Here is a 72,089-nt window from a genome sequence, read left to right as displayed (position 1 = left end):
CCGAGGCAGTGTTTGTCAGTTTTCTCCTCTGCAGAGTTACTCTTCTTCCCCCGTTTCCGTACTGTCCTCTTTGGAAGCACAATCCACACTTAAGAAGTGGACAGTGACGCTCCACCCCCTGGAGGGCGGAGTACAGAAATTATTGGGGATTTGTCTGCACAGGAGATTTGTCTCTTCCTCCCCATTCATTTGTTCATTCAATCATTTATTTCTGTAGGCATAGACTTATGGATATTTGTTTCCACTTTAGGTTATAATCCAATTCTACTTCATTTACTTTCTTGCTCAAATTCTTCCAATTTTGGCCATCAAGAGCCGTTTCACTTGGCTCCTCTGCCCCTTTGACATACCTCTATTATTGTGGAATTTTGCGTGTTTTTTTTTTTTTTTTTTTTTTGGTACTTTTTAACTTTCTGGCACCATAAGATACTGCAGGCTCATCTTCTCTGTTTCCTGCTCTGGTCCTAGAATAGGCCGTTTCTCTAAGGAGTCCTGGTCCCTTTTGTTGTACGCCGCTATAAAAAACCAGGGTTTGAGTTCTAGGTGTGCTTGGTATCCTTGTTTCTGGGTCCTCTTAGCTGACAGAGCAAGGAATATATGTGTGTGCACTAACCTGTATATATACATGTCTATAAATATTTGTGTATGTAACCAAATTACATACAGATACATCTATACCTATGTTCAGGTAAACGTAAGTTCATACAATGTTTCCAGTGTGAATCCTTTAACACTGGGATCATTTTAGCCTTCTCCCTTTGCTTAGCTATAAACTCTCTTTCTAACAGTGAGAATGCTGACTCCCACCATTAGTCGTCTGTTTGTTCATTTCCAGGATACATATGTAGCAGTATCTGAATTGTTAAGCGGTATGCCTGTGGGAAACGACTTTATCAATTAGAGCACAAGCTTATGTACAGTTCCCTTTGCCTCTGGTCTTATAGACTCCACTCATTTCCAAAGTTACTAAGGTCAGCACCGTTTCCCCCAGCCCCTCGGGGAGGCTGTCTCACACATTTACAATACAGCCAGATTGTTTCATCATATCCTGCATTCCATCCTGGGATCTCCAGCCTTCTAGATGATTTCTTAAAATTTGCATACACTAAGGTTCACGCTTAGTGCAGGTTTGCTTTAATATTAAAATAATGTTGTAAATTACTTAACATCCAGCAAAACTGATAAACCATGGAGATTCATTAATTCAGCAAATATTTCCTGAGTGCCTCCCTTGTGTCAGGCCCCATAACAAGGCCACTCTGTGGGGCTTTATCTTGTAGTCTCCTTGGAACATCCCTGGCACATCCCTGCCTAGTAAGGGCATAGGCATCCCAGTTTAGGAAGCACTGACTAAGGAAACTGGATGGTGATATTTATGGCCGCACCTCTAAAATTCTAGGATTCCTTAGATTTGTGTAACCACATCTCCCTCAGTGGTTCCAGAATCTGCAAAAATAATCTGTTTGGAGAACTGCATTTACATAAGGTTAGAATTGTTTTTTTCTTGCTGCTCTTTTGCTCTTAGTGAAAAAGCAATTTAAACTGCAGAGGAGACTAATAACTACTAAACTCAATGCTAGCTTTTGTCTAAAACAAATGCCATCAGCACAGTTTAAATTATAATCCCCTTTGTCAATCTGGGTTTCTTGAAAACAACAATTAAGAAGCTCTACACTTGCCAGTGATCTACTATGTTGTTTTTTTTATGGGCTTTATTTGTTGCACCAACCACATTCGCTAAACAGCTAATGAAACTGCATGTATAAAATTATGCCAGTAAAGGAAGGGAAGGCAATCTTTTGTTGCTCTTACTGGTGGGGGTGGGGGTGGGGATAGAGGGGATGGACTTGCCAGCTTTAGCAAATTAGTGAATGGATTATCTTTCTTAAGGACATCAATGCTTTGTACATCTTTCCGTCTTCATCTTGCCTAACTCCCAGGATGACCATCTGCCCCATGGTGGTATAAGGTTGTCCCCAGTGCGGAATATGTATTTCTACTGCTGCCATAACAGGTTGAGGACTTGGTGGGAGCAAAGCTGTGGAGCTGTATGATTGAGTTGAAAAGTTTAAGAAAAACGTACTCAAAATCTTAACATTTATGTAATAAGACCCTGGACTGCATCTTTTGGTGTACAAAACACTGCCACACTGGGGCTGGCCTGGCGGTGCAGTGGTTAAGTTTGAACACTCCACTTTGGTGGCCTGTGGTTCATCAGTTTGGATCCCGGGTGCGGACCTACGCACCACTTGGCAAGCCATGCTGTGGCAGGCATCCCACACATAAAGTAGAGGAAGATGGGCACAGATGTTAGCTCAGGGCCAGTCTTCCTCAGCGAAAAAAAGAAGAGGATTGGCGGCAGATGTTAGCTAAGGGCTAATCTTCCTCAAAAAAAGCCTAAAAAAAACACTGCCACACTGGGGGATGGGAGCACTCTTTCGGGCTGGTGCCTCCCCTGGGGTAGAAGGGGCTGTTTGGTATGAACTTTCAGTGTGTTAGTTATAAAGCAAACAATTGCCCCCGGTGCAGAGGGAAACTTAGAACCCAGAGAAGGAATCCTGGTGCAGATGCTTCAGGCTGAGATGCTATTAGGAGCTTACAACATTGATTAGATATAATAACAGAACCCCATGTCTGAAGAGATAGAAAATGGTTTTCTCCCAAACTTTCTAGAATATTATTTTTGTTCATGGGAGGTATGTGTGTTTTGTTGTCCAAACATTTGCTTTTGAATAGTTGGGAGCAAGAACCAGCTTAGCCAGGAAGGACAAGCTTACCTGAAGTCTGCTCACGTCAGGCTGGAGGAAGGAACGAGAAAAGGAATGGCTGGGCTGGGATCGTGCAGCCTGGACTGCTGTCAGTACCCATAGGAGCCATTATTTAAGACGAAACGTGCCAGACAGTGGGAGAGTTCTGGTGACTCCTGCGATTGCCACGCCCAAGTCCCGAGGGTCTGACTATACCTGGCGGGGAGAAGGGTGGGATTTCACCCAAATGGAAGGAGCAATGGTCACTTATCTCAGAAGAGGGGAGCGGTTGGGTTTTGGACCGAGCTGGGAAGATTGTTCTCTTTTTTCTAGGAACTAAGTTGGGCTTGGACTGTGAGGTGTGGGGAGGCCTCAGGAACCCAGACCAGGGTATAGATGTGGGGTCTGACTCGTGAATTCTAAGAGTGAACAATTCTTGAAGCAGTTGTGAATTTCACTTAGTTATGGCCACGTCTTCTGTACGGTCTTACTAAAAGCCTGATCTCAGATGTACTGTGCACTATGTAGAAATGTACTATGGGAGGTTAGGGAGACCCATGTCCCTCCTGGAGGCTGCAGAAAGGGATGCTTATGATGACAGAGATGCCCGGCCTGGGAAAGCTACACTCTTATAAGGGACAGCAGCAGCAAAGCCTGCAGACCAAGAAGCAGGAAATAAGCAAACCCCAAAACTTGCCCCTGAGAACATGTAACACGGCGCCTTGAGAAACCTCAGATTAGCTGGGAGGCATGGGATAGGGTGTACGTGAGTTCTGGGGTGTGGCGCCCACATTTGAGTAAGTAAACCAGAGGGGCTCAGGCACTAACATCCGGGGAGTGCAAAGACAGTAACTTAATTTCAGTTCAATGTCACAGTTTGGGAATGCCAGGGACACAGAATTTACACTTGTTTTCTCCAGTTCCTTAACTCTTTTCTACAAATTTTCCACCATGAAAGGTATGCTATTGCTTGTCAGAAACAACTTCAGTACGTAATTTGAAAAAACGAGCATTTAAACATAGAACACTATTTCAAACATTTTAACCCTATCGGAGTCACACCGCCCCTTTCTCTTCTTCATGTTGCTCCTAACGTGTGTGCGTTTGCGTGCTCACACATTCACTGTCTCTCTCCAATACCCTCAGTGCAGGTGGAGGACTTATGTTCTTACAATGCTAAAACCTTCGATTATAACCCAGGCTAAAATAACAAAGGTAATAAGATGTGTAGGTGGAAGCTTGCCAAACATTTGTAAAGTACCTTACTGTTCATAAAGCACTTTAAAAATGTTTGATCTCATTGGAATAACGCTTTCCTGCCATTGTAACTATATAAGTTTGTTTCTTTTTTATTTTATTTTTAAACAAAGGTATATACAACAGTTCATTTGAAAAGCCTAGCAGACATCAGCTCTGACTGGCTTTCTAGATTTAGCACACGGGAAAACTACGTTCAATTTCCTTTTTTGGTATCATGGACCTTGATCTCTGAACAAATGCTTGAAGTGGGTCTCTAAACTCTGAGTGGAAGTAAGCAATCATTGACATTCAAGACACTCTGCTACTTGACACACACAGACAATAAATGCTCAGCCGCTCGGCAGACTAAGTTTCTACAGTGCCGAAGAATGTTCCCCTTAAGGGGCCCACAGCTTTGCTGAGGTGTTTGGCACACTGTGACCTGTCTGCTCCTCTTTCAGCATCCTTCAGACTGCCCAGCTCAGAGAGTGGCACAAAGGGAGTGGTTACTGTGTACTTGTTGAACAAGGAAAAATAAGGTAATTGTCACCAAAAGAGCGCTCCCTCGGTCCCAGGTGTTTACTATAAGTGAGAAAATGAATCTTCCCAACTACCATGTGATGTATTGATAATAATCCTATTTCACAGGTGGAGAAACTGAGGCTATGATATTGTGATATAATAAGAAATATATATTTGATCTTTGTCCTCGGTTCCTGACACAGGGCTCTTAAAACCCTTGTAATTTCCTGAACGATACGGGTGACAAGAGCATCTTTTGTTCTAATACTTGGTCTTAGTCCCTGGTTTCTGACATAAGAGTTTCTAAGCTCTCGGGATTCTGGAGTGACAAGAATGTCTTTTTGTTTGCTAATGAGATGACTGGTGGCGGAGGTCCCCTGGATAGCTTCAGGATGGGGGCTGGTCACCAGAAAGACCAAGGCGTGATTAGAGGACTGGAACTTTCATCCCTATCACATGACTTCTGGGGAAAGGGAGGAGCTGGAGATTGAGATAATCGCCGATGGCCATGATTTAATTAATCATGCTTATGTAATAAACCTCCATAAAAATCTACTGGGGGGGGCGGGGTTGGGGAGTGGTCAGAGAGCTTCCCAGATGGCGAAGACATGGAGGTGCTGGGAGGGTGGATGCCTGGAGAGGGCCTGGAAGCTCCAGGTCCCTTCCCACACACCTTGCCCTCTGCATCTCTTCCATTTGGCTGTTCCTGAGTTGTGTATTTTGTAAGACGGTAATTGTAAGTAAAGTGTCTTCTTGAGTTTTGTGAGCTGTTGTAGCAAATTACTAAACCCAAGGAGAGGGTTGTGGGAATGCCGAATTCACAGCCAGTTGGTCAGAAGTATGGGAAGCCCAGGACTTGCACTTGGTGTCTGAGGTGGGGGCAGTTTTGTGGGACTGAGCCCTTAACCTCTGGGGTCTGATGCTAGCTCCGTCAGAGTTGAATTGAATTGTAGGGCACTCAGCTGGCATCCAGAGAATGGGAAAGTTGCTTGGTGTGGAAAATCCACATTTAATGTCACAAATGTTATGAGGAAAAACAGTTTCTAGAGGCTCAGAGAGATTGACTTGTCTAAGTTCACACAGCATGAGAGTGGAGGGGAGGGATATGAATCAAATTCCCCAGATTTTAATTCTGTGATAACATATTGTCTACTCTTTTTAACTTCTGGAAGGTTTATATTAATCATGGTGCCGATGAAAAATGTATTTCATGAGAAACCCACAATAGCACTTCAAAATGAACACTTTTGGAAACTTTACCAGAGAAAAACAAAGCATAAATACAACACTGAATGTCCCAGTGAGTTTCTATGGCTGGCAGGCTATGTCTGGAAATTAAAGCTCTGGTCTGACGTTCAGTATGGACTAAAAATATTAATTCTGATAAGATATGTGGTCTCTTCCTTTGGCTCATTTTCCTCTACTCTTTCAAAACATAAGTAACTCATTATCTATGTTTTTGCTTCTGAGATAATGTGAAACCTCAGGAAACCACATTGTCCACTTCAGTGGGACCAACTGGGAGAAAGTGTGATAAAAAGTTGAAAGATCACTCCCTCTAATAAAAATTCCACAACCACCACCAGCGGAAGCAGCAGCGTAACCACCACAACCACCACCGTAATCATTGCCATCATCTTCCTCATCATCGCCATCATTACCACCATCAGGTTTTCTTAGAATAGGACAGATGTGGTGGTTTTCTCTCCCTCATGTGAATATCACATTTATGGTTTTCTTTTTACTAAATAGTTATATCCCATAATTACCCATGCCTGTTCAAACTTCAAATATTTTAAACATGACTTTGACAGGATACAGACTTTTCGTAAGTAAAACAAATACCCAAGTGGCATTAATGGCAGAGGTAGTTTACAAACTTCTCTCTTTGATCAGTCAAATTCTTCTTATTGTTTATTTGGAAGTGGTCAACCTTCAAAAATGTCTTTGAAGTAAGTTTGAATATATGCTTTTCCTGACTCATCCCCCCGACACCTCCCAGAACATAGACACGCACACTTGCTTCTCTAATAACATCGAAGTCTTGCTTGTGGACTTATGTTATATAAATACAAATGCCTTCTCCCATTGCCTGTCTTTCAAGGCCCTGGATTAATACATTGTATGATTAATAAACTAGGATCAGACTTTGCTCTCTACATTGTAGCTTCTAATATATAGCGACTTGCATTATAAGAACAATCCCTATGTTTAAAAACTGTAATTAGTAGATTTGGCTGTGAAGGTTAATTTTCCTAGTCATCCAATTAAATTTTGAGCACAAACAGATATTGTCCTTTTCTGAATATAAATATGAAAAGTCTTTAAGAATCCATCTGAAACTGCCCTCAAAGTCTGTGACATCTCTTATTTAATGGTGGCAAACTCTCCCTATTCAAAATGGATTCAATTTTTGAAAAAGGCCTCATTCAGAGGCAGGCTGCGGAATAAAGGGAATAATCAAGCTGAATATTAAACTGTTTTTTGTTTTTGTGGTTAAAAACAAGCTTTTACTAAAATGTGATGCAGCAATTCTCCATGGATAAGTAAAAATGCTGGGGATGGTGGGTTGGTGGTGTATTTTGCATGAAGTATTTTGAATGAAAATGCATTCATAGATGAAAAATAGAAAAAGAAAGTCTTGATTTCATTAAATAAAATAGCAAAAAAATAAATTTTGACTTTAAATTTAAACTTTCTTGGATGATATGATCAGCGATATGGATTTCAGAGAATTAGCTGACCGTCTTTTAAAAAATTTTTTTCCCATTTCAAAAAGATATATGAGTTTAAAAAGGTTAAAAAATATTGTAATAAGACTGGTTTTCTTGTTGTTGTTCCTAACGTAACCCAACCTGAGTTTCTTGGACACCTCCTGTCTTTAAAAGCAATTCACAAAAGAGAACTCCAGAAATATTTTGAGAAGTGGCTGCTGCATTAAAATACAGGTATGGCCTTCTGGGGTGACTATTTGGAAGGCTAATGATCATTTAATATTAAAGTTCTAGTACTCACTTAAAAATTAGATTAATACTTGATATTCATCTTTCTTTCTTTTCTTTTTTCTTTTTTTTTTGCTGAGGAAGATCCACCCTGAGCTAACACCCACTGCCAATCTTCCTCTTTTTGTATGTGAGCCACCTCCACAGCATGGCCACTGAGATACGCGCAGCATAGGTCCACGCCTGGGAACCAAACCCTGGCCACCGAAGCATAGTGTGCCAATTTTAACCACTAGGTCACTGGTGCTGGCCCATATAATCATCTTTCTTATCCAGCTATTTCCCTCAAGAGCTGAAAGGCTTTGCAGATTTTAGACTACAATTTTCCACAATCCTTATGAAAAAATAGCAAGTTATATAATGTCTCTTTATATGGGTTCTCAGATTTTCTGAAATTTCAGGTCCTATAGAAATACCAAACGTAGTTTAGCACCACTTAGTTATTTATATATATATTTTTTTTTTTTGGTGTTTTTAGCCATAAAAAATGCAGGTTATTGGGTCTAACCCCTAAATTTTGGGTTAGAGTCAATAACATACCTCAGTGTGATCATGATTTCTTCTGAAGGAAAACGGATCTGGGAACCACCTCTCCAGGCTTTTCCTGCCCAGATGGAGTCAGCTGGTATTATCAAGCCCCATAAAGATCGTTGTGATAGGATCTAGATAAAGAAAGACGAGGATGCTGGTTTCTGCCCTGTGGTTTCCCTACTGCCTAATCTGACAGGCAGGGTGGACACACAAGTGTGGTGCATTACTGCACCTGAAACGGAAGCAGAAATGTATTTCCTGCCCTGCGCAGCTCCCCTCCTCTGGACATATAGTTTTCTCCAATGTCCAGTTTCTCACACAAGAAAACAGCCAGTCCAATGCAGGGTCACTAATGACCAGTGTTTCTAAGATCTAAGACCCTTTGTTTCAGCACTGTGTGGCAGTTTTGCATCGCCCAGGCAGCTGTGCATTCATGGCAATCCATTGAAGTCAAATGTCGGGAAGGAATTCTCTGATTGGGCTCAGAACATGATTCAGCTATTTTTAGGGTTTCAGCTGGTGTCCTTCCCAGTTTCACATGATCTAGAAGTTGCTCCACTTCCTTCTATTGAGATAATTTGGGAAATGAGTGTTAGATGGAATTTTAGTCTTTGCGTCCATCACTGTTGCTGCTTTAAACTAAACAAGTTCTGAAATTCTTTCCACCAGCCTGATAAAATCTAACTGCGGTCTCAGGTTTGGGGGCTTGGAAAGTATGGGAAAATCAACTAAAGTGAGTTGAGGATCTTGGGTCTCTGTTGCTTGATGAGTGAGTGGAAGAGTGAGCCTCACCTGGGATCCCCTTGCACTGTAACTTTCCTGCTTGGCTTTGCCGAGCATCACCAAGGATAACAGATTTTGAGATTGTGGGGCAGGCCACAGCTTCTGCATCCCCTGGGGGGCTTGTTAAGATTCAGACTCTCAGACCCCACCCAAATCTTCTGATCAGACTCTCCGGGGTTAGACCCAATACCTTGCATTTTTTGGACTCCAGGTGATTCATACACACTGAAGCTTGAGAACCACTGCTGACTAGGAGTCCACAGAACTAGGAGCTGGAAATTGGAGTTCTGGGCTGCCCCCACCCCCATTCCGCATTCGTCTGTTTTACATGTTGGAATCCCCTCTATGCTTTCATTTGTAGAAACATTTGTGTGTCCAAATAAAAAAAGTTAGAAACAATTGCTCCAGCAGAAGCATCTGAAAGAGACCTTATCATGCTTATCTTCCCTGAGGATTCCTTTTTGGTTAGAACACAAGTGAATGCACAAGAAAGCGAGTCTGTCCAGATAACTTTAGGACACAGAAAGCCACTTGCTTCATCTACTGTGGGGACATAGCTCCCAACCTCCAGCTGCAACTGATTTTTACAACTCAGGAGTCCCTGAAGACCCCCATGAGTGTTGGCCTGGCTATGTGGGATTAATGCTCTACTCCCAGTTGTACAGTGGGACTCTAAACGTCATCCAATACTCACATCCTGCCTTTGGCCCAAGACGAGTTCATTTCAGACCAAGTTTAAGAACGGGGTGTATACAAACATGGTCACAGAATGCATTCCACATGCTGGCTTTCAGGTCATACAGAATGAAGACATTAAGAACATGTTAACACGGTTGCTTGTAAGACAACTTTGTATTGTGGTGTTTTGCTCTCCTAAATGCCTGAAGTAAGTCTTTCCTATTGTGTCAAATTTAGCAAGCAATCTAGAAGATGAAAGAAACTGGTGGACTTTCAAATTTTAAAACCATCCAAAACTCATATAGTGTTCATATATTATAAAAATTCATTAATAAGAGTTGGATGACTTTAAGTTCATAAAATATGGTACACAGTAACTCACATTTGTTCATTTATTTATTAAGCACCCACTATATACAAAACTCCATACTAAGTATTTTGTAAAAACTACAAAGGAAATAATACAAGGAGTCCTTCAGGAAATGTTTAATCAAACAGAGGATAAAGAAAAGAAGGGTAGTACTCATTTTACACTCCATAGGAAATGCAAGAACTGGAGCTCTGTCGCTATATAGGTGAGAGGAAGGAAAGTCAGGAGGTCATTTAGCTGTTTTACTCTCACAAAGGTGAGGTACACTGTTAAAGATGCTCCATTTGCTGTGGGTTCTTCACTGTATTTGCGTATGAGTGTGTGTGTGTCTGCTTTTCTCTGGGTATTTGGTTCTGTGTGTTTTTTCTCCTGCTTTTACTTTGTAAGTTTTTAAAAGAAGTGTTCCTTTTGAATACATATGCACTAGAAAATTCAAAAGTCAATCCAGAGGCAATTACTGTTGTCAGTTTCCTATGTATCTTTCAGAGATACTCTGTGAAAATCCAAGCATACTGTGTGTATATATTCTTTGTTCCCCTCCTTTTTTTTAAACAACAAATAGTAGCACATGATATACACTATCTTTGCTTTTACCTTGGAGATCATTTCAAAGAAATACATATATAGTTACTGCATTTCTAAAATGGCTGCATAGTATTCTATAATGTGAATTCTATTCATAGTGTTCTATTATGCATAATTATTTTAACCAGTTTTCTGCTAATAATCATTTATAATATTTTCAGTTTCTTGCTATTCTTGTAAATTCCCAGAAGTAGAATTGTGGAGTATATGCATTGTATTCCTGTTATGGTTACCTTGGCAATTTTTAATATGAATGTAAACTTAAAGTCTAAAATTAATCAATATCTTTACTATTCACCCAAACAATTCAGTCTAGAAACACATTACCTGTAATTACCTCCTCGTTACCTCTAAACCATTGTTGTATTTTAGTTCTGTCTTTTTTGTTTAACTCTGAAAGAATATATTATTACTACTGTTTCCACATTAAATGTTTGTTTATGTATACCACAGTTTTACTAATTTCTTTACTCACCATTCTTTCTTTCACCTCAGACTTTTTGTCTAGGATTAGTTTCTTTCTATGTGAAATGCTTATCTAGAAGTTTTTGTAGCAAAGTTCTGTTTGTTGGAAACTCCATTAGCTTTTGTTTGTCTTAAAATATCTTTATTTCATTCTTATTTTTGAATGATAAATTTTTGAGTTATCTTTTTGCTCAGCGTATTAAAAATACTGTTCCACTGTCTTCTGACTTGCGTCATTGTTATAAAGAAGTCAGCTACCAGTGTAATTGTTACTCCTTTGTAGATGATATTTCTTTTCTTTCTGTTCTCTTTACAATTGTCTCAGTAATTCCCCTCTGCAATTTGATAATGATGTATATAGTTGTAGGTGTTTAAAAACTTGATCTTCTTTAAATGTGTTCATCTTTCTAATATGAGTATTGGAATTTTTCAACAGTAATAGAAAATTCTTAGCCATTTTCAATTTGAATATTGGCTCTTCTCCATTTTCTTTATTATCTCCTTCTGAAACTCTGTGATTCTGTGACTCTGCAGCTCACTCTATACTACAAAGTTCTTAAAGACTTTTTAATTTTTTCCAACTCATTTTTCTCTGTGCTGCATCCTGGGTAATTTTTGCTGAACTATTTTCCATTTCACTAAATTCCTCTTAAACTGTGTCTGCTGTGTAACCTGAATATTGGGCTTTGACTTTCAATTGTTATATTTTTGTTTTTAGACATTCTTTAGGATTCTTTTTGAATCTTCTTGATTGAATTTATAATCTCTCATCCATGATGCCTTGTGTTTATGTGTTTGTTGTGGTATTGACTCTGCCCTCGTGTTCCTTGGAACTTTCCCTGTAGTAATTTTTGAGGCCTTAGTTGAAGGTAAATTCTTTCAGAGAGAATAATATGTATTTACTTCTACCTGGCACCAAGAGAGCACTCCCCAGTCAGAGGCTACTTTAAAATCAATTCTAGATTTGAAGTAGAGTGAATTTGGGCTAAAAATTCCCATGAAAGCTGGATTACGGTTATGAAGTCTCAGGAGAGACATTTTCTCTTTAACTTAGCTCCAAAGTTGAGAGAAACAAGCACTTTTTAATAGTCCCTTCTGTGTGTTCTTAGTTTTGTCCGATGTGCCTGGATTGCTCATGGGTTTTCCTTTCAGATTCTCCCTTTGGTTGGGCTCAAGGATTTTTCTTGCGTCTCACACTCTGCACAATTGTCAAAAACAGGGTCTCAGAGTAATCAGGGTTTAAAAGATTCCCCCAAAGCAAAAGCCAGATTCAGTGCTTAGTTACCTACGTGTATTTCTCCTTTTAATTAACTTTTACACTCCGCTGATTTTTCTTTTTCTTTCTTGCTCATGCATGCATTTAGAAAGAGATTTATTTAAAAAAAATAAACAAAAACAGCGTCTATCTTTGTTGTTTTCAGTGGAAGAGAAAATTAGGCCATCTCTTCAAAATTATGGAAAGAAACAGCAGCCACAAACTTCTCAAGAGCCGAGCTTCAGTGTCTAATTACTTCCCACAGACACTTCAGTTCTTGCCTCTCTGGGGTACATACTAAAATCATGATAATGGAGCAGTTATAGGACAGTGCAGTGGGGAAGCTGGTGCACTTCTGATGGAGAAGCAGCACAGGGCTGCACGGATCCTGCATCCCTCTGCTTGCCCAAGGCAGAGGGATGTTGTGTGAGCTCCTCATACCTCCCAACATTCCTGACACTATTGATGTTTGTTAGTTGATACTAATTTTACGACAACGTTGAAGAAAGCATTACCTTGAGTTGAATGACCATGTATATCTATGTTTATACCGTTCAGGGTACAGTAATAATGTGGCAAGTTTTCTGAGAGTGCATTTGACAGCTTGGGCTGCCATAACAAAATGCCACAGACTGAATGGCTTGAACAACAGAAATTTGTTTTCTCACCGTTCTAGAGGCTGGAAGCCCCAGATCAAGGTCTGGCAGGCCTGGATCCTGGTAGGAGCTCTCTTCCTGGCTTGCAAATGGCTGCCATCTCTCTGTGTGCTCATACGGTCTTGCTTAGGTGCAAGCATGGAGAGAGAGAGGGAGAGAGAGGAGAGTGAAAGAGAGAGAGATGGAAAGCACAGTCTCTTGTGCCTCTTCTTATAAGGACACTAAACCCACCTAATCCAATCAGATCCGGACCCCACCCTTATGACCTCATTTAACCTTAATTACTTTGTTAGAGGCCCCCATCTCCAAACATAGCCACAGCAGGGTCTATGGCTTTAATATAGGAATTTGAGGGGACACAAGCATTCAGTCCATAACAGAGACTCTTGCAAATTCACTTGCAGGAATAGAGGATGTTAGGGAGACCGTGACAGCCAGTTTAAAGCTTTTGGAGGACTCTGCTCTGATGATTATTTGTTTGATGGTACACTAGGCCCATGTTTCAAACAGGAGGCTTAAATATCCAAGGGGAATGGACAGCCTATTGGGAGAGAGAATAGAATATTAGAGCCCTGTTTACGATCATTCCATCTCATCGTATTATAATTTATTTTGGTGGTATTTTATAATATACAGACTATATTAGTACAGTGTTACATGTATGCAATTTATATAATAAAAAATATACTCATAATGGGGAATATGCCTAGAATAGTTACTGCTGGCTGTGCAGTCACAGAGGCTCAGAGACTGTTTGTGTGAAACAGAGATGGCTTTTCTTTTTTTGGTGAGGAGGATGGGCCCTGAGCAAAGATCTGTGCCAATCTTCTTCTATTTTGTTTGTGGGGTGCCGCTACAGCGTGGCTTGATGAGCCATGTGTAGGTCCACGCCTGGGATCCGAACCCACAACCCTGGGCTGCCAAAGCAGGTGTGTGAACTTAACCGCTACCCTACCAGACAGTCCCGAGGTGGCTTTTTTCATGGTGTAGAAATCCATGAACATGCATAAAATGCTAAAACTTGATAGCAAGAATGGATCACAAGAAAAAATCATCAAAGAAATAGAGACTAATGATAGGAAGGAATGAGAAGGATAAACTGTGCCACCCCAACATGAGAGGAAAAGAAAAGGGAAACGGGAAGGAAGCAAGTATTTTTATGATTTCCCAGTGTCTTTTAACTGTCTGCCTTGTTTGCCCTACTTATTCTTAATAATCATCCTGGTAGCGTGATTCCAACTAACCACAAATGATGATCATGGAAGCGTCTGCGCTGGTAGGGCACGACGATTTCTTGCAGATGCCTCTGAGTTGCTGACAGAGTTTATCCTGAAGCATCTCTGTATTTCCCTCAGTGAAAGAAGAATGATTGGCCTTGACCCACACCTTCTCTCTGCTGCTTGGCTGGAGAATTGAGTGGCTGAGTTAACTGTACTTCCACGATACTCTGGAGGTGCAGAAAAATCCATTTATTGTTTTCTTTGAGAAGGGATTTTAAAACTTGAAGTGTTGAATTTCATTGTGAAAAGAGGAAAAACCAGTCAGGGGATTGGCTGCCGAGCAGTAATGGGTGGAAAGGAGTCCTCTGTGGGCTTATAAAGAAACCAAGAGCCTCAGTCCATTTCCATCTGGCTCCTATTAGGTACGTAGAGTTTTACTCACACCCCTAAATTGTCCAAAAATCAAAGTGGTCCCTTTTAATCGGTTTCTGCAAACAGCCAGTACTTGTCTCTCAGAGGCAAATGCCCAGGCATCCAATTCACCAAGAACAAAGTCCTTCCAGCACCAGGCATTTACAGAGCATCTGGGCTGGATAAAGTGGAGGGGAGCATTTTCTGTATCTTACAGTACCAGAGAGAGACATCACGGATGCTGGCGGTTGGTGTGGAGCATAGAATTAATTTATTCTATGCTTGGTATTGAAGGTACAGAAATGAGTAAAGCCACTTCCCTTCCAGGAAGAATTCACACACAGTACAAAGCTCAGTAATCTGCCTAAAGTTTTATAACGAATTGTATATGCATTTGGATTACGCGCCTGTTTTTCCTAAGGAGGTACTTCATAGATTGCAAAAAGGTCTGCAACCCCCACAAATGTTAAGAATAATTGCTCTAGAGGAAATAGAAGCCCACAGGTGGTTTTTCTTGGGCATTTCATTTAGAAAGGATGTTAGTTCTTAGAATTTGATAGAACCATCGAAGGGATACAGAGTGAAAAGTATGGAATTGGCACACATTTCCAGAGTCAGTCTTCTGACTCTTGTGATAAAATGTTTCCAGGCAGGGGCCGGCCCTGTGGCTGGGTGGTTAAGTTCACGGGTTCTGCTTTGGCGGCCCAGGGTTTCGCTGGTTCAGATCCTGGGCGTAGACATGGCACCGCTCGTCAGGCCATGTTGAGGCGGCATCTCACATGCCACAACTAGAAGGACTCACAACTAAAAGATACAACTATATACTGGGGAATGAGGGAGACAAAGCAGGAACAACAAAAAGGAACCTTTCCAGGCAGATGGAGGCAGTGGCATTGGTGGTGGTGTGAGATTCTATTTTTAAAGACTACTAGGCATCTTTTTTTTTGACATTCACATGGATGACGGATAGAGTTCTCATAAAAATCAAAATTTGATAAATCCCAGCATAAGCACTTTGAATAGAAAGAGAAAGCTCCATCATAATATTTTTAAACTTTTCTTTTCCTACACATCTTCAACGAAGATGAATCTACAATAAAAATAAGATGCAGGGCAGGGTTTTTATTAGTGAGAAGGTATGATTTTAATGGTTAAGAGTGTAGACTCTGGGGCCAGACTGCCTGGGTTCAAGTCCCGGCTCCTCTGTTTGGGCACCACTTAACCCCAGTTTCGTCATCTGTAAAATGGGAATAATAACAGTGTCTGTCTCATTGGGCTGCTGAGAGTTAATGAGCTCATGGACGGAAAGTCCTTAGAACAGCGCCTGATTCACTGTAAATGGTACCTTAGTGTTTGATAACACTCTTAACATACTTGCCCCTCCAATTCCCTCTTATACTTACCCCTTGTCTCCATTCAACAACTAGCCAGTGGTAGGGGATCATTGACAAGGAAGGGATGTGACAGGAAAGATCAGAGGCAAAAACGTCTCTTTGTGGCCTTTGAGTTTCAAAAGAATAGACTCTGAGGAAATGGAAACGAGGGACAGAGTTGATAGATTGGTAGATATCAGATGAGTAGTGGGAGGGTGGCCCTCCCTTCGCCTCCACTTACACACTGGCTAGAAAAGGATGTCACAGACGGGAGGAAAGTGAATTGCACTGGGGAGCTATGAAGTGTGGATGCTAGTAAGTCCCTGAGAAAGGAGGCTATGAGCCCTTTTTCTCATATCAAGTGTTAGGATGCTGGAACCTAAAACCAAACAAACAAAATCAAAACCAACCAACCAACCCAAAAGCCCCCACTTACAAGTTTATAGGATCAGAGAACAGACTGAACCCATGTCCTCTCTCTTTAAGGTTCCCGGAAAGTGGCAATGACATATAGCGTGACATGGCAGATGTGGCCTTAGTCAGCCTACAGAGTTCACTGGATCTATTATGGCCCCAAGATGGTTTCTTGGGCCCTAAGAGTGGCACAGAGGATGGGAATGAGGTCTCAGCAACCCCCTGGGTGGATAGTGATGTTAGATGAGATGGCGCTTCCCTGTGGGAGTGAAGAGATGACACTGAGGATGAAGACAAGGTACGCCCTCACCCAGACACCACCTAAAGCCCCCTGGCCCTCAGATGCCACACTAGGGAGAAGGGAGAGTAGGGAAAACAGACTCTGCCACCCTAGGGAAAAAATGGAACTTGAAATAGAAATTAGGGGCTGACCCAGTGGCGTAGTGGTTACATTCACACATTCCACTTTGGTGGCCCAGGGTTTGCCAGTTCGGATGCCAGGTGCGGACCTACACACTGCTTCTCAAGCCATGCTGTGGCAGGCGTCCCACATATAAAGTAGAGGAAGATGGGCATGGATGGTAGCTTAGGGCCAGTGTTCCTCAGCAAAAAGAGGAGGATTGGCAGCAGATGTTAGCTCAGGGCTAATCTTCCTCAAAAGAAAAAAAAAGAGAGAGAGAGAGAGAAATAGAAATTAAATGATTACAACAAATCCAAGATATGCATTTTCATACATTCAAATTTGCAGACAGAGATTCATACCTGTTCTACCTGTTTCCTACAGGACTCAGACATGGCCTTCCTTTGGGGAACATGAAGTAAGTTTTGGCTTGAAAGATTTCGTTCACCACAGGTAATATACGAGTCACCGGGGTGTGTCTCCACTGCCTGTCAAGGCCCCACAAAGATGAGAAGAGCCTGGGAACCCGAGCAGCTGACATCATGAGCTCATAGTTACAGCACGTCAAGATGAGGCAGGCAGGACTGTGAGCTGGTGCTCGGGTGCTCTCCATTGTGAGGGATCGGGGAGGGGAGCGTTGCTCAGATTGTTGGACCTCTGTTCAAGGCAGGAACTGCGGTAATATCCATCCTGTAAGATTGGAATACTGCAATCTTATATTCCTATTCTGTTCCAGCCAGGATTCTCTAGACAAACGTTAACTGCTGTCTACTGTATTCCTGGCACAGTGTTGGATGGTGGGAACATTTCCGGGTGAACAGGATGTGGTCCTTGCCCCCAGAGTGTCCATTCCAGGCTCACAAAGAGATCCTTAATGTCAAGCGGGCAGCAGGCAGGACGGGAGCACAGGGGAGGAGAGTTCGTCTAGTTTGAGGGCTCTGGAGAAATTCCTAGAAAAGAGGGCTCCAAAGGCTGGGTCTTGGAGGATAATTGAGTGTTTGTACACCAGACAGAGATGGGTGGGAAAGACATCTCTGGCAGAGGACGTACCCCAAGCCAAAGTGTGCAGGTGAGGAGCAGCAGAGACTGCAGAGAGAACAAAGCATTCAGCATCTCTGACAGTCCGGTCAAGTCACCCAGTGGAGAGAGGTGGGATTGGGGATGGAAATTTGGACCAAGTCACAGAGGACCTTGCATGCTGTGATTAGAAATTTAGCCTCTATTCTGTACCTGATGGGTAGCTACTTGCAGGTTTCCTGCAAGAGAGTGGCAGAGCCAGGTGTATATTTTACAAAGATGTGTCTGGCAGCATCTGGGGGTCAAATGGGAGAAGACTTGAAGAGTGACAAGAAGCTAGTTAAGATTGCCCTGACTTCCTTTCACTCCCCACCCGCCTCCAACAAGTCCCCAGACTGGATCACAGGCTTCGCAGACCCATCCACCGCGTCTTGCTTGTCAAAGGAGGTCCAGAGGAAGTTTCTGCCTACAGGGAAACAGTTTAGGATGAGAGGTGTCTGAGCTGAGAGCTGGGACTTAGGCTGGCTTCTAATGACTGAGAAGAGCAACAGACGACTCTCCCTGGCTTCGGGACCTCGGCCAGGCTCCCCTCTGGCAACCTCAAGATCTAGATTTCCCTACTTCCCTGCTTCTATGTGGACCTTCCACCTCCAGCTCCTCTCTCCATCCCTGCCCAGCTGCAGCCCACCCGGTGTAGTGATGATATTCTCGGAATGAGCAAGCCAGCCATCCAGTCAGTCATCGCACTAGCCAGTCAATGCAATGGGGTCAAGAAAGGTCTCTGCACCTTCCAGAGCTCCCAGCTTCAGCCCAAAAGCAGGGTATAAAGCTTCAGCCTGCCTGTGGATGATTGCAGATTCCTCCTTTGTCAGAACTGCGTTTTCATAATTAACAGTGTGTCTGGGGCTTCAGGAGACTACAGAAACTAGATACTGCCTCTCGCTACATCATTTGGCTCCATTTCCAAGATACTGTTCTCAGTTCCGACTGGCTTCAGTCTGGCTCTCCCAATTCATTATTCATGCCTGTGTCTCAGATTTTCACATCCTCACAGCCATCAGTGGCCCAGCAACAGCGGCTGGCAAATAAAGGAGTCCGAAGAAGGGCGAGAGCATAGCAAGTGGGGGAGATGGGAAATTACAGGGGGTGGTGGGGGCACATGGCAGCGGGGCAGATCTGTGGACAACGGGACGTGAGGATGCAAAGGTTAAACAGGAGTAAGAGGCACAAAAGCTCCGCGAGACAAGAGAACAGGGCGGGGAGACGTGTGGCGCTGCCCTGGAAAAGGAAATTATGTGACATGATTGCAAGATCAAAATGCAGTGCTTGCTATTGATTAAATTAGTTTATCTCTGCAGCACAGCGCTGGGCTGCAAAAGAGAAGTCGTTGCTGGACGTGAACAGACAAATGAGCTCGCCGTGCAGAGTTCCGAGAGAAAAAAGAGCAGGCTTTGCTGCTGTCCTGCAGTTGTTTTAGGAACCAGGATGATTCTTTTTTAACAATAGGTCCTTCCCTCCCTCCTTCAAACTCCCCAGTTTTTAGGTTGGGTAGTCCAGTTAATTACATTGATTGTTTCAGCAGATCCTGTTGGAGCTGCAGCCCTAATGACTTGCACACTTGGAACCGAGGGCTGGCAGGGTGGACAGCCAAGGAGATGGAGCTCACCCCGTGGACCCCGGAGCTGACAGAAGCGAGGTCAGCAGCGCTGGCTCTGGAGAGACCTTGGAGACCGCCTAGCCAGCAGTTCTCCACCCTGGCTGCACCTAGACTCACCTGGGAGCTTTAAAAAAGATACCCGTGTCTGATTCCACCCCGGAAGCTTACTTGAACTGTCTCGGTAAGGCCCTTGTATCACTATTAAAAAAAAGGAAAGTCGGGAGAGTCTACTGTGCAGCCAGGTAGCGATCCATGACTTCGTCCAGACTTTTCATTTTACAGGTAAGAGAACTGAGGCCCCCAAAGGTGATGTCACCTGCCCCGATTTTCACAGCTAAGAAAGGCAAGGGTCTTCTGACCCTCCCACCCGACTCCTGGCCGATGCTCGCTCTGCTGAGATAGATGCCTGTCAGCAGGAGTGCCTTCATGGCCCGACTTCTGCCCCTTCCCATGAAGAGGGGACTCAGTGGTTACTCCCTAACATGTCCATTTGGAGCTTAGCACCCTCCAGAGAGGTTCATCCCAGCCTGCAGAATATTTTGTAAAAGCCTGAAGAGAGATTAGACATATAAATAACTCCTCTTCATGGAAACACGCACATTGAGTGTCCCCCAACCCGACACCCACACCCACACGTCCACAAGCACACAAAGACTCAGTGTTCCTTCACTCGTATTTGATAGCAGGTGGCTTTGTTTCTGAAACTTAGTCACTGCTAATAGTAAAAAAATGTGCAGTGGAAAAAGTGAACCAAGTGGGCACCACCGCTGAAATTCCATTCCAGGAGCATCCCCTTGGATCCTGGTGGGGGCAGGCATTTCTTAGGAAGCTTGGACTTCACACACATTTGACTGAACACCACGGGCTGGGGATGGTGAAAGTGAACCCTGATGTGGAGAAAGCAGGCAAAAGGATGTATGTCTCTCTTTACGGGAGAAATCCGGTTTGTGGACAGCTGGTGGAATTTCAAATGTGGAACACACTGATTGCTTTCTCTTTTTAACATCAAACTTCAAATGGCTTTTCCTTTTTCTTTTTTCCTTTTTTTTTTTTTTTAAAAAAAAAAAGGATAGCCAGGGCAGGTCTGGTGGCTCAGCGGTTAAGTGTGCACATTCCACTTCTCAGAGGCCCGGGGTTCACTGGTTCGGATCCTGGGTGCGGACATGGCACCGCTTGGCACACCGTGTTGTGGTAGGCATCCCGCATATAAAGTAGAGGAAGTTAGGCATGGATGTTAGCTCAGGGCCAGGCTTCCTCAGCAAAAAGAGGAGGACTGGCAGTAGTTAGCTCAGGGCTAATCTTCCTCAAAAAAAAAAAAAAAAAAAAAAGAATAGCTTGCAGCCTAATAATACTCAGGACAAATATTCTCTGATAAATTATAAAGGAGACATTAATTTGATTTCATACAAGGCTGCATTCCATTTTGGTCACATTTAAGTGCAAAAGGAAAAGATAACAGATGAAATAGCTTAACATGGAAAAAGAACATTCTTGAACATTTGTTTTAATTCATTCCCAAGTCCAACTGAGCTTGATGGAGAGTAATGGCTTTTACAACAATGACTTGAGGCAACCTCCCCCACAGAATGTTTCCGGTTACCTGCTAAACCTTAGATCGTGGAAGATGAAATAACATCTTGTAACATACCTGGCAGTTGGCAGCCTATGGTCCTGGGAGAAATATCTCCCCCAAATGTTGTAGTGACAGGCTTAATTTATACATACCATGGAATTCATATTCATGTGCCCTCCATTTGGGCTTCATTATGTTTACAAATCTTCTGATGAATAAGAAGTTAATAATCAGAGGAACCATAGATGTAGAAACAGAAGAGAATAGAATAGAGCATCCATGACAATAAATGCCAGCCCAGAGGTGCAGTCTCATGGAGTCTAAGACAATGGCAAGCATCAAGTGAACTTGTGCAGGTACCTAATGGTAAAACTTGCAACTATTTATCTTAGAAAGGGGCGCTGGAAATTTAAATTGTTTAAAAACAGACTTCTCATTGGTGTATTACTGAGATTTTTACATCTTGAGTGGACAATTTCAATACCCTCTCTGAGAGTTTCCAGATAAAAAATCCTTCCAAAGTTCTATGAGAAAGGAGAGCCAAACTTCACCCATGACTACAGACTCCATGCGACCTCAAAGTCAGTGCAAGGGACGATATGTCACCTGCAGGCAGAACAGGTAATGCTATACACAGATGGGCCATCATATCTCATCATCATGCATTTTATCATTCCAATCATTATCATTTAGAAGTTTAAAACCTTTTTTTTTTTTTAAATTTTAAAAAGAGATTCTATATTTGCAGAAGCTAGGAACCATTGGCATAAAATTTTGGCCTCTGATGACCCATTTATTTGTGGTTTAGTGTATTCCCCAAACTGTTGTCTGAAGAAAGCCTTGGTTTCCTACTATCTGGTTGGTTGGTTTGTGGATAGGGCAGCTATTCAAATACAATTCCTTGTTGGGCCCCTTAATTTTCATACGATGATGCGAAGACCTGGGAACCTGAGTCAGCATTGTCGACTTTCCGCATTTCAGTTTCTCACCCCACAGTCTAACGCTGTGCGCTTTCTCACGCTCTGGTTCATTGGACCCCTCCTACTTGAAAGACCCAACCTCAACACTCTCAAATGATGCAAGTACGGCCAGTTACTCTCCTTTGTGATTCTAGATCCAGTGGTTGTTTCTGTAGGTGGGGACATGGCCCATGCTGGCTAAATTTAGACCTCCTCTGCGGATTTTCTAAATTTGAACTGGAGAGTATTTTTTCTCTTTCTTCTTGCCTTGTGGGCTCTGAAGTGCCTAGAATGGTGCCTAGTAAAGACACATTAATTGTCTTTTCTCATTATTGTTGTCAGGGTATGCCTTTGGCCATGGCCTCCTCTACATGAAGGAGCCTGCAAGAATAAAGGGAAACAAAAACAAAAGCCGGATGAGAGGTGAAGAGAGATACGTGGTACCATTCACGCAAAACTATCTTTTCCATGGTCTGGTTCCATACGCATCCCTTTTTCTCGAGCCTGGGAAAATTTAATGAAGAGGAGTGAATGCTAGCTGGAGTTCCATCAAATGATGTTGAACTCAGGAAGGTAGATGACAAAGTCGCATGCTACATGATGGGTGGGTGAAGGAACCTAAGTGTGGAAAGAACTTGGAACTGTTATGAGAAATCAATGAAGTTTATTATAATAATTTTGGAGCAGCACTGAGGTTCGAAAGAACAAATTGGCAGTGGCTTCAGTCGGTTGCTACTAGCAGCCCAAGATCAAAAACCAAAGTTGCATTTGCCCAATCCAATAGAAAGTCGAAGAACCAGGAAATCTAGGATGCTGGTGAGTCTTGCTGAGCAAAGGGAGCACACTTGTCTCATTTATTAGCTTGATATCAGGGACTTGTCTTACTGTGGCTGCAAGGTAGCACAGTATCCGGCACTTAGGGACATGCAATAAAGATTCACTTCTTTAAACAAAAAGGCACTCTAACTTGTATGATGTACTCTTTCATCTAGTTTCAGCTCTGAAACACAGGAACCACTTTCCTTTCTTCTCCACATTTGTTCTGGCAGTTTGATTAAAAAGAACAAGATGTTTTTGGAATCATCCCTGTGGAGAGAGAGGGTGGTGGTGGCAATGGGAAAAATGTGGAGTAGAAATTCAAGAAAAATACATGTATGTATTTGCACTAGCATTGTGAGGAAGGAAGTGGGATGTTCAGAGTGTGTGTGTGTGTGTGTGTGTTCTAGGGGACAAGTGCTGATGGTTTGAGATGAGGCAATGCATGAGTCAGACAGAAGGGGAGCTTTTATAAGGAAATAGATAGCGAACAAAGAGATCTGGGCATACGTAGGGTGACCAACTGTCTCAGTTAGCCTGCAATGGAAGGTGGATGTGGGGCTTCCAGTGCTAAAATGGGAAAGTTCCAGGGAAACCAGGACGATTAGTCATCCTAATATATGCAGAGAAACATGGACAAATATATTCAACATCCATTTCTCCCTACATAGAGTAGTTTCAGAACTCCTAGAGACTTTGTGGAAGATGGCACCCTAGGAAGACCCCTGAGAAGGAACATTTGATTTATGTCCGTAGACTAAAAATTGTTAACTCCACGAACTACAGACATTTCTAAATTGAGCTTCTTGAAAGATTTCTAAAACTTCCAAGTAGTTGATCTGAAGCTAAAAGTGTAAACCCAGCCTTTATGATGACACCTGAGATGTACTATCTTATTGCCTCATTCTTAAACATAGTATTTTTATTAGGACATGGACGTGTCATTTAAGGCCACTTACCAACTTTCTTGCAGTAGTCTATAGACTACTGGGGAATAAAACTAATTCCCTTTGCCCGTCTGCCCTCTCCCAGCTGAGGAAACAGCATGGTGAGGACCATTGATTGTCTCCAATGTTAAGCATCAGATGAGATGTTTGCGTGTTTCAAAGGCCAAACAAAAATTAAACCATATGGGGCCTTATTAGCCTGCTTTGGAGCTGATCTGAACCAACAGCTGAATAAAACGAATAAACGTGAGAAGAACACTGCAGACAAAGTCCACAAGAGAAGAGACATACAGATGACAGAAACATAATGGTCTTTATTTCTTTTTCAATTATTTCATTGAGGTCATAATGTATATAACATCATGCAATTTAGGTCCTAGCTGCATCTTGTCAAATACCATGTCTACTTGGGCAAGGGAAACAAAAGAAAAAATAAACAAATGGGACCACATCAGACTAAAAAGCTTCTGCAAGGCAAAGGAAACAAAACGAAAAGACAACCCACCACCAACTGGGAGAAAGTATTTGCAAATCATATAACCAAAATATATAAAGAACTCATCCAACTCAACAACAAAAAAACAAAAAACCCAATCAAAAAAAGGGTAGAGGATATGAACAGACATTTCTCCAAAGAAGATATACAGATGACCAACAGGCACATGAAAAGATGTTCAGCATCATTAATGATTAGGTAAACAGAATTGTCTTTAATTTTGCAATTTGCATCAGCTCCGAGGGCCTGGAATGAATGGAGCCTCCTCTTGGATCTTCCTTGTCACTAGTCGGTGAGTTGAATAACAATGGTGGTAGTGGTGAGTGAATGGATGGGGGAACGAGTGTATACAGATCTTCTCTTGGGCGTGCAGAACCCGCAGAGGACAGTCAAGGAAGCAGTGGTGGGAAAAACAAACACAAAAGCCCTGAGCAAAGGAAAAGGTGGTAACTCCCAGCATTCCAAGTTGAGCTGATTGTACATTCATACAAACAGTATGAATGACTTACTGATTCACTCAACTTCTTGTTCCAAACCAGTGGGTCTCAAGCTTGGCTGCACATTGAAATGACCTGGGATGCCTTTAAAAAGCTGGGGCTGAGTCCAATCCTGGAGATTCTGACTTAATTGCTCTGAGTTATAGCTTTGGCACTGGGCTACTTGTGTGCAGCCAAGACTGATAGCCACTGTGCTATCTGTCAGAAAATCAGGAGAAACAGCCTAGGTGGGTGGTTCTCAAACTGTATGTGCCTAAGAATAACCTGGAGGGCTGGGTAAACTGTTTCTTGGAGCCCATCCTCAGAAGTTATGGTTCAGTAGGTCAGAGTGGGGCCAAGGATTCTGCATTTCTAACAAGCTCCCAGGAGATGCTGACACTGCTGGTCCTTGGACCACACTTTGAGGACCACTGGCCTGGGTGAATCCTATGTTACTAGGTCCTGAGACAACTAAGCCATTCAGCATTTCTTGTTTACCCCTCAGGGCCAAGAGCTAGAGATCTGTGGACCCTCATTTACATACTCTTGGAGGGCACATCTTGCGTTAATTTGCCCCATTCCCTCAAGACAGCCGATGGGGGTGGCTTTTCTTTTTCCAGCCTGGAAGTGTAAGGGCTTTATTCTTTGCTGCTCTTGTTGATCTTTTGGAAGCCATCTGATTACCATACTGGGTGTCGGGTAATCCCAAGGAACATAATGTCCTGGGCATACGCCAGCCAGCTGCGTGGACTCCCTCAGACCTACTGGCACCCCAGTTAGCTGGGGCAGCCTTCCTTCTATGGACCCCTCCATTGGAGTCCTCCCTCTGTGCTCTGGACCTGCCCTAATCCAACAAGCAGAACCCACATTGCATTTGGAATCCTCCCCTGGATAAAGCCCGTTATGCTCAGAGAACCATATTGGCCCAAGTAATGGTAATAATCATAGCTACCATTTGTGGACACTCACTCTGCCAGAGACTATGCTGGCACTTCACACAGGTTGTGTAACTTAACCCTCATGTCAACCTTGAAAGATGAAAATAATTATGCCCATTTTATAGATAAGGAAATTGAGCCTCCAAAAGGATGACTTACCCCAAGCCTTAGAGCCATTAAGGGAGAGAGATGGGATGTTTGGCCTGGCTTGACTCCGAAGTCCACGCTTTTCCACCCTTTCCTCTGCCTCCCTGGCTACAGGGGGAACAGTGTGGCAGAAAGAACATTAGACTCTTCTGGGAAATGGCCTGGCTTCCCCTCTCAGATGCCTCTGGAAGGCCTTGGACAGGTTGCTGGCCCCAGTGCAGCCCCAGTGCCTCAGGCCTCCGATCCTTGTCTATGAAATGAGGGGGTCTGATCAGATGCCCAAGGTCCCTTCTCCCTCACTTCCTAAAAGTCTTCCTGCGACAAACGCAGACGTGCTCCCTTTCTGGGGAGTCCGCCCTGCCTGGTGATCACATCGTATGTTCAGCAGACCCGTTTCCAGGGAGAGCACTTCCCAAAAGCCCAAGCTGAGTTACCGTGGCGCCACTCAGCCAAGGTAGCTGGAGGTTATGTCAACCTCTCCGAGGGCTCCTTGATGACAGTTTATAGCCCAGTCGTAAAATGTCCATTCTCCGGTGAAACTTGGCATTCAGTTATCTGGGACTGAACTGGATTGAAAGCTGGTCACCTAAAACCTGAGGGAGAGGTGGACGGAACTCAGACACACTCCAGTGCATGCCCCTTGTTGACTGTCACCGTAGAACAGCAGCCTTGGGAGTGTCCTGCCCAGAGGAGGCCAGGGAGACAGCAGTGCCTTCCTGTGGCTCTTCTCCCAGGGCTAGTGGGGTGGGGAGCGGGTGCTAAAGGAGGATGTTCTTACAGATTTTTATTATGATAGTTGCTAATATTGTGCTTATTACTACTAATAATACATACAATGCTGTGTTACTTTCCCCCAAGGAAACCACAGTTGACCCAAAATTAGGAACCTTAAGTTGGAGTTAACACTTTCAATCAAATGGGCCTCTTTCTTCATCTGTAATGCAGGAGGAAGGGGTAGGGTGGGCCACCCATCTGTCTTCAAGGTCCTTCCAGCTCAAGTCCTCTCTCCTTCTCCGTGAGATTTCAGTAACAGATCAGGGGGCAAGCGGTACAAAGAGGCACACACGGGGCCCAGAGGAGATGGATGTTGAGAAACCTGCTTCTAAACAGTCAAATCATATAAAGATTTGTTGTTGTTAACTCTGAATTTACATATTTATCTTTTTAATTTGTGGTGAAATACCCATCACATAAAATGTACCCTCATGACCGCTCATAAGTGTGCAGTTCAGTGGCACTAAGTACGTTCCCATTGTTGTGTTACTATCACCGCCATCTCTCTGCAGACCTCTTCTCATCTAGAAAGATATGTTAACAGTGTTGGCAGAGCACTAAAAATAACATCTCCGAAAGCAATAGTATTTTGAATTTATAAACTTCCTTTGTAGGAATTTAAGGCCTTTTGCAAACATTATCTTGTCTGTCCTCGCAATGACCTTATATAGAAGCAAAGAGAATAGGAGAGTGGACAGATCAGACAGCAAGAAGGAAAAAGGAGGGGATGTGCAATTTTGCTCAGTTTCATAAGGACCCAGAGAGGGTCAGTGAACCACCCGAGGTCTCACAGTTTTCAGGTAGCTGACGATCTTAGAGCTCAGATACACGATGTTCAGTTCAGTTGCCAGTTTTCTAAGACTGTGCTTGTAGCATCAAACAGAGAGGGAAGAATATAGTTGTAATGTTACAGGACAGTGTGGGCTCGCCAGGCCACATGAGAGGATTTTTCTTTGCGGACACATTGTTGGGATGGGCGTGTCAGTCTGGGAGTGGGGACTGGGGAGGGCTGGCATGCTTTGACAGAGGCCCAGTGGGGTGCACTACTCTCTCAAGTTCTGTCCCCTTCTGGGCAGCTGCTAATAGTGAGCTTCGGGTTGAAAGAGCTGATTTGGTTATAAGGCCAAGAGGAGACCTCACAAGTGCTCACAATGCAAAAGATTTCATGGCCTGAGAATTCAAGCTACATGGCTCCAGGCTGTGTGTGCATGCGTGTGTGTGTGTGTGTGTGTGTGTGTGTGTGAGAGACAGAGAGAGAGAGAGAGAGAGAGAGAGAGAGAGAGAGAAAGGGAAGGAGCGGGCAAGCCAGGTGGAATTCAAATATAAAAGTATGTGATGTTTTTCTGGCTGTGAATGAAGAGTCAGATAAAGAAGATAGTGATCAAAGTTAGCAAATTGCATTTTTTTTTTTCAATTTGGTGGGCCTTTAAAAAAAATGATATTCCTTGTTGGAGAAGAAAATCATATTCGTGTAAAGTTGTGCTTCAATTAGATTCAGCCTTGCGGCGACTGGAAAATTTCCAAGAAGGAGAAAATGTCAGTGTTGCTGGGGCAAAGTTTGAATCGCTGAAGTCCGTGAACAATCATGTATAAATCGTGATTAAAAGACAGAAATGAACCTAGAAAACAGTTTGACAATCAGAGGCAAGCAGGTAGGGCAGCGTCATTTAGCCTGGAAGATACTATCAAATGTAGGGAGAGGGGGCTGCTTCTCAGTGAACAGAGTATGCAATTAATTGGTCTGGTGGTCTCCACTCAACCAGTTATATATTTAATTGGTTTCTCACTTAAAGCAATTGGAAGCATACAATACATATTAGCTTTATTGTCATTGCCTCTGCGGTTGGTCGCATTCTGGTGGATCAACAGGGAGGCCAAGGTAGCTGGCTTCAGTTACCTCCCTCCATTCACTTCGTTTATTAAGAACCTGCTTTGTACCAGGCACTGTGCTAGGAGCTCTGGGGCAGGGCATCTGCCTTGCCTTTGGACGAGACTAGCAGAGGGAGACAGATATGTAAATATATCAGTGCCACCAAGTGTCATCAGTGCCGTGAAAGAACTGTGTGCAAAAGGTACAAATTTCCAGCTGTAAAATAAATGTCATGGGGATGTAATGTTCAGCATGGTGACTGTAGTTAATAATATGTATTGTATATTTGAAAGTTGCTAAGAGAGTAGATCTTGAAAGTTCTCATCATCAGAAAAAGATTTGTAACTGTGTATAGTGATGGATGCTAACTAGACTTATTGTGGTGATCATTTTGCAATATATACAAACATTGAATCATTATGTGTACACCTGAAACTAATATAATGTTGTATGTCAATTATACCTCAATAAAAATAAGGAAGTGTGCAGAAAGTACAATGAAGGGATTGATTAGCTTGTTTGGATGGCGTACAAGGAACCGGGGAGGGCTCTTGGAAGAGATAACACATAAGCTGTGTTTTTAAAAGAATAAATCAGAATTTTCCAGGCAGGAGTTTGGGAAGATAGGTTAGAAGCACTGAAGGGGCTGGGGAGCAATTGAAGCAAAGGTTCAGACTTCCTGTACAGTCTTTACAAAATGATTACCAACTGCAATGGGGTCACCGGCAATTTGTACTGCCTGAAGGGAGTTGGCCATGAGTTGGCCACAGATCCTTAGAAGAGAGGAGGAAGGTGAAATTGAATAATAGAATGAAGGAAAATGAGGAAAAGAAAAAGTAAATGAGAAAAGTTGAATGGGAAAGGAATAAGGAAAAATGGAAAGATTAAGAAAAATCAAATGAAGAACTACAAATTGGTCATAGTTGGGCCAGATGATCAAGAGACATGCCTTTCCAATTTAAAGCTAGAGATGACATTGCCTGTATCACACAGAAAACCGCCTAAACACAACTAGGATAAGATGGTGCCATTTGGCGGCACAGTCTATAAAGCCTGGAAGCCGCCATTTTCTTTTTATCAGATCCAGCCTGGTCCCAACGCCTGGTGGAGCTGCTTCCCCACAAGGGAGGGAGCCCCCTATGGCTCCAAGGGGCAGCCATGAGGCTCATCCTCTGTTCTATGTCTGTAACCTCCCTCACCTCTGTCCCATGAGCTGGTCATGATCCAGCTCCCTCCAGGAAAAGGGAGAGGGCCAAGAGTTCCAGATGGCAGAAAGCCCACTGGAATCTGGCTACCACCTGGAGACTAGTTGTCTGTTTTCACCTCCTCTTATCAGGTCTATCATAGAGTGTGCCCTAAGTCATAAAACCACAGAATTGCAGTGTGAGAAAAGAGCATAGGTACCACCTAATTTAGTAGTTTTCAAACTGTTTTGATCATCTTCCCTAAGCAATAAAACAATTTGAGCATGTAGCTGCAATTTATATATATTTATTCATTTTTAAATGACATACTTCTGTACTAATATATTTATTTTAAAATATACACAAAAATTGTATTTGAAAAGAAAGAAAGAAAGAAAAGTTATGCTATTTTCTTCCTGTAGCCTCATGGGTGGTTTTGGTTCCTTCTAGGCTACACAAAATCTGTTTTGGAGACAACTCATCAAATTCAACTGGATGTTTTAATTTCTGTAACTCTCTTCCAAAAGGAAATCTAAGCTTTTGTTGAACACCTAGACGGATGCCATTTCATTTTTGGAAACTTCCAGGAGTTCCCTGGTTACCGTGTCCCAGATGGCCAAGGGAGGGGCTGCCATTCAGGATCCCGAACCTGGCGTTCCGGCCAGAACTGAACACTTCTCTGGGCGTACAGAGAGAAGGAACCCTTCCTCGCATTTGGCTCTCCCTGGGCCTCACCACATGAGCAGCAGAGCTGTGAAGACAGCAGGAAGGGCCCTTGGCTGCCACTGTAAATATTATCATTGCCTTTGGTATGCAGAAAAGCAAGAGGAGCAGCATTTGCTGCTTCCAGGTGGCAGACGGACAAAACTGAGAGCAGAGGGGGAGAAGCTGGAAGGGTGTCTGGGAAAAAAAGAGATCAATAAAACCTCACTAGTGTGCAATATTTACTATAAACAGCCCAAGGTTGTTTGGGGTATGGAAAACTGTCAACATAGATCAGTTCTTCCTCAGTGACTGTGGGAGCAGGTGTTCCAGAAAGAAGAATGAAGATGGCAGCCGTGGTGGGATCAATGATCAGACTCTGATTACAGCGAAGTCACTGAATGTTAATGTGGACCGGCAGCCAGTGCCACAGCGCGCAGGGCCCCCTGCCATTTTTAAAACACACATTTCAAGATTCTGGACTGCCGCAATGTGTAAATACTTTCAGACCGTGGACTATTTCCTCAATTCTTCAGCAGAATTTTTCCAAAGTACACAAATGTTAGTAATGAAGCTAGTTTGGGGCCAAGAAAACTTAACTGACAAAAAGTGCAGAAAGGCCTGGGTAAGACAAAAAAGGCAGGCATACTTTGCTCTGTAACGTCTCAAGATGCTCAGAGAAGTGACTAGAAATGCTTCTCCATGCAGCTTTTTGCAAAAGCATTTGAGAGAGCCTCTTTCTTAACAGTTAAGCTCGTGGAGGATGAAGGACCTTTCTGGCAATTTAGGGTGAACTTTCTTCCTCTCCTTTCTCCCCTACTCTATCTGCTTTTGAATGACAGACTAACCTGGATCCTGAAGCCAGATTTAAAATTCCTAGAATTTTAATTTGATCTCTTACTGTTCGATAATGAAAGAACAATATTTCTTTAGAGGTGAGTGCCCTGTGCTGGAAGCTGCCCTGGGGTTGGGGGAAAAGCAGAGTCTTCAGGGCCCAGGGGAAGAGAATAAAACTCAAAGGGAAAACAATTGGGGTTATAGTTGGGGAGTTAGACAGTAGTAACAATTGTCTTTTGCTTGCCTAGAAAGTTTTTCCTAACTCCTTAATTCCAGAAACATGCCGTGTTGCCCTGACCATGGGGTAAGTGTGTATTCCAGACCTGGCTGATCACTATATGCCATCTTCCTGACAACTGGGATCAGTTCAAGGGTTGGGCCCATGCCGCAAACAAGGCCTCGCTGAGGTCTGGTATATAAACATGAAGTAAGCGTCCATGATTGCTAAATGGGAGGATATGAATTTGAGTCTCTTGGAAACCATGTTATCACCTGCCACATGGAGAATTAAAATAAAGCCAAGAGACAGGCGGATGGATGGCTGCATGAATGAAGAGAGAAAGAGTCCCGCTAGCTTGGAGTCAACCGACTCTCTCTCCTTGCAGCCCAGGTGGAATCTATCAGCAAGTGCTTTCATCTTCCCCTTTGAAATAGAACCAGATCCTGAAGATGTGATGACATCTCATTATCCCCGCCATGACAACCTTAGTTCCACCAGCACAGTGTCTCCCCTGGAAAATTACAGTAGCCTTTACCTGTCCTCCAGCTCCTGCCTCGCCCCTACTCAATTGATTTTCCAGACAGGAAATAGGTCATTTGGTTGTTTGCTCGCACAAAGCTTTAAAATATTAATTACATCTTGTCATTTGTCCACTCCAACCCTCCAAAAGATTCTCGTCTCACTCAGAGTAAAGCCAGAGTCTTAGGATGGTTTACTTTCCATCCTGCTGTCCCTTCCTTCAAGGAGTTCATCGGCTTCCTCACTGCTCCTGAACAGTTCTCCGTCCTCTGACACGGCTATCTTTTTATTTTTGCATGCTATATATTCAGCTCTCCTTTTTTTATTGTTGTCCTTTTCATTGCTGTATCCCACACATCCAGTGGCCCCTGGAACATAGCATGCACCATGAATTCCAATTCTGGCCATCAAGGCGCTGATTCCCTGTCTCTTCCCTTCATTGTGTCAGCCATCTTGGAGGCCTTCCCAGTTACCTGAGCCTACAAATTCCCCTTTCTTACTTAAGCTAGTTTAAGTTGTGTTGGAGTGATGCCATTTTTAAACCTGGAAATTTAGGACAGAGCTGAAAATCTCTAAGGATGAAATAAATTGATTTCCCCCCAAGCGTTTGATGTTGGCTCAACCTAAATACTCTAAAGTTGCTAATAGTTGAACCCCCCCCCAAAAGCTTAGAGGTTATTCATATTTTTCATAATATCATTTCTTCTTAAACAGTGTGCTCTTAAAATTTTTGCTACATTCTTAAAAGTGAGTCTTAGCGTGTCTTAGGGTGAGCATTCTTCTACAGGAATTTATGTCTGAAATCAAACCTAATTCAATGAGCAAATGGGGTTCAATTTAGAAAACATCTGTGTATGGTCAACTTTTCAGATAGGGAACTCTTTTGTGAAATGAGAAAACACTGTGGAGTTAACTTTCCATCTCTTTATCATCTGGATGGTGCAGGGCTGAAGTGGGATGACCAACAATGAAAAACCCAGGAATCATCTATTTTGTAGCGATGGTTACAATTGCCATCATTTTCTCTAGGCTATAGATCACTGGTTTTCCACTTTTGCCCTATGTCAGAATCACCCGGGCAGCTTTTCAAACTCCCTATATCTAGGCTGCACCCGGGCCAATTAAATCAGATCTCTATGAGTGGGAAAACACTATTTATTAGTAGGTAACTTTTATTGAGCACATACTATGTACCAGGTTCCATGCTACGTGCTTTACAAGCATTATTTCATTTCATCCTGTGAGAATCGACAAACAGAAATCTTATTAAAATGGAGTTAGGAGGCCAAAAGGGGGAGGTCTCACACCCGATGTGGGTAGCAGAGGCCAACAGGAAGAAGAAAGACTTTGTCTTGCACTTCAAGAGGCTCAGCCAGTGAGAGACTGTCACAACTCAGTGAATGGAAACCCACTATACTTCCAACTCTCAATTCCTCCAGTGGACTCTTCGTTTACAATAGCCCTCTCCGCTTCCTCTTACCCTCTATAAAAGACCTTCTCCTTCCCTTGCTGCTGGCAGACTTGCAGTGGCTTGCCATGGTTGCAGACCCCGAATTGCAATTCTTTGCTGATCCTAGACAAACCCATTTTTGCTGGAGAAATAACCACTGTCTGTTTGTTTCAGGCCAACAATCCTAACAAGAATTCTCTAAGGTGGTACCATTACAATCTCACCTAAAGAGATGAAATAAATCGAGGCAGAGAGAAATTAGGTGGATTGCCCAACGTCTTATAGGAAGACAGTGATGAGAGCCAGTTACCAACCCAAGCAGTCTGGTGCCAGGGTCTGAACTCTTTCATAATTTGGTTTTTATTTTTTATAAAAAGTTAGGTACACAGTTTCAAGAGTCAAATAGTTCTCTATAGCTCGTTACCAAAAATGGTCCCCCAGCACCACCCTCCAGCTGTGCTATTTCCTCATTCTCAAGGCTATCACTTTCGGTTATTTTACTTTTTCTTTTCATTTTTATGTATTTGTCTCCCACTATTATTGCATATAATGGGACTTTTGCTTTTTTCAGTTTTAAGCACTAGCTCTCACCTTCCCACCTGGAAGATGAAGATATGGATTTCACTGCTCAACACTGCTCACGTCTCCTGATATAGTTGCATCATAATTTTGATTCTATCATAGCAGATGACATTGTTTGGATTATGTAAATACTGTTGACGGCTGAGCTGTGCAATATGCTTACTCTGTGCTTTCCTTTCTTAAGCAACTCTATTCTTGTTCCTAAGTTGAAGTGTCTGTTGTTATCTCTCTGGGAGTAACAGCAATAGTCTTTGTCTGTCCGTTTGTTCTTGACAAGGGTGGAGAGTAAGACTCAAGTCCTTGCATAGTTTCTCTTCACTCCAAGTCTCTTTTTTCTGTCTGTTCTGGAATCCGCCTTTCATATCTGAGACTTGCCTCAGGTGTCCTGCGATCCTTGGTTGTTTGCTCCTAGCTGTCAGAGGGGGACAAAAAATCAGACCGGGAACCCTGGACACAGGGGTGTCTATGCTGGCTTCACTGGGCATTTCCACAGGAAACTCCAGTGTCAGTACCTTTGGGTCTCTTCTCCCAGGCAGATCATATTCCCCAGAGATGACTCTCTGGTCTGCTCTCTGGAGAACATTACCCTGGAGTCCAGCATTTTAGGACTAGAGTTAGGTAGGAAGGTTGGGGATATTTCAGTTAGTCCTCCTGTTTTCAACCAAGTACTCTTGCCCAAGTACCCACCTGCTGTGGTTTCCCCGGTCAGTAGATCCTCTGTTATCTCCTCCCTAGAGAATAAGCCCCCAATCTTCTGTGCAGGGGGCAGGGGAGGGGGGCAGGGAGGGACTCTCCCCATCCTTCACAGTTGGGGAGGAGACCTGGGCATCTCACAGCTTTGTAAATAGACTCACAACCAACTAACTCCTTTTCAGCCCCTTGTTCACCCTCACTTTCCAAGGTACGTGTGCTACCTCTTCCTGAGGCTTCTCAGGGTGCTAGATGCAAACTGAGTTGTTTCTCAGCTTCCCCGCCCACTGACTTAGAAGGCATCTGTCTAGAAAATGTTGTCAGTTATCATTTGTCCTCCTCTTTTTGAAAATATTATACTCACACGTACACATATACACGCACATATGTGTGCGTGTATCTGTTATATTATCTTCTGTCCCAATCTCTTTGTCCTAGTGACTTTATACACTACTCTCACTTTGGGGGGGACACAGACAAGAGTGGAGTTAAGAGAGTATGTTAATTATCATACTTATGGAGGAGTCAGAGCTCTTAATCACCACCTCCATTGGAATGATAGACAATTGGCTATCTTCACACTACTGAATATGTGTATCAGCCCTTTCACAACCCTCGTTTCATTGGCTTTTGTCAACCTTGTTAGCCAGGTCATGCCTGAGGCCGTCACATGCCCATAGCGCAGATGAAGAATGACACAGAAGCAGTAAGGTACCATGCCAGGGCCACATCACAGGTCTCCTGACTTCTACCCAGTGCCATTTCCACCTTTTCATGTTGTGTCCTGGCCTGTAGCGAGAAGACCATCTGCCACTAGGAAGGATGATGCTCTTGGGTCCACTGGAGATTAGGGAAACACGATTCTGTTTATCGCCTTGATTCAAATTTCAAGTTCACTGCCTGAGTCTACAAAGAAGAGAAATAGAAGAGGGAAGCCTGGTATAAAACTCTTTTTTTTTCCGTTCTGGTCTTTCTTTATCTGCACCAACTGTTAAGGTTGCTTAACATTAGGAGCAGATAAAAGCAGAGATGACCGCATTTGTAGTAACTAAAAGGATGATAAAAGGCATGGGGATTCTCAGGCACTGGATGAATGAGTGAAACGGTGAACTTTGTTCCCAGGCTGGAGAAAGATGCTGTATCGAAACTGAAATTGGCCCACAGGATGGGATTTGGAAGCCAAATGAACTGTAGCTTATGAGGTCTGTGGTTCAGCTAATTGTAGAAACGCAGGCACTCCCCACTGACCCAGAAGTTCTCATAATCCATAGCTTAAGGACATACATTATGAAGGTGATCTGTGCAGCTGATCTTTGAAAATATAAAGTCCTGGGAAGCTCTCGCTAAGACACGCACCCACAGTAGCCTTCCCTTGAGACTTAGAAACACAGGCAAAATTCAGCTGTTCGCCCTAAATAATGAAAAGAGACCAAACGACAAGAAATGCAAACATGACAGTGAATGAGCTAGGCTTGATCCGGCGCGTGCAGAAGACTGCTTTATTTTGTCTCTCTCTGGTGTGTTCGAGTCCATTCTGTAAATCTGCAGGCTAGTTCATTCCCCATTGCTGGGGGCAAACTCAGGCTGGTCCAACGACTTTGTCACTCTAAGTAATAAAAAGTCTCCCAGGTTCTTTAAGTCTCAAAATGAATCTCATTTCAGAAATTAAGCATTTTCAATAATGAAAATGGCCAGTCCAGTGTAGGCATCAAGCTGAAAACTTCATCCAAAGTTAAAGCTTTTCTCCTCCTGTTTTTGGATCTGCCTCACGCTCAAGCTCTGCCATTGGGAATTTTTCTCCTATTGCTGCCTCATGACCCTGCTTCTGGCTTCTCTGAGGCTGGAGCTGGGGCAAGGGAGGTGTGGGAGGGGCCAGAGGTCTCTCTTGACAGGCTCAGATGTGATCAGATAGTGGACCGGACATTATCATAAATCACTGGTTCAGCTTCTCTCTCTTTGGGGCACTTTCTGATGGCGGACCTCGTGGTGAGGGCTGTGCCATTTCTCTGGCTAGGTCCTCATGATAGGTCCTCCCTCAGTCTTGGGGCCTCTGCCTGCCCCTCTGTTGGATCCCAGTTGCCCTTTCGGATGCCGTATGTGTGGGATGGATCTTCCATGGCCTGCACGTGGCTGTGAGGCACACTTCCCCACTCACTGCAGTCGCATTTCTCCCTTTGTTGGCTGCCGCTGCTCAGTACCTCTGCAGACTCCAGGGGAATTCACGTCAAGTCAAAACCCTATCACCATGCTCCACTCTGTTTCCAACAGCACTTAACATGGCCTAGAGGAGGGGTAAGTTCTCTCTCCTCCTCCACAGGGGTGGGAGGAAATCAGTAATGTCCTGATGACCCTCTCTGGCCTCTTCAGCATCCATCTCTGTACATCTGGATGGGTGATGGTGTTTGACTCCTGTTTTGATCCCTTTGGGTGCTTTTTGAGTCCTGCATTGGCCTGGCCCCTAGTAATTTGCTCTTGGCCCTTAAGAGCTGTGGTTGGCTGAATAAAACATCCCCCAAAGATATCAGGTCCCATTCCCCATAATCTGTGAATAGTACCTTATATGGCAAAAGACATGCTTAATCTAAGGATCTTCAGGTGTGATTATCCTGAATCACTTGGGTGGGCTCTTACTACAATCATAAGCATCCTTATGAGAGGGAGGCGGACGGAGACTTGACACATAGAAGATGAGGAGGCAATGTGACCATGGAGGCAGGAATGAGAGAGCTGCAGCCACAAGCCAAGGAATGCCAGCAGCCACCAGCGGCTGGAAGAGGCAAGGACCCACCCATCCTCCCCCAGAGCCTCCTGAGGGAGCGCAGCTCTGCCGACGCCTTGATTTTAGCGCACTGATACTGACTTGGGACTCCTGGACTCTGGAACGGTGAGAGAATCAATTTCTGTTGTTTTAAGCCACCCAGTTTGGGGTAATTTGTTATAGCAGCCGCAGGAAACTAATACAGGAACCTCAGCCAAAAGTACAGCAGAAAGGATCCCATTTCAAAGCCTGTTGTAAAAGAAAGCATTTAACAAATCACCTCGATGCCTCTGAAAAGGGCTGTCTTGTTGGTCAGTGTTGACCTATTTGACTTTCAACACATATGGATCAGTCTGAGGGACATGCTTTGACTGGCGATGTCCCTGCCTTTGTTATTGCCTCTGATCCACTGGCAGTGAGGCCATCTGTAGGTGCTTCATCACTCTCTGACTTCTATAATTCTTTCTTTGACATAGTCTCTGTAGACAGAACATTCCTAATGGTCCCATTCTTATGTGGCATCCTTGATGAAGTTTGCTTGAAAATAACTGTCTATACCTGTCTGTTTCTTCCCTGGAGAGGTTTCCTATTAATTTTTCCCCAGGGGAGTTCCCAGAGATAAGGCGGAAACGCGCTCTGTACGCTCACTGCAGAGGGAGGAGGATTCCCTTACTAGAGATAAGAGATGTGATTGACACCTTTGGTGCTCAAATGGCTCAAAGTTCTGGCGTCCTTGCTGTTGACTCACAGGAACTTAAGTTTCATACTAGAACTTGAAGTTTTGTGTTTTTTAAAAATTTCTTTCTTTTTTTTTGGTGCAAGGAAAGATTTGCCCTGAGCTAACATCTGTTGCCAATCTTCCTCCTGTATTTTTTTTTCCTCCCCAAAGCCCCAGTGCATGGTTGTATATCCTAGTTGTAAGTTGTTCTAGTTCTTCTCTGTGAGCCACCACCACAGCATAGCTACTGACAGACGGGTGGTGTGGTTCTGCCACTGGGAAATCAACCTGAGCCACCTCAGTGGTGAGAGCGCGAAACTTTAACCACTAGGCCATCAGGGCTGGCTTTAGAACTTGAAGTTTTGTAGTCCAACTCCTACAGCTTACCAATGAGGCTCCCAACACCTGTATATTTCACTGAATGCATGACAAAGTCGTGGAGGGTCAATCCCAGGGCCGTGCTTGTTGCACTCTGCCACTCTGTCACATTCTTCCCCTCATCCCCAAGGAGGAAGGGAAGGCAGGAGTGGGGAGCATCATTGACTCCTTCAACAAACAGTTATTAGGCAGCTACCATATGCCAGACCTCCTCCCAGGTGCTGGAGTTATGAGCACCAATCAAACGGTCCCAGATGAGTGGAGCTCAGTCTGGTGAGCCACACACTCCCCTCAGATCCCCCTTTCAAGTTAGGACTTCAATGGAAGTCCACTGTACATAACAGAGAAAAGCAGAAGGGCTGTGGTTGCAGTAGCTGCCGGGTGAGGAGGGCTGGGGGGAGAGGTAGAGCCTGGGTAGCTGCGTGTTCCCCAAACTTGGTACCTCGATGTCCTGACTTCCATGGTGTCCAGGAACCATAAGACTCAATGGTTTCTCAGCTGGAAAAACACTATAGAGCCCAGCTTAGTGCAGGGACCACAAGTCCTGACTCTGGGGACACTCTGCTGGTTTCTCATCCTCATATTGTTGGCTTCCAAGCTTTGGGTTCTTGTTCACATTATTTAGTCCTTCTATGTCTCAATATCCTCATCAATAAAATCAGAATGGTACCTAATTCTAGTACCTAATTCCTAACTCCTTGGATATTGAAAAGATTAAATGAGCTAATCGACTCACAATAGTGCCGGACACTGAGTTGGCACTCAAGAAATGTCAGGTAATACACAGTCATGTGCCACATAATGAGGTTTGCGTCAATGACTGACTGCATAACATTTGGTCCCACAAGATTAGTACTGTGTAGCCTAGATGTGTAGTAGGGCTATACTATCTAGGTTTGTGTAAGTGCGCTCTGTGATGTTCGCACAATGACAAAATTGCCTCACGCATTTCTTGGAACGCATCCCCATTGTTAAGTGATGCATGAGTGTAATGTATGTTTGTGAATTGCCTTTCGACTCTCTACTGTCCTACATAGCTGACCCCATTCTTCAGTCAGGGCAGAAGATGTCAATAGAACACATTTGAAAGTTTAGGGAAATCCTACTCAACTTCAAAGCACTTTGATGAATGATCATAGAATTCCTGCCTTCTAATGGACAGGACTGAACTTCAACAAACCCTGGACACTGGAGCAAAACCCACTTAAGGGGAAGAGAAGGGAAATCATGTGGGGCTTCATCTCACTCTGCCGGGGAGCTGACTTCTCTGCAAGAAGAACCAAAGAGTCAGAGGGAAATTGCTTTTATGGGGTGTTGTAGCTTTGCCACTACAAAAGAGGTTTTCCTATTTGCAGAGCCCTTAGCCAAGATCCAACCTAAATATGAATGACAAAGGCTGGGATTGGTCTAAAGCAAACTGGAGAGAAACTTTTAACTTTGGAGATGGGGTAGGAATTGGGGGAGAGAGTCGAAAGGAACAGGAAGGGAGTCAGGCTTGGGTAAAACGTTAGGGATAGAAGGGGAGGAAATGAAGAAGGCTGCGTGGGTATTCTGACTAAGGACAGCTCATCTTGCAGTACAGAGCTCTTGCTCAGAGCCCTGGGGGTCTGCATCCTGTACAGTGGCAAACACATGGGGCCTGGAGAGCCTGCAGATGACTCTGGGGAAGCTGCAGCTGGTGGCAGATGCAGCTGAGGCCAGTGGCCACCTGTGCTCTGGCGCCCACGCTTCCCACCTGACCTGTCTGCATTCACTCCATCCACCAATTATATCTGCAAAGCCCCAGGGGCTCCAGATCCAGTTCCTAAGGAAGGCTGACATCAGACCAGAGGAAGGAATGCTTCCTTTCTGGTTCACGTTCTAACCAACAATGCAGCCTGTGGCAGGCTTCCCTGAGTCGCAGAAACTGCAAGGAAGATGAGACTGGGCTGAGTGGTCCCATTTCTTGGCTGGGTGCCCTAGCATCTGTTTGCTCTCAGCCAGATGTGTGAGTCCAGCCAGTGGGAGGAGGGGAGTTGCTTCAAACTCTCCATCCTGATGGAAAATAAGCCCGTGCTTCCTGAGGGAGAGTCGCTTTTGTGTATAAAAGGAGAACATGAGAACAGCAATTGGGGTGAGTCAACAAGAAGGAAGGTCAGCCTACCGTGTATTGGATATCTACAATATCGCAGACGTTGGAGCTGGCAATTTACATACGCTGTCTGAGTTACTCTCGGCAGTGATGCTTCAAGGTTGGGATTATCATTTTCGCTTTACAGATGAAGAAACCTGGGCTCACTGATTTCAACCGCCTGCCCAAGGCCATGTGGCTGGATGCCAACCCAAGCCTGTCTTACTCCAGAAGAGTCCTTTCTATCATCTGAGAGGCTCCCAAATACTGCGGTTGGACTGGTGCTGGGGAGCTGTTTAAGGCTATACATCTGGTCCCACCTCTAGAAACTCTGAATCAGAAATTCTGAGATGAGGCTGGGGAATCTGCCTCAGCAGATTTTTTGATGCCCTCCTGGTGATTCTGATGCTCAGCTCCATCAGGAGCCAGACCACTGCACCACACTGCCCCTCCCAGCAACACCTCTGACCCAGCAACACCTCTGGCAGCACTAATGTTTATAAAGAGCCTTAGACCTGAGGGAATTCCATCCACCAAATCTACCTTGACCTGTTATAATTCCCTTTATCCTGGATCCCTGACTTCCCTTGGAAGGACCTGGGAGACACCTAGTCTACCTGCTTCCTACTGGGTCCCCTGTATAGCCTCCCTAAAGATGTGGTCTGGCCTCTCTATAAACTCACTCAGGGATTCTTCATTTAACAAACACTTCTCTGGCAGTAACTATGTGTCTGGCAGTACTTTAAGTGCCTTACATATGCAATAGATTCTCCTTATTTGCAGTCATTCTATAGCATCTTAGTGAATACTGAATTAGTGAATACTGAATCGCTGCTCCAAGGATTAAGTTCCTGCAAGCCTCTAGTCACAACATTTTTCTCGACCTATCAGTACATAACTTGTTTTATGTGTGTTTCTGTTTAAAAACACCTGGTTTAATATATATGGTTGGCTCATTAACATTGAACTCAGCGCCAACTGCCCTGTAACTCGCACCTGAAGGAAGCTGATCCAGCACACGAATATTAGTCAGCACTTTTCAGAGCTTTGCTTGGGGGCCATTATAAACAACAGAATCACTCACAAAAAGCAGCAAAATGCAAAAACGGGATACTAAAGAGACTTCAAAAAGTAGGCTCATTTACAGCCTGAGAGCTGAAACAAGAAGGCAGAGCATCGCCTGGTTCCACCTCCGCTGGGAATGTGCACATGGGAGACTCGAACTCTTACCACTGTGCCTGTCTGAGACCGACCACGGGAGTGCCACAAGCATCGATTTGGAAGTTACAAATAAATTTCAGCAAGTAGGGGAATTCACAGGTTGTGAGGAAAGACTGTACTGACTTGTTTAATCTTCCAACAACAGGGTGAGATAGACACCATCATTGCCCCTGCCTCATGCTGGTAACCTTTAGAAAAATTTATTAGCAAATTCCAGAAGTGCCTTCCCATTTTAACAAATGAAAAAACTGGGTCACAGAGAGGTCAAGTAACACAGCTGGTAAGCGGCAAAGTCAGGATTTGAACCTGGCGTATTTGGGTCCACAGTTGTCAGATAGCCATGCTGCTGTTTGGTGGTTGCAGGCTCATCTCTGTGGACCGCAGCGCTGACCGAGCTTGGAGGCTGCCCACCAAGAGGGAGGCTGGTCCCATTACAAAGGAAAAAAATGAGTAATTGCGCGTAGTTGTAGGCACTATCGGATACTCACTAGGCCTGTTGCCTGGGTCCCCTTAACTTTGGGTTTCTCACAATGTGTTCCAGGACTCCGGGCTTCAGAACCACTTGGTGTAATGCAGACTCTCAGACAAGCTAACCTAACTGTATGAAGGAGGGGGTGCAATTTTAGTAAGAACCTCAGATAAAGTCTGATGTTTTAGGATTTGGCAAACACTGTCTAAAATTCATTACCATCTCGAATAAAAATTACACATCAAAAATAATATTTGTTTGTGAAATTTGCAGCATTCAGAGTTCTTTAGACTTTTCTTTTAAGGGCACAGGTTTTTTTTTTTTTTTTCTTAATAGGATGATGGGGAAAAAAATGGGTCCAATAAAGATTATTTAAAATTCAATTAAAAATTGGAAAGAGTATTTTTTAAAATGAGTTGCTTCAAAATTTCCATAATGCCAAAAGTTCAAGAAAATTTGGCTTACCTAGAGTTCTTGTTTCTTTCTGAAGAGTGGACTCTTAACCTAGCTCAAACTCATAAAATGCTTTGGCCTAGGGAGAAGAAGTTGTCATCCCTTCTCTTTTTGTCAACTTCCCCAAGATCTGGGCTTTAAAAGAAAAGAAATTACAGGTTTACTTGAAAACAATGGAGAAGCTAGATTAGACTGTTAATGTTACTTCTAGAAATCTGAACATTTAAAAATAATGACTAACTGAATGATGGTTACACCAGTGCATGCATTTGTAAAAATCCACTAATACATTTGTGATCTGTATACTATATTGTTAATAAATTATAGTTCAATAAATAATAAATGCACAGAAATAAATTTAAAAAACGAGTAGCAGCTTTTGCATAATTCTACTCAATTTCTCTCCTTTCTGATTTATCGTAGAAGACGAGATCTGTGTGTGCACCAACTTTTTTCTGGATTTTGTTCTCACTTGTCTAGTCCTGTGCTGGAAGTCAAAGGAAAAATAGCCAGAGGGGCTGCAGAAATATTCATCAGCTTAATGTTACCTCTGGGAAGAAGGGATGGGTATGGACTTGCCATGTCTTCTGCTGTGTTCCTCTTAAAAAATGGAATGCACTATGATTGTTTCAAAGAAACAGTTATGCACCACATCAAAGTACCTAACTGTAAACCAGCTACCGTCCAAGGTTCCAGGCATCTCAACGGTCAGAGAGCCTCGGCAAAGGGCAGCCTTGCCTCTGTGAGAATGTCTGTCCAAGCAGTAATCCACTGACCTCATCTTCTCCTGTTACACCACGTCATCCATCATCCAGGAACTTGGAAGATGTGTGGGGAAGGAACACCTTGCAATCTTTTGTGATCGTAAACTGAGCCTGAGGGGCTTAGAACCATTGTTCCAGATGGAGCTCTTTTTCTTATATCTCTTTGGCAACAACAGCTTTGGAGATGAAGAGATGGAACAGGTTGGTGACATAGTGGTTAAGTTCAGCACAGTCCGCTTTGGTGGCCCAGGTCTGCAGGTTCAGATCCTTGGCACGGACATACACCGCTCGTCAAGTCATGCTGTGGCAGCATCCCACATACAAAATAGAGGGAGATGGCTACAGATGTTAGGTCAGGGCCACTCTTCCTCAAGCAAAAAAGAAAAAAAAGAGGCAGGTTGGCAACATGTGTTAGCTCAGGGCCAATCTTCCTTACCAAACAAACAAAAAGTAAGAAATGAAACAGGTTGCTTTTCATGTACAAAAGAAAGGCCATTGACCCTGGCTTGCTCATGCGGCAGAAGATTGATGCTGACCTGTCTGCTCATCCTTGACCTGCTTCCCGGGGGAGGAAGCATACATAGTAGTTGGGTTACTGACCAGGGTTCAGGGATGAGGACAGCACTTGGGTTTTGTGATGGAGGAACATACTCCCCAACCCATGAGCTGCTTCTGATTATAATGCTCTTCTTGGGCTAAGGGATTTGTTTTCCGGCATTTTTGGCTACGTGTTGTAACAAGGCTGGCCACACGGCAATCATAAGCAGAATTACCGTTTCGAATTGATGTTATCCAATATCTCTGTTAATTTATGCTCCCAGATGGAGGGGGTGAAGAGTCTCAGGCCTCTGAGAGGCATGGACAAAGCTGGCCTTTCATAATCTAACACCAATTGGGATGATTACCCTTCAGGAGTCTTCCCCTTCTGTTCCTGATGCCTGGAAAGCAGTACGGGATTTTGCCTCAGGAACGATTCACACACTTGTTTTCATGGGGACAGTGACCTCCTTTTGAACTCAGGTGTTTTGCACACCTGTGTGATAAGTTTCAAATTCTCGGAGAACTTGCATGATCTGATAGCTTTGAGGGAATTAAAGAACTCAAATAAAATCAGATAATTATCAATTCTACCAGTAGATGTCAAAATACCTGAAATGTTCTCCATTGGCTTTAGGTGCCCACGTAGAAATCTGATTCAAACTATTTCCTTAGCACCTGTGTGAAATGCGGACCTGTGTGTGATCACATGTTTTTTTTTGTTTGTTTTTTGCCTGTCAAGTTGCACTACAAGTTGTTTGGTCCCTGAATCCACCTGTTATGAAAAGTAGGTGGTAAAGGGAAGAATGCCTTCCTGCTGCAGTTTGGGGCCACCCCTCAGGTTTGAGGCCCACACCAGGGAGGAGATCAAACGGCCCCTGGGTTAGCCAACTGTGAGAAAGCAAAGCTGCAGGAAACACAGGCCGGGGCGTGTCTGACGAGGGCTTGGCGGTCCTGACACAGAGCTCTCGCGGTGTGGCCACTCCCTTCTGAGAAATGCAAACGCCACGCGAGCCCTCAGCCTCCAGAAAAATCACCAGCACTCACACTAAGAAAGGAGGGATAATTGCTCAAATTATCCGTTCAAAACTGAGCATATTAAATAACTACATGCAGCACCAAGCTAGATGGTATAGACAATGTATAAAAAAGCAGAATTTTCACCCCCCAGGGACTTATAACCTAATATTTCTCATAGAAGCAAAAGATGAAAATATAGTACAGTCTTTCTTCTCCTGAGATTAGACATCAGATGTTGAGGGGGAAAAGGTAAGTGAAGGAAAACAGCAGTTTGGAACGTGGAAATCTGCATCTTGTCACCGTCAGGGTCCTACAGAACTCTGGATGCTAGCGTTCTACCTAAAAGTGAGGAAAGTCATTACGTGATCTCCGAACCTCCCTTTCAGCTTCTGGCGCTCTGACTCGATTGCCTCTGGTTTCTTATGCTGGCAACAGAATTTGAGAAACGTAGATGAAGAACATTCTGTGAGATGATTAAGTCATTGCTGTCAAAGGCATCCATCTCATCAGAGGAGGAGAGTGCCCAGGGGCAGAATCTAGCACATTGTGTCAGAAAAATATCTGTAAGAATCCAAGGCCTTTAAAATAGAACACTATAATAGTGCGCTTGGCACATTTCTTCGTATGTCTTCACCAACAGGCAAAGGAATATGGGAAGGACGTGTAAAGTGTGTCTTACCCTTTTAAGTGGGTACTGAGGAGTTTCGTCACAGAGAATTGCCCCATATGTCCTCCCATCCTTCATCTCTCCATTTCAGTGATCTGCACTTTGAAAGGTAATAGACAAGCATAGTAGGTAAAGCAAGAAATGTCAAGGCCAAATCAAAAAACATTTATTGAACGCCTGTCATATGTCAGGAGCTAGAAGGTTATATGTCCACATTCCCAAAGAAGTAAACTAGGATTCTCCTCAAGGTAAATCTCTCTTACAAAACGCAGTCATATGTTGTGAGGTGATTTCATCACTGTGTGAACATCAGAGAGTGCCCTTACACAAACCTAGATGGTATAGCCTATTACACACCAAGGCTGTGCGGTACTCATCTTAGGGGACCACCGTCATATATTTGATCTGTCGTTGACCGAAATGTTGTTATGTGGCACGTGACTGTGTAAGAAGTCTGCACAAAAGAAGGTGGCCTCACTTTCTACCAGAGTCCTTGTTTGTTAAACGCAGCTAGACCTCAGCTCACACCGAAAGCTCCTTCATAGCCATCGAGGAAGGACTATTTTAGCCCATTCCTGCAAGGACTGGATGCTCTGAGTTATAGTTGACAAGTCGTTTAATAAATTAAGCCAGGACTCAACAGCCACCAAATAAATTTTCTTCTTATAATCACATATCCTAACGTATTTATGAGTGGAACTATTAATTTTTTTAAAATGATTAAATAATTGTTTTCTGTTATATGGTATTTTGGACTAGAAGAAAACCACTAAGGTCCTTCCAGCCCTCAGATTCTATACTTCTATTCTGCATGTTGTTATTCAAAAAAATGTTTATAACTGATGGTTTAAATTCAACTTCTTATTTTGAGATAATTATAGATTCATGTGCAGTTGTAATAAATATTACAGAGAGATCTCATATAGCCTTCACCCAGTTTCCCCCAATGATAACATCTTACAGGCTGTAGTACGATGTCACAACCTGGATACTGATACTGTTACAGTCAAGACACAGAACATTTCCATCATCACAAGACTCCGTCATAGCCATACTCACTTTCCTCCCAACCCATCATCTATTTAATCTTTGGTAACCACTAATCTGTTTTCCACTTTTAAAATTTTGTCACTTCAAGAATCAGGTAAATGAAATTATACAGTAAGTAAGTTTTGGTTACATTTCCCTCAGCATAATTCTCTGGAGGTTCCTCCAGGTTGTTGTGTGTATCAATACTTTGATCCATTTTATTGCTGCATAATATTCCACAGTATGGATGTACCACTGTTGGTATAACCATTCACCTGTTGAAGGACATCTGAGTGTTTCCAATTTTTTCCTCAATTTTTGATTACTAACAAAAGGGCTATAAAACATCCATGTACAGGCTTTTATGTGAACATAAATCTTCATTTCTCTGGGCTCAACATCCAGGAGTACAATTGCTGGGTCATATGATAGCTGCATGTTTAGCTTTTTAAGAAACTGCCAAACTGTTTCCCAGAGTAGCTGGACCATTTTATATTTCCATCAGAAATGTACGAGCAATCCAGTCTCTTCACATTCTAACCAGTATTTAATGTTATGAAGGACAACAAGGATGTTATAAGGACATCAGTATATTGGATTAGGACCCACCCTAATGACCTCTGTTTAACTTAATTACCTCTTTAAAGGCCCTATCTCCAAATGGAGTCACTTTCTGAGGTGCTGGGCGTTAGGACTTGTAATGGTTAATTCTATGTGTCAACTTGACTGGGCCACAGGGGCCCAGACATTTGGTCAAACAGTATTCTGGGTGTGTTTGTGAGGGGGTTCTTGGGTCAGATTAACATTTGAGTGGGTAGACTGAGAAAGGCAGATGCCATCTCTAATATGGGCAGGTCCTATGCACTTGAAAATCTGAATAGAACAAAAAGGCTGAACATCGCCTGTGAGTAGAGGGGAACTCCTCCTGGATGACCACCATGAGCAAGGACATCAGTTCTTTTCCTGCCTTTGACCTCGAACTGAAACATTGGCTCATTCTAGTTCTTGAGCCTGCTGGCATTCCGAGTGGAACCACACCATTGGCGCTCCTGGTTCTTATGGCCTTCAGACTCGCACTGGAGCTATGTCATCAGCTCTCACGGGCGCCCAAGTTGCCGACTGAAGGTCTTGAGACTTCTCAGCCTCCATAATCCTGTGAGTCAGTTGCTTATAAGGAATCTCTTTACATTTGTATGCACTCAGGCCTTTGGACTTGGACTGAATTATGGCCCTCGCTTTCCTGGTTCTCTAGCTTGCAGACAGTAGATTGTGGGACTTCTCAGCCTCTATAATTGCATGAGCTAATTCCTATAATAAATAAGTAATTAAACAAATAAACAAACAAGCAGCCTATCATTTCTGTTTCTCTGGAGAGCCCTGACTAATACAGGACTTCAATGTGTGAATTTTGGGAAGGACACGATTCAGCCCATAACATCTATTCTCTCGCATTGGTCAGTGTGTCTGTCCTTCCGCCAGTGCATACAGACTTGATCACTGTAGCTGAATAAGCCGTCTTGAGATTTCATAGACTGATTCTTCCCACTTTGTTTTTCCTCCTCAAAATTGTTTTAATTCTTCTAATTTCGTTGTCTTTGCATATAAATTTTAGAATAATTTTGTCTGTGTCTATGAAAAATCTTGGTGGGGTTTTGATCCGTTTGGAGAGAATTGACATCTTATGTTGAATCTTTCAATCCATGAACATAATATATCTCTCCAATTACTTACCTTTGATTTTTTTCATTAGTATGGTGTGATGTTCAGCCTATCAGTCTTGTATATGTTTTGTTGGATTTGCACTAAGTCTTTAATTCTTTTTTGAGAGAAAAAAATACTATTGTATTTCTAATTTCAGTGTCCATGTGTTCATTGCTAGTATACGGAAATACATTAATTTGTGCACGTTTATCTTCTACCTTGTGTCCTTGCTGAACTCACCATTAGTTCTAGGAAATTTTGCAAATTCTTTGGAATTTTCCAATAGACAATCATGTTATTTGCAAACAGAGATAGTTTTATTTCTTCCTTTCCAATCTGTTTGCTTTTTATTTCCTTTTCCTGGTTTATTTAATTGTCTAGAACTTCCAGCACTACTTTGAGTGAGAGTGGTGAGCAGACATCTTTGCCTTGTTTCTGATCTCAGGAAGAAAACATTTGGTCTTGCACCATTAAGGCAATGTTATCTGCAGCCTTTTTGTGGGTAATCTTTATTAAGTCAAGGAAGTTCCCCTGTATTGTTATTTTTCCAAGAGGTTTTATCATGAATAGATGTTGAATTATGTCAAGTACTTTTTTTTGCATTGATTGATATAAGCAATGTAATTTTTGTTCTTTAGACTATTAGTGTGGTATATTACGTTAATCAATTTCCAAATAGTGAACCAGCCTTGCATCCTTGGAATAAATTCTACTTGGTCATCGTGAACAATTCTTTTTATATGCTGCTGAATTATATTTCCTAATATTTTGTTAAAGACTTTTGTATTCATGATTATGAGGGATATTGGCCTGTAGTTTTTTTGTTGTATTGTCTTTGTACAATTTTGGTATTAGGGTAATATTAACTTCATACAATGAATTGGGAAGTTCATTCTTCTTCTATTTTCTGGAAGAGATTGTATAGAATTAATGTTAATTCTTTCAATGTTTGATATAATTATCCAAGTGAAACTGTCAGGGCCTTGAAATTTCTTTTTGGGGAGCTTTTTCATGATGAATTCAATTTGCTTCATAGTTATAGGGCTGTTCCAATTCTATTTTTCATTGTGGGTAAATTGTGGTAGCTTTGTTTTTTTAAGGAATTGGTCCCTTTCCTCTAAGTTGTCACATTTCTGTGTGTAGAGTTGTTTGTGGTATCCCCTTATTATCCTCTCAATATCTGCAGGATCTGTAGTGATATCCCCTGCTTCATTCCTGATATTGGTAGTTTGTGGGGTTTTTGTCAAACTTGCTAGAGATTTGTCAATTTTATTATCTTTTCAAAGAACCACATTTTTGTCTAATTGATTTTTGCTATTATTTTTCTGTTTTCAGTTTCATTGGTTTATGCTCTTCATTATTTCATTTTTCTGCTTCTTTGGGTTCATTTTGCTCTTCTCTTTCTAGATTCTTGAGAGGGGATTATTGATTTGAGATGCTTCCTTTTTTCTAAAAGATGCATTTAGGCGCCGGTCCGGTGGTGCAGTGGCTATGTTTGCACGTTCCGCTACAGCGGCCTGGGGTTCGAAGGTTTGAATCCTGAGTGCAAACCTGCGCACTGCTTGGCAAGCCATGCTGTGACAGGTGTCCCACATAAAATAGAGGAATATGGGCACGGATGTTAGCTCAGGGCCAGTCTTCCTCAGCAAAAAGAGGAGGATTGGCAGCAGCTGTTAGCTCAGAGCTAATCTTCCTCAAAAAATAAAAAAATTTTTTAAAAAGGTGCATTTAATGCTATAAATTTCCTTCTCAGTGCTGTCTTAACTGTGTCCCACAAATTCTGATCTGTTGTATTTTCATTTTTACTTGGTTCAATGTCTTGCTATTTCCCATGAGATGTCCTCTTTGAGCCAGATTTCTAAAGGCTTCTTCTTCTATTATGTCTTTTCTGTTTAGAGAGTTTCCTTTAGCCATTCTTTTAAGGTAGTCTGCTGGCTACAAATTTTATTAATTTTCCTTCATCTTGCAATGTCCGGCTTTTCTTTCATTTCTTGAGAATATTTTTGCTGGATGTAGGACTCTGGACTGACAATTCTTTTCTTTCAGGGCTTCAAATAAATTGTGCCACTACCTTCTGGCTCTGTGGTTTCTGATGAGAAAGATGCTGCCGTTCTAATTATTTTTTTCTATAAGTAAAGTGTCTTTTCTCTCTTGCTGCTTTCAAGCTTCTTTTCTATTCATTTAATTTTCAGAAGTTTAGTTATGATGTGTTATCACACAGATTTATTTGGCCTTATTGTGTTTGAGTTTCACTCAGTTTCTTAAATCTGTAGGTTTATGTTTCTTGCTGCATTTTGAGAGTTTTCTGCCACTATTGCTTTAAGCTCATTTTCCACCCTGCCTGTTTTCTCTTCTCCTTTCAGGACACCAATGACACGAATGCTAGATCTTTTGTTAGAGACCACAAATTCCTGAGGCTCTGTTCATATATTTTAGTTTATTGTCTCTCTCTTGTTCAGATTGAGGGATTTCTCTTGTTCTAGCTTTCGGTTCCTCTATCCTCTCTATTCTGTTTTTGAACTTTCTATTTCAGTTATATTTTGAGTTCTAAAACTTTCATTCAGTACTTCTTCATATCTTCTGTTTGTTTCCTGAGACTTTCCATTTTTCCATTTGTTTCAGGTGTGTTCTTGGAAGCATTTTTATGATGGTTGCCTTAACATCTTTGTAAAATAATTTTAACATCTCTGTTATCTCAGTGTTACTATCTATTGATTCTCCTTATTCCTTCTTTTTAATATCATCCTGCTTAACAGTAAGATTTTCTATTGATCACGTTGATGAGTGATTTTTCTGTTGAAACCCGGACGCTTTTGCATTATGTTATGTGACTCTGAGTCTTATTTAAAACTTTTGTTTTAGCAAGGGTTTTCTTTTTGACATCACTCACCCCAGTAGAGGAACAGGAACCTCTTTACTGCCAGGTGAAGGTAATAGTCCAGGTTCTCCACTCGTCCTCCGTTGTCACCTGAGGTGGTAGTGGTGGGGCAGAGGAGTCATTGTGGCTGTTGGGTGGCAGTGGGATTTCCCACCCCCTTTGTCGTCTTCACTGACATGGAGGTAGGGATAGCCTCATTACTGCAGGTGGATCTTGAAAGTCCTAGTGTCCACGAGGCTTGCCCTCACACCATCTAAGACAGTAGGGGGATAGCTACTTCATTACTGCGGGGGAGGGAGAAGGGCCAGGCTCCCTGTGTGGTCTCCGTTGATGCTGCAAGGGAGCCTCATTATTGACTCTCTATTCGGCTTTTTCTGACACTACCTCTACAGGGGGTGTTGGGGCACCTTGTGACGGTGTTGTGTGGGTGGAACTCTGGCCCCCACATTTGGCTGTTGGTGTGGGTGGGGGTGGGGCTACAGTTTTTTCTGAGGTGTTTGGCTGGAGAAGAGAGGTTATTATATTGAAGTTTTCTGTCTTGCTAGGTAACCTCTGTCCTTGTCCTTTGGCTAGAGAGAGCAGCTTTTTGTTGAGGATTTCTTTTGCCTGCACCTTTGGGCATTTCTGAGTTGCTGGCTTCTTCAGCACCTATTATGGGATCTATAAGGCCAAAACAACACCCAAAGAATTCACCACCATGTTGTTCCTTAGGTCCTGAGCTCCCTAGCTTGTTTACCTTCCCCTCTATACCTTTCAGAGTCTTTTGATGTTTGTTTTCATTGTACTTAGCAGGAAGAATAGGGAAAAGAGTCTATTCTATATTCCTGGAAGTGGAATTCTCCATTCTACTTTATTTTTAAGCTTTTTAATAGTCAAAACTGGAACACCTATTTCAAAGATACTTGAAGCTTTTATTTATTTACTTACTTAATAAATATTTATTGAACACCCACCATGTGCCAAGCACAGAACAAGACAGACAAGGACTCTGCCTCTGTGGAGCGAACATTCTAGTGATGGAGACAGCCATTAAACCAGTAATTGCACAACTATTCTGATGTGGTCTGGAAGATAAGGGTCAGCTTACCTTCTGCGAGTTATCATCATCACTATTATGGAAAGACCCTCATTTAGGGCCTCATTGAGCATAAAGCCATAGAAAGAAGGCTTCTAACCTATTTAAGAAGCAATTTGAGTCTTGGTCATGCTCAGAAAGCCTGTTGCAAAGGTGACTGTTTTCTTTACACATCTAAATATAACGTCAATGAAAGAAGCTGCTACCCACATTTTCTGACAAAACTGTGTTTAGTTACTTTATGCAGATGATTCTCACTCCCACCCCCCTCACCCACACAAATGCCAAAAAAGCCTGGTTTCTTTTCAATCTTCTCCATTTCTAAACAGCATCTCCATCCACCCTGTTATTCAGGTTCCAAATCTCAAAGTTGTTCTTTTCCCTCCCTCGCCATCCCCCTACCTCCACACACCAGCAGCAAAATTGGTCAGCTCCGTTCCCAAAAGATCCTGGATCTGATCCCTTCTCAGCATCTCGCTGTTGCATCCCTGGCCTAAATCACCACTTTCTCTGGTCAGGACTGCCACAAGAGCTCCCAGATTGGTCAGCCTGAGTTAACTTCTGTCCCACAACCATTTTCTCATGGCAGAAGAGTGCTCTTTTCAAATCTTAAGCCAAGTCATGTCACTTCCCTGTTGTAAACTCTCCTAATGCTTTTCTAACACTGTTAGAATAAAAGGCAAGAGTCTTACCCTGGCTTTCAAAGTCTGCCTTGACTTGACCTCTTTCTCATGTTCCACTTTCATCCTGAGCCACAGTCCCCTTTGCCCACCACACTCCACTCGTAGCAGCCATCTTTCTGGTTTTCAAACACCACCATACTTGCTCTGACTTAGGGCCTCTGTACTGCCTGGTCTTTCTGCCTAGAATGTTCTTGCTGCTAACCCTTGATGGCTGGCTGCCTTTTGATTTTAGATCTCAGCTTAAATGTTACTTCCTCTCGAAGATCCTTCCTGACCATCTAGTTTGATGGATGAATAACCCCTCTGTTATTCTTTATCAAGTCAATTCTTAGCATACCATGTATCATCTGTTCTTTTTCTTGCTTCTTTTTTTTGTTTGCACTCTATTTTGTCCAGTAAAATATCAACTCCATGAGAGAAGAGAGACATTCTCTGTTTTCTTCACTATTCCTCGTAGTTTCTCAATAAATGTTTATAGAATGGATTAATGAGGGGTCCTGGGCCATTTTCTTATTGCCATGGAATACCAGACGACGAACAGACTCAAATGGCCATGGAAAGATGAGAATAAGTAATAGGAAGTATTTACTAAAAGCACATATTCTGAGGCAGTAAAATACATTATCTTGTGGGAATGTAAATTGGTGCAGCCACAATGGAAAACAGTATGGAGGTTCCTCAAAAAACTAAAAATAGAACTACCATATGATCCAGCTATCCCACATCTGGGTATATATCCAAAGGAAATGAAATCAGAATATCGAAGAAGTACCTGCACCCCACATTCATTGCAGCCTTACTCACAATAGCCAAGGCACAGAAACAATCTCAGTGTCCACTGATGGATGAATGAATAAAGAAGATGTGGTGCATACATACAATGGGGTATTATTCAGCCATAAAAAAGAAGGAAATCCTGCCATTTGTGAAAACATGAATGGACCTTGAGGGCATTATGCTAAGTGAAATAAGCCAGACAGAGAAAGACAAATGCTGCATGATATCACTAGCATGTGGAATCTAAAAAAAAGTCAAACTCATGGAAACAGAGAGTAGAAAAGTGGTTGCCGGGGGCTGGGATGGGAGAAATAGGGAGAGGTTGGTAAAAGGGTACAAACTTTCAGCTGTAAGATTAATAAGGTCTGAGGATCTGATGTAAAACATGGTGCCTACAGTTGATAAGACTGTATTGTATAATGGAAATTTACTAAGAGAGTAGAACTTACATATTCTCCCACAAACGTAAAAAGATAAATATGTGAGGTGATAGATATGTTCATTAAATAGCTGGGGGAAATCTTTCATAATGTATACATATATCAAATCACCACAATATGTGCTTTAAAGATTTCAAAATTTTATATGTCATATGCCTCAATAAAGCTGAAGTTTTTTTAAAAAAAAATGTAGAGAACATGGTAAAACAAAATTCATACACTCATCATCCAATTTCAAATCATCAATCTCAGGCCAATCTTGTTTCATATCCCCACCCACTCTTGTCCTCAGCCTCCTAACCGTTTAGAAGCAATCCCAGACATCAAATCATTTCATCAGTATACTAGAAATCTACTTTCTCCAAAATTGTTTTACTTGTTTATTATATACAAAGCTATTTTATTGAAGAGGTTAAAACATGGATTCGAACCAAGCTAATTAGATTTGAATCCTGGCTTTGCCACTTACTAGCTGTAAGACCTTGGCCAAGTTACTCACACTCTGTGCCTCCATTTCCATGTTAAGCATCTAGAACAATTCTGAGGCCATAATGAGTGTTTAGAGTCTTAGCTATTATTATTTTCAGAGGCAGGGGAACAGGCAAACTGAATGAAACTTGAATTTACATTTGATTAAAACTGAATGAAATTTGAAGTTTAACGAAAACAAATGCCACCTTTGACTCTTCTTCTTAGCATGTGCAGTGGAAAAAAGAGTGATAGGATTTCAATTGTGAAACCTCGGGCCATGCTATGACTGCATTTCATAGGCTTGAGAACATCACTTAGTCACTCTAACCCATTTCTGAGCCAGGCTTTGAACCCAGACACACTGAGTCCAGAGTCTGCTCTCCTAATGACTGTAAGATACGACCTTGCAGTCAACACAAGGCCTTCATAGCTGGCTCCTGCCCTCCCTCCGCTGGTGCCGTTGTGTACACAGCACTGTTGTAAGTACTCGGAGGTGGGGCACTAGGCGGGGAAGGAAAGGACAAGATACAGTCCCCCCTCTCAGAACATGAACGATGTCACAGGATACCTGAGACAACATTTAAGTCACACCCCTAAACATTGCATGATTAGATGTCAAAAAGTGTGTACCATGGCTGGCCATGTTGCCTAGTAGTTATGTTTGGAATGCTCTGCTTCAGCAGCCAGGGTTCATTGCCCGGGGGGGCAGACCTGTACCACTTGTCAGCTTCCATGCTGTGGTAGCATCCCACATACAAAATAGAGGATGATTGGCACAGCTGTTAGCTCAGGGCCAATTTTCCTCAGCAAAAAAAAAAGAAAAGTGAGGACCAAAGGTTCCTATCTTTGGGATCCAAGATTGCAAAATAGCACTAAAGTTTAATAGAGGGGTTTTGAAATGCTAGCTGCACTGATTATTGTCCCTTAACTGAAAAAATAATGTTTCACACATATATATACTGCTTTTCAAATGTCTTCGGAAGATATGATTATGAAAATAAACATTCATTTTGAACAGTTATTGAATTCAGGTGATGATGATGGTGATTCATTTTCCCAACTAACAGATATTAAAAGTATATCACTAGGTACACACACAAGTTTTGTCACTGGAGCAATGGCTGAGACCCAATGGCTTAATCAGTAAATGCTTAGTGGTACACAAAGTGAGAAGTGGATATTGACTGAAGTGGCAAGAAGACTTCACGGAAGAGGTGGAAATTGAACTGCGATTTGCTATTATGTCAGTCAGCTATTACCCTTTCATAAACTGCACCCAAATCTCAGTCGTATAATATAATAAACACTTTGTGTTGCTCACTGCTCTGGGTCTGTGGCTCTGAGCTGGGCTAGGCAGGGCTCGCTTATGCATCTCTGGTCAGCTGCGGCAGTCTAGACTGCTTTGGTGATCTTGGCTAGGCTCCCTCGCAAATCTGGGGTCTTGGCTCAGCCCACTGGGCTGACTGCTCTGCTCCACTGTCCCAATCTCCAGCAAGCCACTGGGGCATGTTCCCAAGGTGTCATGGTGAGGGCAGAGGAGCTACAGACAGAAGAGTCCAAGGCACTTTGAGGCCCAGGCTAACAACTGTCACCTTGTCCTTCGTACTGTATTCTGTTGGCCAAAGCAAGTCACTAGACCAGGTCAAATTCAAGGAGCAAAATGGCTCCATCTCTTCATATGAGTAGCTGCAAAGTCACATTGCAGAGAGTGTGGACGTAGGGAGTCATTGGAGCTATTTTTGCAATTGATCTACCATAGTTATTGAAACCAAGTAGCTCACTTGATCATTCAGGATTTACAGGTCCCTCTGACCCAGTGAGGGCGGTGTGTTTTCTTGGCTGCATTTTATAACCAGCAGTATGTTGGGCTGTGTGATGTGGGTGAAAAGAGGAGACTGTAAAACCTCTGACCAGATCTTCCATTCTACAGTGAGACCCCTTCAGGGCTTAGACAGAAAGGAATGCATGTGAGGATTCTAGAATCTTGTTTGGGCTCAACCAGGACGAGACCTTGGGTACTCAGGAGTGTTGGCCATGGGAGAGGAAGTGGGAGTGAGGCCAGCAGTTGTGCCAGGCACATGCCACATCTTTGCCACTTCCACATTAAGACATCTCTAGCTGTTTGTAGTACTGTCTTTGCCCTCTCCTAAGGAAGGAGTGGTTATTTCCATGGGAAGCGAAATTCCACAGTGGCGAGAGCATGAGGTCTGATCTGGTTCTGTGATTAGAACAGTACTATCAGAACAAAGATTTTTGTGTGTATATTCTGGTCATCATCTGAAACACTCACACACAGTGATCATATTGTTCAAAGCAAATTTCATTACCCACAGTCCCAGCCACGGGTTGCTTTTTTAGAACCTTCTTTGTTTCAGAATTGCTGAGTTATTCAGACTGTTAAAAAGCTAAGTGCATGTAAGAGCCTTGAATCAAGTCGTCTGTCTAGAATATTTCCTTTGAGGAACGTTCCTTTTTCCATTCTTCCCGCCCCGCCCCCCCCCCCCCCCCCCCCCCCCCCGCTTTTTAAAAGAAAAATAAAAAGACTTCAAAGGGTAAATTGCTTTATTTTTCCTCTAATGGTATCCTGGAAAGAAGAGGCAGCCTTTGAAATACATGCCTCTCTGTGAATGTCAGAAAAAAAAATGTGCACAGTTGTTATCAGCTCCTGCCATCAACATTCTTTAATTTAAAGAAGTATTCAGCTTCAGCTGTCTGAAATTAGGCTGCAGACTCTAGGGTTGAATATCTTGTGGGTGGTATTGCTTGGTGACATAAAACAGCATTTAAGAACTGATATGCAACTTGAGATGGGAAAAGTGCAGACAATGAAGACTGAAAGGCACACTGGGTTGGGAGACAGAGGAGAGCATGTTCGTGTGTAGATGGCGGGCAGGTTAGAAGGGGGAAGGAACTGCCTACAGAGCAGCAGTTCATGACTCCCATTCCAGACAGGTCAGCAAGCCACGCTTGCCTCCTTCTATAGATTTTGCTTAGGTGTCAAGAAGTGGACATGCCTTTAAGCTTTCTCAGCCAAGAGACCAACTTCTAGAAAAATATTAACTCTTTACACTCAGACCATCATTCCAACTTTTCCGTCTAGCCACTGCTTTAAAAAGATCATGTTGTCCTCCAACAGGATGCCTCAACCGCGACGCTATTGACGTTTTGGACTGGATAACTCTTTGTTGAGGGGGGTGTAGGATGTTTATCAGCATCCCTGGTCTCTCCCAGTAGTGTAGCACACACACCCCCCCCACCCTGCAATGCCAAGCAAAAATGTCTCCAGACGTTACTAACTGTTCTTTAAGAGACAAAATCTCCCCCAGTTGAGAACCACTACTCTAACACACTGAACCACAACTGCTGAGAAAAGCACAAATTGCTGTGAAAACCTAATAGGCTGGTAGAAATCATTGCTATCATTTCCTTACCCACCCAAGAAAGGAAAATCGCCTCCAATGTCTAACCAGAAACAGATAATTTCTTCCATTCAAATACAGAAATGATGACAAGGCAGAGCTCAGCTCTGTAAGAAGTGTTGCGAACTCTATCTGTGCCCTTTGCTATGGAACAGTAAACACGAGTCAGTCACAGCTGGCAGTTTTCAGGGGGAGACACAATTACGTGAAGAGAGTCAGGGTAGTAGCTGGAACCCACTTCACTCACTTTCCTCCTGGGGTCACCATTAAATAGGTTCCATTTATGTGTTGCCCTTACAATTGTGGGTTAGAATGTCACCTTGAGACCAGATGAGAGATTCACTCCTGGACACAGCATAAGAATTAAGCTCCCTCTTTAACCTTGACGTAGACAAGGCCACTCTTACCTTTGTGTCCCCATTAGGTTGGGCCCAGATGTCTGGGACCCCATATTCTAAACCAAACCGTCCCTCTATTAAAGCATAATCTCCTCAAGATCTAGAGATTATGTCTTATTTTACTAGCAAAATGTCGAGTAGGCCCTAACAAATAATTGATTAAGCCCTTACAAACTCTATAGGTAAATTCAAATGGCCACAGACTTTACAGTGTTTCATAAAGTTACTTCCGATAGTAAATTAATACTCCACAGCTAGTGTTGTCTAAAAATATGTGGGAAATTATAAACACAGATAACTCATTTTCCTTGGTATACGTTTTTTAAATATACACAAAGCAAATAAATGGCTTCCAAAAATGTATGTATGTGCAGACCTAAAATAACTACATAAAATACATATATATTTGTGATATATGTACCTACATATACACTGTGAATATATTTCAGGACTTGAGAGGGTAATTTGTGTTTGAGAACTATTCATTTGTTTGCTCTGATCAATATGTTTTGAAGTGATATATGTATGAATAATAAGAAGATAAAGAATAAAAGATAGCAGTGAATAACTATCTTTTATGCAAGAAAAGACATTTTTGGAGCATCAAATAAATGTTCTTTGTAAAAATACACATTTTTTACTCATCTCTTGCATTTACTGACATCTCAAATAAATCCAGAGAAATAAAGTACTAGACTACTGGGAAATCCCTGTCATTTTGTTAGAAATCTTAGCGGAAAAGGCTCTGGGAAACTGTAAATATGACAGCTAATTTCAACAGCTACTGTCAACTACTACGCGTGTTTCATTAACACAAGAAGCTGAGCTGGGAATCCGCAAGACTGTGACTGAATTAATGAGCCTGGCTTCCTTTTATGAGGATGGTGCCTTCAGGGCACGCTAATAATGGGTCCCCTTGTTCTACTTCAGATAGGGAATGTCAGACAACATTTATGATAAGACCTAAGACGTGAAACGGCCTGTACACTTTCAAGGTTTACAGCAAGCTCTTTGGTATATGTTTGATTACTTCCCTTAAGCATTTAATGAAACACACAGTTGGAGGGACCCCTTCACCTGAGGGACCCTTTCAACCTCTCCAGGGGAGCTATTTGTCCCCCATTCTTGCCCCCCACCTCCTACTACCATCCAAATGATGAGGAGAAAAAGTAATAAATTCACCTCCAACAGTAAATCGTGTTTTTAAAACGTTTCTTCTGGAGAATGGATTTAGAACACAATGGCAGGAAAGTTCTGGCATTTGACTGGTGTCTCCTGGCCTGCACTGAATCACGAGAGCTTCCACAAGCCAGGTGGATGGTGATCAACCACAGGACAGGTGGGCCTCCTGTTCCACGGCGTGAAACTGAGACAAAAAGACTGCAATTCTGCACAGAAAGAGTAGCACTGACTCAAGATGCAATGCAGACAGCAGAAGGGACAAGACATGGCCTTGAAGCAGAAAAGCTCTAGAAATGCTGATTGCATGAATGGACGCGTCTGTGTCAGCAAATACCCCCAAATCTTGTTTTAGAATAAATCTATTACATGAAAAACCAAGCTAACAAATCAAACATCCATGTTACAGAAAGTTACATTTTATGCTTCTTTAAGCTTTTGTGTTCCCTTAGGACATTTAAAATGCAATTGATCAAGCAGTGCAGGAAATTTTTTCCTTTGTCTTTTTCATATCTTTTACTGAAATAAACACATATTATTTGCTTAAAAGGAAAAATAATAGAAGTCATTTTAGAAATACAGTTTAATTTATAAAAGCAGCATTTCCACCTACATTTTCTGAAGTAAATTTTATTTGCAGTGTCTTAAAGTTGCTGCCGACTTCACTTGTGGCAGCAGCTGTGCTTTCACCAGGCCTCATTCTGCAGGTTTTTTGTGGGATGAGAAAGCCGAGGTCCAGAGAAGGTGAGCAATGTACCCATGGCACAGTCTGTGACCAGGATAGGTGGACTCAGGACCCAGGACTTCTTTACCCAGAGGGACACACTTAAATGAAAGGGACAAGGAGGTTGAATGTAAGAGAAACCTGGGCAGTTTATGCTAAACCAAATTATCGGATTCAAGAATATTTCTCTTGTTATCAGATAAATTATGCCACCTCGTTGGTCTCTTTGGATGTCTGGACATATGTGTGACATCAAACAGTAAACACTAGTACTATCGCCATCATGTTCATTAGCAGGTACTCCACTAGAATACCTGAAACAATTATAATTAAGCTTTTCCTTGGGAAAAATTCCAATACCACGTTTAGTTTTCTGTATTGTGTATGCCAAAGCGGAGTCTGCAGCCATATTATGCAGTACGAATCAATTCACCAACATCTCCAGCATCAGTTTTTATGGAGAAGAAAGCAATTAAGATTTAGAGCAGGTGCTGCTTTGACTATTAATTACAAACCCCATGTACCACATTGAAATGGGCCGTATAATTTTGAGAAACATCTCATTTTAAATTGGAAAATGTCCCCTTGCTTTTTAAGGGGACAGTCTCAGGCAAATTCAATGTGTAAATATTTTATCGCACGCAATGAAAAGCTGAGACTTTCTGAAACTTAGGTTATGAAAGGACTCAAATCTATTAAATGACTCTAGGAGTGAATAGGAGGTTGTGAACTATTCCAATCCAGCAAATGAGAAATTTTGATATTCAAAATGAAATGGAATAAAAGCAGCCTAAGTACGGAGAGAAAAGGTCTGTTGTCCATAGCAGGTGTGGCTTGGGGATGTTCCCAGCTCCCAGGGGATGCAATCCCAGCTCCCAGGGGGGCCTGGAATTGGCCATCCCAAGATATGTCTCTTTGGCATGATTATTTGGGGCTGGTTGCTTTGATAAACTGGGACGGGGAGGGAGGCTCTGAGGAGTGGAACTTGCTTGCCCTTTGTTAAGAAACATTTACATTGTAAAGGAGATCTCCATCTGTAAAGATATCTCCCTCTCTATCAGGAAGAAGGGGGGATGACCTTATCTCTAGAAACTCTTAATCAATGGGGAAGGCAAGGACTTAAATATGCATTTGTTTATTGTGCTTGTCTGGTAACTTCCTATAACTGACTCCTCCCACCCCCAACATCCTCCTTTGTCATTAGCTGGATATGATTTAAGTGGGGACTTCAGCCATTTTGGTGACTTGCTCAGCTTGCCTGACCTCTCCCATGTATACATGTTATAAAGCTTTGTTTAATTTTCTCCTACTATTCTGTCTCATGTGAATTTAATTCATTCTCTGGCCAGACGAACCCCGAGAGGGTAGAGGAAGTGTCTTCCTCCCCTACACAGAGAAGAATAGAATGAGGGGTTGGGATACCACAGTATGGCAGGTGGGACTGCTTCCCTTCAGTCCAGTGTGGAAGCAGTGGACATGGGCACTTCGGTCCCAGGAGGCAGCTCATAATCAGAGGGAACGTGGACTGCTCAGACCCAGAATACCAGTTACAGATTAAAACAGCACCTTGAGATCACACTTGGCATCCCCCTACATCACCAGAGACATGTCTTGTTAAAAAAGCACAGTATTCACAATAGGCAAGACAGTCTCAAATACAAATATGACTCCACATCAGAATTACCTAACATCTTAGGTAAACAAACAACCCGAGAGAGACACCAAAACTTATAAACAATCAAACTAAAAGAAAATAGAGTTGATAGAAGAAAGAGATAGGAGCATTGAAAGAAGTGTTGTTATGAGTAAAATCTTCAAAGGGAATAATGAGGTCACACATGCCTAAAACAAAATTGTTATATGAATAATAATCAGAGAAACTGAAAATAAAAATCATGATTATTGAAATAATTTCAGTAGATGGAATGATAGTAAAAGACGCAAAGCTTAAAAGCAACACGCTGGAGAATGGAGCTAAGAATTTGTCTGAGAAGACAGTTTAAAGGACAAAATGGTGGAAAAGGAGAAAATGAAATTTAAAGTCTTAGAAGACATCTCCAAATAATGTAACGTCTATCTTAAGGAAGAGAACAGGAAGAAAAAAGGAAAGAAAATAATCTAAAAAAATAGTTCAGGAGTATTTCCCTGAGTGGTACTATAACACCAATTGGTTTGATTTTATTTCTGCTCTCAGAAATTATCTATATCAGCAATTACCAACAGATAAATGGATTACATTCACCTGCTAAATACTCTCAGCCTGAGTAAAAAGCAAAAACAAGATAATTCAACTATCTGCTGCTTACAAGAGATACAAACACGATACAGAAAGAAATCTTTGAAAAAGATTTACAAAACAGATGGTAACAAAAAACCTCAAGTGTGACATTATAGCAGACAAAATAGAATTCAAATTTTTTTTAAAAAGGCATCAAAAGAAACAAAGAGGGTATATTTCATATTCTGAAGAGGTACAATTATCCAGGAAATTATAACATGAATCCTAATGTAACCAACAAATTGCCTGAGCTGTAAAAAGCAAGAATTGGTGCAAGTACAAAGAAAAATAGAATTCACAACCCTCAAGGGAGATTTTAAAATATTTCCCACTAATGTGGACAAATAGATGCCGATACATACAGATACATAGGATTTGAATGAAACAAATAGGGCCAGCCCCAGTGGCCTAGCGGTTAAGTTTGGCTCGCTCTACTTGGGTAGCCCAGGTTCGGTTCCCAGCTGCAGACCTACACCCCTCGTCTGTCAGTGGCCATGCTGTGGCGACGACCCACATACAAAGTAGAGGAAGATTGGCAGCAGTTGTTAGCTCAGGGCCAATCTTCCTAAACAAATAAATACATAAATAAATAAATAAAAATAAAGTTAATCTAGTATGCATATATTACTGGTTATAAAATATTTACTCAAAATCAAAATTATATGTGTATAGACATAAAATATATACACATATTTTTTAAATATACATGGAACATTCCACAAACTGTCCATGTGTGAACACAAAGAAAATCTTAACAAATTCTGAAATTCCTAATCAAGCAAAAATTAGACAGGCCTCATTCACTGACCACAAGGCAGTAAAATTAACACCAAAGAAATGGAAACAGACACCAATCTATAAATCTTCCAACTGGAATTTTAAAACTCTAAATCCTTTTAAGCTAAAGGAAAAATGAAAATAGAAATTACTAGCTATTTAGAAATGAACAATAAGCAAAACATATAAAAACCTGCTGCATACAGGCAATACTCTGAGAAAAATGTATAGAACCAAATGTCCTTATTGAAAGACAAGGCAGGATTCCTTAATTTACAAGGGTCTGAAACCCGACTCAAACCAGCTTAAGCAAGTAGAAAAACATATTGGCTTATGTAATTAAGGAGTTCAGGAAAGGCTTCAGATATGGTTAGATCCAGGTGCTCAAAAAATGTCATCAATTCCTGTTTTCACTGTGTTGCCTTCATTTTCAAGTAAACTTTCTCCATGTGACCACAAAATAATGGTCACCTGCAATGCCTGACCTATATACTCAATTCAGGAACCCAGAGAGGAAAAGAACCTCTTTACCAAAAGGCAAGAGTCTTCGGACTAGCTCCAATGTGACCATTTTTGAATGAGGAATGGGCCTGCCCCACTCAAAGCAGAAATACTAAGTAGGCATGGGTAGGGGGAAAAAAACTCTAATTCAATAGGAAAAACGGAAAATAAACTAAGCCTGTACTCAAGGAGTGAAAAAAATAACAAAGCACAGCCTGAGAAGTTAAAAAAAAATAAAACAATTAAGCAAATTGTTATGAAATGTGAAAAAGTGGTAGGATTGATGGACAAAACAAAAACTCAGTACTTTACAAAATAGACAAATCTTTGGCAAGTCTTGTCAAGAACAAGCGTGGAAAGACACACACAAGCAAAATTAGGACTGAGAACAGAACTCAAGACATGGATTTCTAAAACTGTAAAAGAGTTCTTCTTGTGCCCCTATTTTAAATAAAATAGAAAATATAAATGAATGAAGTGATTTTCTGTGAAGATAAAAAAATTCATCAAAATTTGGCTAAAGAAGAAGATCTGACATGAGAACACACATACACACACAACCTGAAAAAGGCAGATAGATTCCTAATAATTGTCTCTAGATTGGAACAAATACATTCTACCAACTTTCAAGAGGAAATGCCTCCAATATTGTATAAACTGTTCAGATCTTAGAAAAGTATAAGATCCCTCCCAATTCGTTTTATGATTTTGGCATAACTCTCATGGCAAAACTAAGCAAAGACAGTGCAAGAACATGATATGCAAATCTCACATATGAACAAAGGTACAAAAATCCTAAATAAAATATCTACCGATCGACTCCTGCGACTAATAAGAAAGTTCAGCAAGATATATAGATTCAAGATATACATTTAAATGTAGATAACATTATATTCACTGCTGATAACCAATTGAAAATTTCAACGGACTCCTATTTTCAATTCAAGAAAATAAAAATAAAATGGTTAGGAATATCCTAGTAAGAAATATGCAAGACTCAAATGGGGAAATCTATAACTTTTCCAGAGACGAGTATACTGACAACTGAATAAACAGAGATGGTCCAAGTTCTGCGCAAGAAGAGGAAGTTCCATCATCTCCTCCTTTAACCTCTGTGCTTCTTATAACCAGTTGCCTGCACATGAGGAGGTTACCTCCGCACGTGGAGGGATGGATGGTCCTCAGCCGAGATAATTTGAGGGCCAAAGGGACCTTCTGCTTCCTGAGGTCTCTGCTGTAATCTGGTGGGATGGGTTCTTCTGGCAAGTTCTCCTTAAGTATATTACACCTTCTCCATATCGTGTTGCTTCATTCTACCCTAGAAAGCAAAGCCCCCTCCCCCTTTTTTTTCCACTTCTCAAGGCAGGTCTTATGTGACAAAATGCCCATTCTCAGATTTTCTGTCTTCCCACAATTGCATGCCCATTTTGGGGAAAGGAGATATTTCAGAAGCTGCTTTCAGGGACAAAATGATTCTCCACCTTGCTCCCTGTCACTCCATCCCTCAGCTATTTCTGAAGATCAGTAAAGAGTAGGGAAGGGAGGAGGGCTGAGGACCCTTAGTTACCCTGTGGAGCTCCATTTGAAGCAGTCAAGGCCCCTTCTGGGCCTCTCAGTCGCTCTCTGTCACAAGCTGAGGACACACACAGTGGAAGGAACGACTTAGCTGCAAAGACAACAAGCAACCGTCATCCTCTTGGCCATAAGTCCCACTTGCTATCCTTCAGGTCCCAAACCTGAGTTTAGCACTGGCCTGACCATCGGTGAAAAGGATATCACCTGGAGCTGGAGGAAAAGGAGCCTGTCTGCATTTAGATAAGAATCCTCAGAGACTTCTAAACAGGCTGGGGATTATCCCTTGAGAGACTATAATCCACTGGAAGAAAAGTTTGCTTGTAATAGTCACTAATGGTGCGCCTGCCTTATTTTCTTTTTCTCCCCTCCTGGCTGTCTCTCGTTCTACAAAGTTTTCAGTTACTCATCTTTCTTACCTGCTCCTCCATTTTCTTCTTGAGCCTTTCCAACCCCTGCCAGACTCGCACCCACACTGCCCTTCCTGTTTTTTGTTTGTTTGTTTTCATTTTTATTTGTATTTATCCTTTTTTTCCCCGCATCATGGTCAAATTCAGTTCACAATTTCTTGAATTGGAGCCAATAAAGATGTTGTCCTTGGATCATCCATTCTGTTTTCCTATCTTGTTTTCAGCCGCCACCCCACCTCAGGGTCAGCATCTTCTGGGGCCAAAGAACAGAACAGGGAGGAGGCTGGAAGGGAGGCACAGGGGTTGTAACTCAAATACCCACAGGGTCCAGGCAGGTGATGCGAGTTTGTGAATGGACCAGATGGCAAACTGGCAAGCACATGCCCAGTGACAGGGAGCAGCTGCTGCTTGGCTCTCCTGATTGGTGCCAGGTGGGAGTGGGAGCTGAGAGCTGCCAGAGCTCTCAATTTTTAAGAAGCCAGAAATATCTTTGTTATCAGACACATCTCAGGCTGCTGAAAGACTGCACAATTCTTTGGCCGGACCCAGAAACCTGCTGGAGGTACCTACCAGCTGTAGCTCAAACTTATAGCTTGTTGAAGCGTGTTATCGCCCACCTAGGGAATGGTACCCAAACAAAGCAGAGAGAAGATGGGAGTCCAAGGGGAGAGCCAGCTTGCTTCCTTTTCTCTTTTGGGGTAGACTCGGCTGAACCGCTCACATCCACCAAGCAGTTATGGTGCATCAGGCCCTGTGTTAAACACTTTACATGTGTTATCCCATGGAATCCTCAAAATAATCAGGAAAGCAGGATTGCAAGATGTAGCAAATAAAACCAAAGGATGCTGTTAAATTTGGGTTTTTGCATGGAACATCCTTACACTGAAAATTTGTTTTTCTCAAATTCCAATTTAACTGGGCATCCTGTGTTTTATCTGGTGCCCCTACATGAGGGTTAAGTATTGTCTTAGCCTCATTTTACTACGAGACTGCTCACTTGCGAGTCGCTCAGTCACCCAGCTAGTAAACCGTGGAGTCAGGAGTCAGGATTCAAACTGAGATCTGTTCATTTCCTAAGCCCACACTTAACCTCCACACTAGTTAGTGTTTATCAAATTTTGGTCTACGAATATCATGGGGTTAGGGAAGAATCCCCAAGTTAAAATGTGTTAAATTGATAAAAATCTTGAATGCCTGCTTACTAGTTATACAGATTAAAAGTTGGATCCAGATTTGAATAAACCAATTATAATAAAAGGCATTCTGTAAAATTTGAACACAGACTAGACGTTTAATTACATTGAGAAATTAAATGTAATAACGGAATGGTGATTTAGTTTTTGTTAGAAAAATAGTCCTTATCTTTTAGAAATAAATGTTGGCGTATTTACAAATGAAATGATATGATGTCTGGGATGGACTTCAAAATAATACATGACGGATAAATGAAGGTAGAAACAAGATTGAATCGATGACTGATGGAGCGGGGTGGTGGGTGTCAAATGGGCTGCTTAAACCACATCTCTCTGCATACTTTTGTGTATATTTGATAATTTCAAATTTTGGGTATATTTGTAATATAAAGTAAAAATAAATCCCTTTTGCAGCATTAATTTCTAAAAGATATTTTCATGAAATAGACTAGTTTCCCAAGTTAACATTTATCAAACCAGTCAGGATTCTTGAGAACTGATTTTCTTTGAAATTTAATTTTCAATTTTGAGAAATGCCAAATGGTGTTTTATTGCTAAATATATATAAATGTAACAGAAATACTCTCAGAATTTTAGGGATATTGGAAATCTATTTCTCTGCAGTTACAAAGGATAAGGACCTTTTTTTAGAATTTTCACTTCTGTGGGTGGGTGGCAAGATTTCCAGACTATGCAACCAGAGAGCTGTACACACCTCTAACATACGATGGAGGAAATTCCAATGCTGCTCTCAGTTTTATAAAATGTGGTTGTTCTGAAAGTATTCAGTGAACCAGAAAGGCAGGACTGGGAAATCTCCTCAGCTCCAAAACTGTTGGGCAAAATGACGATGACCGCAGTGGCTCCGACTTGTGAGTAACCTCAGAGGAGGATACTGCTCCAGAGCTCCCTAATAAGAACATGCTCTGCCTGTTGAACAGCACGCGATGCCACTGGCCGTCTTCCAAGCACATGCCTGGTCATCATCTGTACGTATGTTCCAGCTTTCAAAGGTACGAACAACTTTGTCCCTCTAAGAGCTTCCCGTAACTGGGCATAATTAATAGTCCTGGGGAGAACAAGAAGGAAGAAGACAGGCAGAGGAATTGCACAGTATGCAAAAGCTGGACGGAGAGAAAGCATTGAATATGGGAGGTAACAGCAGGGTATAAGAAATTGCCCTTCCATGGCACTTGGTAGAATTTGTGCTGTAGATACAAATGCTTCCCCACAGTGTGCCCTGAGAGAGGGAACCCCCTGTTGCCAGGTGACCGGGAACCTGGCCTGGGGACCCCATGGATAGTCATTTTCATTGAAAGAAGTCTTGTTTGGGTTTCACAGCATCTCCAGGTGACCTGACTGTACCATACAAATGTTGCCATTTTTCATGAGCAACGTGATCTGAAAAACAGACTCAAGAATTTTTAATTGCATTTGTACAAAAACAGCCAACCAGACCCAAGATGCCCTTGCCGTTCACTACTCCTTAACCTAAACTCCACTTCGGAAGAGGTTCGACTCCAAGACTATAAACCTACATGGCTTCCACAGGTGAAGGACTAGTTACCAAGCTGGGTTTATACCCCTGAAATATATAGCCATGTGCTTAGATGACCATTGTATGTGTCATCTGCAAGACACGTCATTGTTTTTTCTTGTGGGGCTCTGCCCAGAAGATTCACCGTGAATACTACTCAAGCTGCATGCCCTAACTCAGGTAGGTTCCTATCAGAGAGAATGAGCAAATAATTTTATATCTGTTTAAGTACTTGAAAATATTTAGGGGGGAAAATGGGTAGTCCCTTTAAACATTTCTTTCTTTTAAATCTCAGTCTTTGAATTGGAGAGCTTAGTATCTTTTTTTTTTTTTCTTTCCTTTAAACATACGAATCGTTTTTGGAAGCCTGGTCGACTTGGAATAAAAACATTTCAATGAACAAAAAGATAATGAATCTGCAAATACAGGGAGGTGAAATACTGATGGGGAGGAAAGCATGATCTCAGCGGACTAGGGAAAGGAAGCTGGGCGTGTGCCAGATAATATGTGTGATCCTATGTCTATTATACGCCTCACTATTTTTATTCTTTTTTACACAAGGGACTGTCGATGCTGAGTATTACAATAGCCTTGGGTAGCAAGGAGTAAGCTCTTGGAGGAGAGAGCAGATCAGGGGCTGCCTGGCAAAAATTCAAGATCATGAGATTAACAAATTTCCGGAAGGGATTTGCAGCACAGTCAGGTCAGTCTGACCGCTATGCCACCACCAGTTTCTCTGCTGTGATTGCACTTGTAAATGGGCCAAAGGCCCTAGACATTCGTTCTGCAGTAATTTGAGGAGGCAGGCAGGGAGGGAAGTACACAAATGGGCAGGCCAAGGAGCCCCAACCAAGCAGGAGGAGAGGTGCACGGAATCAATGAGCTTCTAGGGATCTGAACCAAGAGGGAAGGAACAGGCAGGAGGTGGGACCTGATAACGTAAGGAGTTCACTCCATTGTCACAATAGTGCCTCCATGGTGACATGCGCATGGAGGTTAGCCATCTTCTTCCCCGCTCCTTGATGAGTGTGAGGAATCTAGAGTTAGCAGGTATGTGCTGACACTCAGAGAGGGACAGGGCTTCCCCGAAGACCTCTGAACCACCAGGACAGGATAGCGAGACTGAGTCCAGCGGAGCTTGGCTCTACAGATGGCAGAGATGGTGCAGTCTTTTAGCTGGGAGTTCAAAAGGACAAAGGTGGCCTTCCCTGCAGATTCAAAGGGAAGCTTTCTTATTAGAAAAGAACTAGATACTGTCTACAGCAGCGCCTCTGAAATTTCAATATGTGCCCAAATCATTCCGGGATCCTGTTAAAATGGGAAATCCTGACTCAGTAGCTCTGGGCCAGGCCTGAGATTCTGCATTTCTAGTACGTTCCCTGATGCTGCTGGTGTTACTGGAAGCAAAGCGCCCTGACCAAAACGCCAAAATCTAGAATGCTCCCAAGAAAGATTTTTGAGCTGAAGAAAAGTCAAAGACAATTAGTAAGCTAGTTTGACCTTGGGCCTATGACCAGGATTGGATTAAACAATGATTTTGAAGAGGTTAAGAATTGTTGCTAAGGGTGACAAATTGTGCCTAGGTGCTGTATTTCTTTACCATTTGCTCGAATGGCAATCCATTTGTAAATATAGTATTTTTATGTCAATGCTTAGTTCATTTAGAAAAGAGTTGAAAAAATTGGGGCATAGTAGCTTTTCAGTAAATATTTATATTTACTAAATAAGTAAACAAGTGAAAATTCATTGTACATCCTGACTTAGCCAAGCTAATGGGAAATACCTATTTCAGATGGAAATGCCACGAGCTATAGCTACTCCAAGGCCCTCTCAGCCTCTCTGTTCTGTTGTGGTCTTATCTAATGGAGAGGCTGGAAGAGGGTGCCCAGCTCCTCCCTGGGACAACGTCAAACAATAGCCTGCTGCAAGGATCACGGCCCTTGGCCTCTGGACCTGAGTGTGCTGCCAGCCATCCCCTGCATCCCTGAATGTAGAAGCCGGGCTGGGCTCCTTACCAAGATGGGAGGGTGCTCCCTCACTGCCTTCAGGTCTCTCTCCCTTTCCCGCTTGCCAACTTCATTTTTCTCCTTAACACTTACCCCTCTCTGACATTCTATGTATTTACCTGACTATCTGTCTATTGTCTGTCTTTCTCCCAGGATGTCAACTCATGACCACAAGGACTTTGTTTTGTCCACTGCTGTATCCCCAGTTCCAAGAAGAGTACCTGGCATATGACAGGTGCTAGATAAATCTTTGTCGAATGAATGAGTGAGAGGATGAGGTGGGCTGACTGTGGATGTCTGACCTTCTCTTCCTTAAGACGAGTGTCTGAGGTGACTTTTCAGTTCTTATCGAATAAGTTAATTCCATGCAGGCATCTCCCACCAGCATTTCAGTCTTGCCCGGACTTATCTGGATGCCAACGGGAGCATAGCTGCAGCTAGAACCTCTTCCTGGACCAAACCACTCTCCTTCATTCCCATCCTCTCATGCCCCCTGGAGCCTTCCCAGCCCTACTGATAAGGAGCCTCTTCAATTTACCCCTTTATCCGTCTGGCAAAAAAAAGAGTAACTTGGATTGTTAGTATCCACTGTTGTTTCTAATTTTTTTAAAAAGAAGAAAAACATTCAAAAAAAGAAGGAGTAAATGATCTGGGCAAAGCATTTTTTAAAAATTTTTCTCAGAGTAAATAGAGTGGAAATATGTGTGAGTGAAGGAGACAAAAGAAATGCTGTATTCATCTAAAGAAACCACTGTTTTATTTTCAAGATAAAGGATTATTTTATAATTAGATTTTAGAGACTTCTCGTTATTTTATTTCCTTGGCTTTGTTTGTTGAGCTTCTGTGTAGCTTAATCTCCTCTTGATCCCCATTGATAACGACTTTAGTGCCCCCATACCTCATATAAGACCATCTGTGTCTTCCTACAGTCACCAATGTGTACATATCAAACGCAGAGATGTTCCTGTGTGCGTCTATAAAAATCCACATCTATAAAAATCAAGACCTGAAAGTTGCTGATACAATACAACCAGGCAGAGCAATTTTTTTTTTAAAAAGTTATAATTCCTGAGGCATTTCATTGTTCCCTTCACTCTATTCTTTCCACTGCTCCCCTCTGTCCCAATAAATATTTAGATATGGAAATGTGCCTTCACAGATGCCCTAGTTACATTTACTCACAAATATGCATCTGTCAGCTTGGGGATTTGGTTGGGGAAAGAGCATCTGTTTTGCGGGGGAAGAAAAAAATCTCCGAATGATTTCCCAAAAGGAGCAAAAGTCATGATGAATCTTTTGTCATCTGGACCTCCTGCTCAGCGTTCCTGATGAAGGGCTAAAGGTAGTTGTGGCATCTGAGTAAGACGGTGAGGATATGCTGTGGGAGCGGGAGGAGGTCACTCTGACGAAGAACGAAGGACAAGGTCAAGTCCAGGGAGAG

The 72,089-nt window shown here is 42.5% G+C and overlaps 1 long non-coding RNA gene across 1 annotated transcript in view; it reads right to left on the bottom strand.

The window, feature by feature from the left end:
* Nucleotides 1–71,382: 71,382 nt before the first annotated feature.
* LOC111770919 (uncharacterized) overlaps nt 71,383–72,089 on the bottom strand; it is a 10,492-nt gene continuing 9,785 nt past the window's right edge. Inside the window, exon 2 of the long non-coding RNA XR_002804391.2 lies at nt 71,383–72,089. This exon is cut by the window's right edge and continues 726 nt beyond it. This is a non-coding gene — a long non-coding RNA (uncharacterized lncRNA).

This window comes from Equus caballus, chromosome 27, assembly GCF_041296265.1.
Source record: "Equus caballus isolate H_3958 breed thoroughbred chromosome 27, TB-T2T, whole genome shotgun sequence".
Taxonomy (NCBI): Eukaryota; Metazoa; Chordata; class Mammalia; order Perissodactyla; family Equidae; genus Equus; species Equus caballus.
This window is presented reverse-complemented; position numbering and strand designations above follow the sequence as displayed.